The sequence below is a fragment of the Macrotis lagotis genome, chromosome 1 (assembly GCF_037893015.1).
Source record: "Macrotis lagotis isolate mMagLag1 chromosome 1, bilby.v1.9.chrom.fasta, whole genome shotgun sequence".
Taxonomy (NCBI): domain Eukaryota; kingdom Metazoa; phylum Chordata; class Mammalia; order Peramelemorphia; family Peramelidae; genus Macrotis; species Macrotis lagotis.
This window is the reverse complement of record NC_133658.1, coordinates 474,033,236-474,098,191: the sequence shown is the minus strand read 5'-3', so window position 1 is coordinate 474,098,191 and position 64,956 is coordinate 474,033,236. Positions and strand designations below refer to the sequence as shown.

The 64,956-nt window shown below is 35.1% G+C and overlaps 1 protein-coding gene across 4 annotated transcripts; it reads right to left on the bottom strand.

Annotated features, from left to right (window-relative positions):
• Positions 1–10,992: 10,992 nt before the first annotated feature.
• On the bottom strand, positions 10,993–60,527 carry LOC141506665 (arylsulfatase L-like). Of its 4 annotated transcripts, none has more exons than XM_074213621.1 (11): positions 59,503–60,527; positions 45,893–45,950; positions 43,535–43,684; positions 42,921–43,042; positions 40,132–40,254; positions 38,329–38,752; positions 37,743–37,879; positions 16,641–16,775; positions 14,932–15,094; positions 13,584–13,705; positions 10,993–12,905 (listed from the first exon to the last, which is right to left on the bottom strand). In XM_074213621.1, exons 2-11 carry the CDS (start codon positions 45,913–45,915, stop codon positions 12,547–12,549), a joined length of 1,758 nt encoding a protein of 585 aa, XP_074069722.1. In that variant the 5' UTR covers positions 45,916–45,950; positions 59,503–60,527; the 3' UTR covers positions 10,993–12,546. The 4 variants fall into 4 exon arrangements, with proteins under 4 accessions (XP_074069722.1, XP_074069724.1, XP_074069721.1 ...); XM_074213623.1 differs by lacking the exon at positions 59,503–60,527 and adding an exon at positions 57,446–57,564; XM_074213620.1 differs by lacking the exon at positions 59,503–60,527 and adding an exon at positions 49,600–49,751.
• Positions 60,528–64,956: the final 4,429 nt, after the last annotated feature.

The following is a 64,956-nucleotide window of genomic DNA, read 5'->3' as shown; positions in this document are numbered from 1 at the left end:
GAAGTCAGCAGCCTAATCAAGGAAATCCAAAAAAATGCTGAAGAAAATAGCATGCTAAAAACCAGCTTAGGTCAAATGGACAAAACAGTTCAAAAAGTTATGGAGGAGAAGAATGCTTTAAAAATCAGAATGGGCAAGATGGAAAAAGAGATAAGAAAACTCTCTGAGGAGAACAAATCCTTCAGACAAAGAATAGAATTCAGGGAGTTTGATGAATTTGCCAGAAATCAGGAATCAATACTTCAAAAGCAAAAAAATGAAAAATTAGAAGAAAATGTGAAATATCTCATTGAAAAAACAACTGATATGGAAAACAGATTTAGGAAAGATAATTTAAAAATTATTGGAATACCTGAAAGTCATGATCAGGAAAAGAACCTTGACATCATTTTCAAAGAATTACTACAGGAAAATTACCCTGATATCCTAGAAGCAGAGGGCAAAATAGAAATGGAGAGAATCCACCTATCCCCCTGAGAAAGAGATCCCAAAAAACCAACCCCTAGGAATATCATAGCCAAGTTCCAGAATGCCCAGGTCAAAGAGAAAATATTACAAGCAGCCAGAAGGACACAGTTCAAATATCGTGGAGCTGTAGTCAGGATCACACAGGACTTAGCAGCAGCTACATTGGAAGCTCGTAGGGCTTGGAATATAATATACCGGAAGGCAAAAGAGCTTAGAATGCAGCCAAGAATTGAACTACTCAGTAAGGCTGAATGTCCTCTTCCAGGGAAAAAGATGGACTTTCAATGAACCAGGGGAATTTCAAAGGTTCCTGTTGGAATGGCCAGAGCTGAACAGAAGGTTTGATCTTCAGATACAGGACTCGGGTGAAGCATGGAGATTGGAGGAGAAGGGGAAAATATGAGGGACTTAATGATGATGAACTACATGTATTCCTGTATAGAAAAATGACACTGATAATACTCATATGAACCTTCTCAGTTAATAGAGCAGGTAGAGGGAGCTTTTATAGTTGAAGCACAGGAGAAAGCTGAATTCGAAGATAAAATATGGTGTAAAAATGGAGTCAGAAAAAAAGGGAAATGTAATGGGAGAAAGAGAAAGGAGAGGGGGAATAGGCCAAGATATTTCATATAATAAGATTTTTCTTTATTATAATGAGCTATTGCAATGATATGGAAGGGGGAAAGGCAAGGGGTAACAAGGGAATCTTCACTCTCATCAGAAGTGGCTAGGAGAGGAAACAGCATATATACTCAATGGGGTATAGACATCTGGAGTAAGAAGGAGAGGGGGGGGACAGGGGGAAGGGGGGGAATGTGAGTGATGGAGGAGAGCGTGGACCATGGGGGGAGAGTGGTCAGATATAACACATTTTCTTTTTTACTTCTTGCAAGGGCCTGGGATTGGATGGCCTGTCCGGGACCACAGGGCCAGGTGGATTCTGGGCCTAAGGGCTGGTATGGGGGCTCAGGGCCTCTTGGCCCCAGGACCAGGGATCTGTCTGCTGCACCACTCAGCTACCCTACAGCAGAGTCAGAGTGAAGGGAGAGAGAAAATAGAGTACATGGTAGTGGAGAAATAAGAAAGGAGGGAGTTGCAATCAGCAATGGCAACGCTGGAAAAATATGGAAGTAACTTTTGTGATGAACTTATCATAAAGAATGTGATCCACCCACAACAGAGTTGTTGGTGTTGGAACAAAGACTCAAGCACATCTTTCATTATTATTATTTTTTTTGGGGAGGTGCAGGGCAAATGGGGCTGGGTGGCCTGCTTGGGGCCGCATAGCAGGGTGATCCTTGGGTGTCTGAGGCCATATTTGGACCCAGGTGCTCCTGGCTCAAGAGCCAATGCTCTGTCCACCACCCAGCCACCCCTACTATTATTACTATTTTATTTTATTTTGGGTCTTTTTTCTTCTTCTTTTTGGTTTTTGCAGGGCAGTGGGGTTCAGGTGGCTTGCATATCACACAGTTGGGTGATTGTTTGGTGTACAGGGCCAGATGTGGGCTCAGGTGCTCGTGGCTCCAGGGCTGGTGCTCCGTCCATTGCTCCACCTGGACATACCTACAATTATTACTATTATTTTTTTTAATTTTAATTTTTTCTCTCCCCTTTACTTTATCGCTGAAGCAAGTCTACATTTATGGGGGGAGGGGATATCTCATTTACTCTTAAACAAGAATATTTTACTATTGTATAAATAACATTAATTGTACAAAATGAGAATAAATATCAAATAAATAAATAAATTATAAAAAAATAAGTTGTGATATATGATTATGATGGAATATACACACCTATTTGTGTCTAATGATAGCCATCTCTGAAGCAGGGAGGGGAGAAGGAAGAAAATAGAAAGAGGAAAAAAAAGGAAATTTGCATTAAAACTTTGTGTATTTAAATGGCATAGCAAGTTGCAAATTTGCAGTTTCATGTCTTTTTTATTGTAACTGTATTATGGAAACTATCATTTTATCCTGCAAAAAATAAATTAAAATTTTAAAAATGTGACAGTGTATTAAATGCCATTATTTATTTTAGGATGCATCCATGAAGTTTTATTGAGTTTAGGTAAATGGAAGATAGTGTAAATGGAAGAGAGTGTTGGGGAGAAGATCATGTGACTCACAAGTCTTCAGTATTAAATGGACATGACTATTTCTTTTTCTGTTCATTTTCAGAGACTTTTTGTCATGTCTAATAATTTGTGCCTACTCTAGTGTCAAAGTCACCGAGAATTATGAGCTTGTCCTCTTTCAGAACATTGATGATGAGGGCCCTCAGGTCTTCATAAAATTTTTTTAACCTCATCAGGGTTTGTCATGGTGGGAGCATATACACTGATAATGGTGGTGAGTTGAATGGAATCAAGTTCACAAAAGTTTTTGTACATTGTTTTGTGTTTGACTATAAAGTATGGCAAGCAGACTAGGGTTGAATGTAGCAGACAATTGTTAGGGCACCTTTTTGATAGCTCTTTCTTCATTTCAGGAGGTGAATAGTACTTTTATTATTTATTTTTTAAAACATTTATTTAAGGTGATGGGGTTAAGAGTGACTTGCCCAAGGTCACACAGGCAATTATTAAGTGAGGTCACATTTGAATTTAGATCCTCCTGACTCCAGGTCGGTGCTCTGTCCACTATACTGCCTAGCTGCCCCCTAAACAGTACTTTAAAAAAAAAAAAAGCTCTTAGATACCCAAGGGGCCATTGAATCCTACTACTGCTGTAATCCAGTGAAAGAGGACCCTAGAGCCTGTGCTATGTGCAGGTTTATGACTACAGTTCCCTCTTGCCACATGACTGAGGTAGGTAAAAATGGTAAAATAGGATAGGCTACATCTTTTGATTCATAAATATATTGAAGTTAAGTGAGGCAGAGTTGATCAGAAGCATTGGCCTCTCTCTTTCTTCCACAGTCATCATAGCAAGATCATCTGTGACAAGATAAAAGTCAAAATGATTGAATAAGACTTTTGCAATGCAGCAGATGTCCTTGTCATCTTTGATGTTTAACCAGATTCTAAGCACTCCATAGAACTTGTTTCAGCCACCTTCATGGCCACAGGAAGAAACTGTTTACAACTGCACACTACACCAGGGAAGTCTTCAAATGCTTGCAGTAGACATTACCCTAACTCACCAAAAGATTTTAGACTCCTTTGTTACTGGTTTAGCCTGTCTGTTGAAATTTTTTAACAGGATGTGGCTGCTGCATATGCTACGGCCTCTTGGAAGCACAGGTGAGATTTGGGTGAATCAGGTGGACATCAAAGGTGGAGAGCAGTTCTGAAAAGGGCTCAGCAGCCCTTGTACTACTCAGAGGTATTTATCTTACATCTCTTTTTGCTTATATTTGTATGCTCAAGGTTTAGTTTTATGCCTAGAACATTGTAATTACTTAACAAATCCTTGTTGAATGACTGATTGACCTATGCTTAGATATTTGGATGGAACTGTGGTCATTTTGGTACATTGACTAATTTCACTGCTATAACTCCACCCTTTTCTGTTGTTCATCAAGGCCTGCCACTTCCCATTTCCATGTTTTATTCACAAGTTTTCTATAGATTAGTACCTGAGGCACTGAATCTCTTCTTTTCCCCTGATGTGTCTTGGGAGTACCAGTGCAATATGTACACCATTTTATCTATTTTCTTTCCTCTTTATCCCATGGCAGGTCCATCTATTCCAATCATAATTCCTTAATGTTGCTTTTCTAAAATTTATTTGCATAAGTTATCATTGCTGACAGTGCAAACTATTCACACCCACCATGTGCCATTTAATCATATATATATATATCTGATGATGTGTTTTCAGAGTTCATAATGTTTTCAGCCAATTAACATGATTGGAAAATACCAGTGTTAAGATGTTATGACATCACTTAGAACACTAATTTCCTGAATCCAATACAACCCTTCCATTATCCTGATCTTGGATTATTGTTTAACTATAATCCTTGACCATTTGGAATGTGGATTCTTTTAGGGCAGGGACTCAGGTTTTGTAATTCTTCGTATTTTCAATTTTTAGCACTGAACCTGGTTTTAAGGATTGCTTAATAAATATATGTGATTTATTGATAAGTCAAAGGCATAGATTGATATTAGTATTGATATTGATATTGACAGACTAACTCAATGGGCTGCCCATTTGTTGCATGTCATCATTTGGGTAATAAATATATTTCATTCACCTAATTTTTTTCTTTACTATAGTTCTACTCTTGAATTTTATCATAGAATGGCAGTGACCTTGGTTTTTAAAAGCAATGCCAGTCAATCATAAATTCTAGCAAGATTTACTGAATGTAAAGAGTGGACTTGTTGATGAATTATACTGTATGTCTATTGTCATTTGTCCAAATACCAAATGAACTAACTAAATTTGGAAAAGATCATCACCAGATTGCTTACAGAGTTGCAATTACGAGGGGTAGAGTGGGCAATGTAGGACACAATGGTCATCACGAAAAACCTACTATTAAATAGGGGGCTTGTGGTGTGTTGGTACTCACACCAACAAAATTGCAGATCTTTGAAGCAATTAAGAATTCTTCTTCTTCTTCTTCTCTCCATCCCTCATCCCCAGTATGTGGTGGTTGGATTAGTCTTTTTCATAGTACTATAAATTTTGGAGGATGTATGGTATATTCATGGAAGACTAGTATCTTTAGTTTGAGAGCTGTTGAACCCTTTTCAGGGTGTCCATCTGAGCTACCTAACTCTCCTGTGACTCCAAGAATCTGTAGCATGAATAGCAGCCAAACCCCAGTAAACCATTTTGGCAGGAGGGTTAAACCAGGCTGAGGGTAACTGAGGGGTCTCAAACTCATCAGTGAGTTGGGGGAGTGTCTACTCAAAAATATGAAGTCTTCCACTGGTAGAGTGGGTGGATAAGAACACTTCATACTAATGACCATGAAGACTGAAGCAGGTACTGTGAAGCCCTAAGAACCTGGTTAGACATTGAAGACATAAAGGTCATCCTCTGCATCTAGAGCCATCATCAGTTGTCTTGATTCTGTCTTGCCATTGGATTATGATGACTTTGAAAGAGAGAGTGGGGCCAACAACTCCACGCAACTTTGCTTGTCATGAATCAAAAGACATCACCATACTACTTTTTACCATTCCTATCTCACTTTTTTTTTCACTTTTATATTTTTTAACAAGGCAATGGGGTTAAGTGACTTGCCCAAGGTCACACAGGTAGGTAATTACTAAGTGTCTGAGGTCAATTTTGAACTCAGGTCCTCCTGACTCTAGGGCCAGTGCTATTATCCACTGCACCCCCTAGCCACCCCAACCATTCCTATCTTAAAGTCCAGTGCTGACTGACAAGTGATGAAGCAGCAGGGGCGGAAACACTGGAGTCACAATCCTGAGTACCGGCAGCCTAAGTCATAGGATCAGCAGCCCCCTGGGTGTATGAGCAGCCTTTTTAAGTGCAGCACTGCTCACTTCGAGGTGCAAGGAAGGATCTTGAAAAGGTGCCCTAAAAATTTTTACCCAACCCTGGCCCAATTAACTTGGCAGGCAAGGATCCCACCCCACAGTAGAAACACCAAAAAAATGTATCAAAATATCTCCAAAGAAGATTTCACTCACCATTGTGATGTGGGGAATGTTCACATACTCATAGACAACACAAGATCCAATAGACCTGAATGACCAACAGTTATTGCAAAAGAATTCAACAGGTATCATTCATATCCATATTACAACCCTGAGTGAAACAAGATTGGTGAATGAAAGTCAGTTTATTGAAGTCAGTGGATTTCTGGAGAGACTATGATGAAGGGGAACACCATGAAGCTGGTGTAGGTTTTGCAATCAAAAGTAATCTAGACAACAAACTTGAATGCCTTCCCAAAAAGGAGTGAATGACAGATTCATGAAAATGAAATTACCACTTGCAAGATAATGCCACACTCCCATCATCAGTGCTTATGTTCCCATCATGATGAACCCTGATGAAGTCACAGAAAAATTTTGTGAAGACCCAGAGATGATTATCATCATTGTATTAAAAATGACAAAAACTTATATTTCTAAGTGACTTTAATCCCAGAATAGACTAAGAAACCAAATATGGCAGGGAGTTCTTTGAAGGAATGGAGTTGTAAACAACACACCATTGGTGACCTACTACTAAAGACTTGTGCATCTCATGACCTTATCTCAAGCACTGTTTTCCATTTACTTAATTACAATAAAATTTCCTGGATGCATGCTCACAGCAAACATTGGCATCTAATAGACTTTGTGACTATAAGGAGAAGAGACATATAGGATATGAGAGTGGCAAAGACAATGTGTGGGGCAGAGTGCTTGTTCCAATCATAGACTTAATCCTTTCCAAACTAAATATTCACATTTTATCAAAGTATGGACCCCAAGGGAACATGACTACTAGAAAAATTAATGTCATGAGAAGCATAAACAATTTGAGGGCTACTGAGCCCAATTCTGAGCATGAACAATTTACTGCTAATTTGGAGAGAAAGTTGAGCCAACACATAGTTGGCATCAGTGGAGCAGAAAAAGAATCAGAAACTTGAAAACTCAAGACTGATTTAATGAAAATGATAGGGCAATACAGAAGTTGCTAAATGAAAAAATGAGAACTGCACAAAGTTTAACAGCAGGACAGTTCATTCAGTTCTAAGAAGGCAGCATTTAATCCCATCAGAAATAATATACAAGTAAAGCTTATAGAGATGAAGAATTCTTGACTTGGTAAGAATGAAGATGAAAATCAGTTTTCTGCAGATAGTTATAATCCAAAGTGGTTTTATGATGCCCTAAAGTCACCAAACCCAGATTGCCACACATCCAGGGCCATCTCCAGTCATCCTGATTCATATCTGACTACTGGACCCAGATGGCTCTGCTGGAGAAAGTGAGACCAATAACTTAGCACAGCACTCCCTCACTCAAATCCAGTTCATGTGTTTATAATGGCATCATCTTCCTGATGTCATGGTTTTCTTTCAAAATGCAGGGCAAAACATCAACAGGCCCAATTGAGCTCCCATCCCTGCCTTGACTGTGTCCTTTCAAGGGGGGAACACATTGTTAATTAGGTTGACACTTGCATTGCCAGAGCTAACTCAGTGTCTATGAGGTTCTGAAAGAAAGTGTGGGAGAGAAGAGGTATTAAATTGACCCCCAGACTACCAGAAGGTCTATAGAGTTGTTGTACTGACCTCATTGTTGTATGCCAGGCAAACTTGGACAGTCTAGCAGTGCCAAGTCAGGAAATTGAATCACTTCCATGTAAATTGTCTTAGGAAGATTCTGAAGATCACCTGGCAGGAGAAGATACCAGACTCTGAGGTCCTTTCTCGAGCTAAACTGTCAAACATTCAAACATTACTACAGAGAGCACAACTAAAATAATTTTAACATACCAAATGTACTCTTGTCAAAAAGACTATTTTATGGAGAACTCACACAGGGTATACACTCACAAGGGAGTCAAAAGAAATGATACTGGGACACCCTCAAGGTTTCTCTTGTGAATTTTAGAATAGGGATGACTAGATGACACAATGGAGAGAATACTAGTCCTGGATATGAAATCTGGCTTAAGACACTTAATAGTTACCTAGTTGTGTGGCCATGGGAAAGTCACTTAAACCCCATTGCCTTGCAAAATATAAACAACAAATAAAAGAACTTTAGAAATGATTGTGCAGCGTGAGAGTCACTAGCACAGGACTGTCCAACATAGCATTCCCTCATCAAAGAGGATGCTGGGTCCATATTTAAGTTTGACTATCCCTGATTCTAGGCCCAAAACTTTCCATTTGCTATCTTGAGGAACCTGAGAAATGTTGAGCAGTATGGAAAGTCATGAAGTTATGGAAAGTAAAGTGAGTCATGCCAGAAAAATGATACACACAATGACTGCAACAAATAACTGTAAAGAATAACAAACACAAACTACTTAACAAGCCACAAACAAAATGTTGGGAAATTATAACAATCAAGTTTAGCCCCCCAAAAATCGATAAAAGAAGATAAAAGAAGATAAAAGAAATCCCTGCACCCATGTAGTTTACATTCGAACGAAGGAAGACAACACATAAAGGAAACTGTAAACATTGAAATAGTGGTATATGGGCAGGAGACCAAGGCACCCAGAGCATGGAAAATTTAGATGAAATGCAAATTGGAGGCAAATGGGACATGAGTGACCTGCACACCCTCCTTGACTGGAACTTCCAGAAGAATCAGCCAATTAGAGGGATAGCCTATAGTGTTAGAGGGTGCTTCTGGATTTTGGTGGAGAAATCTAGAGTATATCTTGGAGAAAAATGAGAATGACTTCTTGGCGCACTGAAAAGCTAGACCTCAAAAGAATCAGTCCCACGTCAAATGATATCCCATTGTTAGGTGGATTAACACTTGCTTTCGATCAAGATAGAGAAGAGTTTAGTCTAACTGTACCAGCTCTGTATTGCTACTGAATATATCTCTCAGTCTACTCTTCAAAGTGACTTAACAACATATTAATAATAAATAATAATTAATAATAAGCTGAACATAGTCTTAGTATAAATTCCAGTTTTAAATATGAAATGAGAACTGAGTGTTACTATGTTTTTTTATGTGTGATTTTGCTTTTGCTTTAGCATGTTATGTCTCTGCATTTGTAAAACGAATCTAATTAAATGTTTTCATAAAAAGTTCAGTGGTGATTTTGTTTGGGTCAACAATTCCAAAATTAACAACATGATCTTGTAGAGAGAGGGGAAACAAAATCTGACAACTGATGACCTTGTCAATCACCAACATTTGCCTCCTTTTCCACATTTAAACAAGACTTTAATAAGGGTGAAGAACCCAGGATATCTTTTTGAGCTCAGAAATCTTTAACTAGGAAAAAGTCTCTTAATGACTAATCATCACAGCACATTGCACTTTTATCCCATCCTATACCTGCTCATCATTTCTCATCTTTTAGGAATTGATAGAGTTTTTACTTTCCCCTGCCAAAAGGGTTTAGAACTATTTCCTGCTTTAAAAAAATCAAAATTTTCTTTTGAGAAATTATGGAGTTCTAAATTGAGGTGACTTATGATGTGAAAAGCAAGTTGGTTTTTTGGGAGAGGGACATTGAGGCAATATGGGGGTCATAGAAAGAGTATACGGTTTCTAGTTAAGAGAGCTTTATTTGCATTCTCTCAGATTTACTAGTTGGACTACTATAGGCAATTTACCTCTCCTTTTTAAGACTCAGTTTTCTCATTTGTAAAATGAAGATAATTCCTATAAGACTGACTTCATAGGGTCTTTGTAAGTATCAAATAACTTAAAATATGTAGACATTAAATAGCTTATATAAGGTCAATTATCAGGAGAATCAAGATCAAATTATTTAAAGAAAGCTATGTGGAGCACTGGATAAAGTGTTGGATTGGAAGTCAGAAAGATCTGAATGAAGTTGTCTTCAGATACTAGCTATATGTCCCAGAACAAGTCATTTACCCTCAGTTTCCTCAATTATAAAATGGATAGAGTAATATCATCTGCTTCCCACAGGATTCAAAAGGTAAAATAATAGGCAATTGGTGAAATCCATGGCTCAAAGGCTATTAGTATAAGACTTGCCTCATTGGTGGAGACTGATTTCTCCAGGTCTGTATGGGGGGCAGAATTAGCAAGAGATAGAGAGGAGAGATCTTGATCTTCTGACTTCCAACTTCAAAAGAGATATACATGATTCTAGATTTGCTGCAAAAGAGATCCCTAAAGGGAAAGAAAGACTCCAGAGGAAACTGCTTTGTAGAAAAACCAGTCTTGATCATGTTCTTATCCCTGGTTTACTATGCTAGAGATGTGAGGAAATTGTCCTTCAGCTTGAGATTTGGGATTCAATTTCTGTCTGTTTGCCTTTGCCTTGCTTTCTCTTGATCTGAGACATCTCTACCCTAATAGATGAGTTCATCCATGCTGTGTATCGTCTAGTTTATTCTTATCTGTGTTTTCCCTTTGATTTTCATTTGTTGTTGGCTTGAATAGTGTGTTTGCTCTTGGTTATATGTGAATATTTATGGAAATGGATATATAGCTTGGGCATTCCTTCCTGGTTAAAAGATAAGTATTAGGAGCTCACCTGGAGTCTGAAAATTATTTCCCCTAAACTAACAACTAACTAACTTAATAACTAAATAACTATGTCTTTAACCATTTTTGGAGGGGGGGAGGCAAATATAATTCTAGCCTAATACCTATTTCTCTAAGGACATCAGAATGTCCAGACTCTGATGCTGACCTCCTGTTCCCTTTTTGGTCAGAATCTGTTTCTTTTGGAGAAATATGTGCAGAGATTTTAGAGATATCTATTCATGCTTTCCTCCATATAAGTTACAACCAGACAGACCAACATGGACACACATAACCTAATACCACACACATACCTTCACACATGTGCAAACACATTCCCCCCCTAAAATAATGCAATCATTAAAGTGCTTTTATTAATGCTAGTGCAATTATTAGAAGAAAATGAAACTTTATTGACCCAAATATCATAGGTTTGTTTTTATACAATCAATACACCCCCCCCATTTTGCTGTTGAGTTTTTTGGTTTGTTTGGGTGAAGCATTAGGATTAAGTCTTGCCAAAGTCACTGCCAGTAGATATCAAGTATCTGAGGTTGGATTTGAACTCAGAGCTACCTGACTCAACAGTTGGTACTTTATCCACTGCACTATCTAACTGCCTCCACATCCTTTATTTTAAACATAAAGTAGTTCAGGATGATGAAAGTTAATTGACATGCTTAAGATTACATAGGAAGTGACAGAAACAGGGTTTAAATAAGAATCATCTAACCAGAATTTACTATTTCCTCCTTAAGCCTTCAGATTCATTACTCTCTTTTTCTGGTGATTTTTTTTTAACCTCTGTGCAAATTTTTTTCCCCAAATGTATTCTATATCCAAGTTTTATTCAGAGTTTAGATCTAAATTTTTCTACTGCCTTCTTAAAATCTCTATATGAATGTCCCAGGTGTACCTTGAACTCTCCTTACTCAAACCTGTACTCATTTCCTCCTCTAATCTGCCAATTTAATTCACTACTGGGATTGTTATCTAAAACCTTCTCAGCTCTGAAAGACCTAATGATATTTAAACCACTGACATAACCTTTGAAGATCTAGGATTAGATCTTACTCTAGTGGGTGGTTTACAGAGAAGTTTTAGCAGGTGATAAATGTCACATTTGAATATGTCATACTTTAAAACTTTTGAGTCCTCTTGATACTGAAGGAAGACTCTTACCTCAACACTTTTAAGATGTGTTTTTATAATGATACTGAAGACTATTTTGTCCATCCAATTGCAATGTAAAGTGAAGAGTTACAGAAATTATGGAGAACATTTTAGACTGTAACCAGTCACCTCCAATCCTAAAGTTCCTTTAGCAGGTTGGTTTTATTTTGCAATTTTCATCAGGGCTTAATTTAATATTACATTATGTTTTAGGAGTCAGTTACTCAGCAAGAATTTATTAAATGAAAGTTCTGTACCATACCCTGGGCATACCATACTGAGGAATTAAAAAAAAAAAAGGCTTAAAAGTCAGTCCTTGCTCTCATGGAGCTCACAGTCTAAATGGGGGAAATAACATTAAAATGACTATGTATAAACTAAATAAAAACAAGACAAAGAAGAGATTATCAACAGAGAATTTGGACTGTTATAAAAACTCAAAAGACTGAGAATCTCAATTATCTCTTTAAAGGTCTAGATACTAGGGTCATTCTTGAACTCTATCCTTCAGCAGATATTGGTCCTATTCTAGCCTTCAGAGGTGTAAAGAAAAATTATTTATTTTTATGTGTTTGTTTCTTTATGGGTCATTTATCTTATCAGATGTGGTATTTTGTGGTTAGCAGTTTTTTAGTACTAAGTATTTAATTAGTGGATATTTTAACCGTTCTGCATTTTATTTTGGATAACATATTCTAAATTGGTAATTTCTCCATGCTGCTTCTCATATGAAGATATGAAGGAACTTCTGTCACCTATAGAATCCAAATATTCACTTACTTGTGGTCATCTTCCCAATCACACCAACACAATGGGAATGTGCCACAACATGGCTGAAGCCAAGGTTTCCAGATGTTATTAAAAGTACTCAGCTGCTGTGGAACTGGTGTTAGTGTAGTCCAATGTTCTTCAACAGCATGTTCTACTCTTTCAATTATTGAACTAAATAGGGGTTCAGTGTCAGATGAAAGGGGGTTAGTCTCAGAAGGATCCCGTGAGAGATCAAACAGCAAGGGTGGGTCATGGTGACTTACACCCTTTCCAAAACATGAACAAATTCCTCTTCCATAGCAGGCACCAGAACCCTCTGGGTGGAATATTGGGGTCACATAATGCACTTTCCATACTGTACCACCTGAAAGAAGACAGAGTTTGAAAGTGAAATTCAGAGAGCATTTGATAATTTATTCTAGTCTGATTCCTGACATTATTTGAACCATTTAAAGATTTTCATTCAAATTTCAATACTTAAGAAGGGGAAGCATGATAGAGTTGAGTGATTCACAAATTCAGGAAGTTTGCTTTTAATTTTAATTTAATTCCAAGAGATACTAAAATGGTTTATCATTTCCTTCTTTAGCTCACTTTCCAGACAGGGAAACTGAGTAAATAATTTTCCCAAGATCACATAGCTAGTAAGTATCTGAGACCAGATTTAAACCCAGGAAGATTCAGCTTTCTTAACTCTAAGGCCAGGTTTATCTACTTTACCACCTAATCCTAAATCCAGGAAGATCTGGGTTCAAATCACATCTCTGATACCTACTCCCTACATTATGTTTGACAATAAATATACTTAGCTTCTCAGTGGTCTCAGACTATAAGTTAAAGAGAACATACTTGAATAGATAGAAGGGATTTCCTCATATCTCTATCCATGAAATTATAGGTTCAATGACCTAACCAGAATAGTTGATATATCAAGATCTCTAACTTTTCAAGTAAACAATTATTTTTGAAAAATTCTATATATCTTCTAAAGCTGATGCATCTGCTAAATTTTTAGAATTTTTAACATAGAACATCTACTTACTATCCTTTTGATGCCACCGAACTGCATGCAGATATGATTCACAATAATGAAACATGAACTCATGATCTGATTGCTGTACTTGCCCCTGAAGTAGAGGCATCAGATCATGGCCATCCACCACTCTGAGGGAGCAAAAACAGCAAGACTAGAAGTGAGCAGCACATTATGGTCAAACATGTCAATGCAGCGGCAAGGCATTACAGATAGAGTGCTAGACTTTTAGTTAGGTGGATATGGATTCAAATCATCCTACAGACACTTTCTAATTGTATGACCCTGGTCAAGTCACCTAACCTTGTTGGCTTCAGTTTGTTAATTGTTAATCTGTTAATTGAGTCAACTGCACTTATATCCTTTCCAGTTTTAAAGTTATGATTATATGACCTCACAGCCAAAATGCTTAATGTCTACTCATGAGGAAAAGAGAAAATAAAATATTAAAAATAACATATTTAAATAGCAACTGAGAGAAGGTGATGCAAGCATTTAAGGAAGTGATTCACATAATTTACCTTCAGTACCACTTTTGGTTAAAATACACTTCAGAGGTAATAGGGAAAAATGACCTAAATTATTTTATTCACATATTCTGAATATGATTCTTACTTTCCACTTAATTGAAAATTACTGGAGAGGATGTTTTTGTGTGTTTATGTATGTACATGAATACATATTCTTTGAAAGCAGGGCCTTTTGCTATTTTTTTTTATTCCCAGAAACTAGCAAGAAATCTTGAAAATGACAGGCAGTTAATATATTTGCTGAGTGGAGTTGCTTTAGTTTCTCTACACTCTACATTCTAGTTTACTCATCTGTAATGAGGAGTTTATTGACTCATAAGGTCCCCTCTGATTAGCAATAATACATAGAATTTATGTAGTTCTTTAAGATTTTCAGTGTATTTTGTAAATATTATCTAATAGAATGCTGGAATTTGTTGCTATTATCTCCATTTTACAGATGAAGAAACAGAGGTTAAGTTATTTGTCCAGTGTTACATAACTAGGTGAGGGTCTGAATTTAACTTGGGTCTTCTTGATTTTAAGGCAAGGGTCCTATTCACTATTTCACCTCACTGACTAAACAATGATTCTATTGAAGAATAAATCATTAGACTTGAATTTGATGTATGCTGGTGACTTAATCAGACTCATCAACCTCTAAAAATGTTTCATAAATTCCAGCAAATCTACAAAGTAGGTAAACATAGCTTTTCACCTCTCTCTTAAACATTAATTTAAATGTTGATATTCAATCACGTGAAGACAGTTTTTCATAAGTCAAAGTTAAGGCATGATGTTACTTTTGCAAATGATATGAAATGAATTGTACATAAAGATTTCTTTACCTATCTTGGGGCACTTCACCCCCTCCCAAATGAGCCACCGTTGGGTAGATATCCATCAGACTTGTGGGGTCATCTATCACACGACCTGCTGGTAAGACTTCAGGCCACCGAAATATGCCTGGGACCCGAATGCCACCATCCCAGCCTCCCATGCCTTTGCCTCCTTAGTTTAATTTAATAAAACAAAATTCATGATTAAAAAATTGGAAAAATGACAATGTTTATGAGCAAAATATCTTTCTTCTTTATTTTAAGAGCAATTTTATCACAATATTTGGTTTCTTTTGGGGAAGCAGCATTAAAAATATATATTATGAGGAGGAGATACTTGTTCAAACCAACCCTTTTTTTGACAAATGGTAATTTCAGTTTCCATTTGTTGATTCTCATACTTAAGACGCAAAAATGTTTTTCTAAGTAACAAGGTGATTCATTATTACTCTTACATTATTATTATTAGCTTGATTCCTTTTTCAGGATTATATTTTACATACTATGCTTGCATCTGCAACAAATATGAACTCAATTAAATTACAGAATAATAATTTATTAAGTTTTGTCTCTAGTCACTCTCTGACATATTATTTTCAGGATCAAATAGAAGATCTTTTATTAGATTTTTGAAGCCCTTCATATCCTGAATCCTTCTTACATTTCCAGTCTTCTGATATCTTATTCTCCTTCAAGTAGCCTCTGATCTAGTGTCTCTGATCTCCTTGCTATTTCTAGAACAAGATACTCCATCTTTCTACTCTGTGAACTTAAACAGACTGTTGCCTATGCCTGAAATCTCTACCCCCTCTTCTCTGTCTCTGTCTCTTGCTTCCCTGGTTTCCTGCAAGTCTCAATTAATATTCCAAATTCTTCGATTCTTTTCCTGATCCCTCTTAATGTTACTGCCTTCCCTCTGTGATGATCTCTAAATATTCTATATATAGTTGTTTACCTATTGTCTCCCCCATAATTTATGAACTCCCAAAGAGTATGACTTTTTTTTGCTTCTCTTTGTATTTTTAGTACTTAGCATAATGTCTTGACATATACTAGGCACTTAATAAATTATTATCTTAATTGCAGTACTTCCTTCTTTGTAGTTCTAGAAAAATTTTCATACAATCCACACATTTCTGTTTTATATTTACCTTCTTTCCCTTCATTTTTCTTTCACTTTTATTGTAATTGGTTCTTTTCTGTCTTCTAAGTATATTTGTGCATGCATTCCTCCCTGAATTTTTTCCATACATAATGAGAATTCTGTTGTTTCAGAATGTATTATTAGTGCTGGTAAGGAGCAGAAACTCATCATTCTCTCCTTTTCACATCATTTCTCCATCTGTTAAAGCTTTCTGTCTCTGTGTCTCACCTCTTTTAAAATAATATTTCAAAGTCTAGAATTTTTCAGTTTTTGTTCTGATGCAGTGACTTTTGTATTGAGTGTTATATCCTTCCTCTGTTTATTGTACATAAAACACCCTTATATAATTGACAAGGAGTATCTTTTTGCTACCTCTGTCTAAATATAGAATAATAAATCAGAGAGCACTGCATTGATTCCTTGAACAATTAAACAGATTAGGTTTATTAGAATTAGTTTATGCATTCTCTACAGACAAATTTCCCCATTCAAATGAGGGAACTGTGGAAAGCTGAGCAGATTGTTCTCCAACAGAAATGTATGTCTGATAATGAATTAATTTGAGAAGACTCACCTTTATAAATTCCATTCCAGCCACCATGCTGCTCACTTCCTATTTGAGACTCTAAGGACCCACCATTGTCAGAAGTAAAATAAACCAGAGTACTTTTGGTCAAACCTTCATTATTCAAAGTCTCAAGAATTTCACCTAAGAAAAAGGGTTATATTTGAGCTGGTTCGACAAAAAGAATATTATGTGGTTAAAAAAAATTCAGTAGAAATATAATGTTTCAGTGGAAACTTATTAGAAATAATTTATAGTTTTAAAGTTGTTAAACGATTATTATAAATAAGTGTCCCTGATTCAAGTCTATAATTATTAGTTTCTACTGACTCCTTTTGGAAAACTATCTCTATGAGGACTAATTTGCTTCTTGAAATTCAGAAATTAGTAAATAAAACTTTTTCCTGAAATTAAATCAGGTTAGTATAGAGAGGAAAAGAAGCAAACAAGAAAATAGCATCATATTTCTGGTCCAGTTCCATTCCAGAAATCAACTTTATGAACCTTATCTATTGAAAAAAAAAAACCTTTTAATTTTTCTTCAATTTCTCATTTTGTTTTTAAATTAAGCTATAGAAAAAAATTTTTTAATATTAACTAAATTTCGAGTTTGGGATAGCTAGTTAGGTGGCACAGTGCCAGACCTGATGTCAGAAAGGTTACATGAATTCAAATGTGGCCTCAGACACTGACTAGTTGTGTGACCCTGGTCAAGTTGCTTAACCCTATTTGTTTCAGTTTCCTCATCTATAAAATGACCTGGAGAAGGAACTGGAAAATCATTATCTTTGGCAAGTAAACTCCAAATTGGGTAAAGAAGAGTTAGACATGACTGAACAACCACAAGATTTTGATTTAACCAAAGTGATGGTATATTGCCCTGTGTTTCTATCATATATTAAAGATATAAGTATAATAAATCTAAGAAATGAATTTTATAGGTTAATATAGTCGATTGTGATTCATACTCAGGAAGAGTCATCCCAGGGAGTCAGGAAATTCTTTGTGGCTAGAAAGTGAAGGGGAGCCAGGGAGATATAGACCTAGAACTAATTGGAAACTAAATAACCTCATTTTAAAGAATGAGTGGATCAAGCAACAAATTATAGAAAGAATTAATTATTTCATCCTAGTTAATGACAATAATGAAACAATATACCAAAACCTATGGGATATACTCAAGGCAGCTGTTAGGGGATATATTATATCTTTAAATTCTTACAAGAATAAATTAGAGAAAGAACAAATTAAAAACACCAAATTAAATATCAAATTAGAAATTCTAAAAATTAAAGAAGAAATTAATAAAATCGAAAGCAAAAAAACTATTGAACTAATAAATAAAACCAAGAGCTGGTTTTATGAACAAAACAATAAAATTGATAAACCTCGTGTCAATTTGATTAAAAAAAGAAAGAAAACCAAATTACTAGTATCCCAAATGAAAAAGGTGAACTCACCACCAATGAAGAGGAAATTAAAGCAATAATTCAGAATTATTTTTCCCAACTCTACAAATAAATTTAACAATCTAAGTGAAATTGATGAATATTTACAAAAATATAAGTTTCCCAGATTAAATGAAGAAGAAATTAAAAATTAAATAACCCCTATCTCAGAAAAAGGAATTCAGCAAGTCATTATTGAACTCCCTACAAAAATTTCCAGGGCCAGATGATTCACAAGGGAATTCTATCAAACATTTAAGGAACAATTGGTTCCAATTCTATATAAACTCTTTGAAAAAACAGGTGAAGACAGAACTCTGCCTAAATCTTTCTATGACACCAATCTGGTACTGATATCTAAACCAGGAAGTGGTAAAACAGAGAAAGAAAATTATAGACCTATATCCCTGATGAATATAGATGCAAAAATCTTAAATAAATTCTTAGCAAAATAATTACAAGTTATCACTAGGACAATACATTATGATCAAATAGGATTTATCCTAGGAATGCAGGATGGGTTCAATATTAGCAAAACTGTTAGTATAATTAATTATATCAATAACATACCTATCAGAAATCATATGATCATATCAATAGATGCAGAAAAAACTTTTGACAAAATAGAACACCTGTTCCTTAGAATAATAAACAGTATCTATCTGAAACCATCAACAAGCGTTATATGCAACAAGGATAGGCTTGAGGCATTCCCAATAAGATCAGGGGTGAAATAAGGATGCCCTTTATCACGACTACTATTCAATATCATATTAGAAATGTTAGCCTCAGCAATAAGAGAAGAAAAAGAAATTGAAGGAATTAGAATAGGGAAGGAGGAGATAAAAACCCTCACTCTTTGCAGATGACATGATGGTATACCTAGAGAATCCCAAAAAGTCATTTAAAAACTACTAAAAATAATTAGTAACTTTAGCAAAGTCGCAGGATATAAAATAAACCCTCATGAATGCTCAGCATTTCTATATATGACTTGCAAGATACAGCAGAAAGAGCAATCCCATTAAAAGTAACCTCAGACAAAATAAAATACCTGGGAATCTACCTGCCAAGGCAGACTCAGAAACTTTTTGAAAACAATTACAAAACACTTCTCACACAAATAAAATCAGATTTAAATACCTGGGCAAACATTAACTGCTCATGGATAGGCCGATCTGATATAATAAAAATGACAATTCTACCAAAAATAAACTTTTTTAGTGCCCTACCAATCAAAATTCCAAAGAAATTACTTTAATGAGTTAGAAAAAATTATAAGTAAATTCATATGAGAAATAAAAAGTTAAGAATTTCCAGGGATTCAATGAAAAAAAAGTGCAAAAGAAGGTGGTTTAGCCTTACCAAATGTAAAATTATATTAGAAAGCATCAGTCATCAAAACTGTCTGATATTGCCTAAGAAATAGAGTTGTGGATCAGTGGAATACACTAGGTGCAATAGCAGGAAATGATTATAGTAATCTACTGTTTGATAAACCCAAAGAGTCCAACAATAAAAACTGTTGGGAAAATTGGAAGTTAGTATGGGAGAAACTTAGATTAGACCAACACCTCACACCCTACACCAAGATAAGATCCAAATGGATACAGGATTTGGACATAAAAAACAATATTTTAAGCAAACTAGAAGATCAAGGACTAGTTTACCTGTCAGATCTATGTAAAGGGAAGCAGTTTATGACTAAGGAAGAGATGGAGAACATCATTAAAAACAAACTAGATAATTTTGATTACATTAAATTAAAAAGCTTTTGCATAGACAAAACCACTGTAACCAAGATCAAAAGAAATGTAGTAAATGGGGAAACAATTGTTGCAACTAGTATTTCTGACAAAGGACTCAGTTCCAAAATATATAGAGAACTGAGTCAAATTATCAAAAAAAAAAACACAAGCCATTCCCCAATTGACAAATGGTCAAAGGATATGCAAAGGAATTTACAGCTGAGGAAATAAAAACAATCCATAGTTATATGAAAAATTGCTCCAAATCATTACTTATTAGAGAAATGCAAAGTAAAGCATCTCTGAGATACCACCTCACACCTCTCAGTCTGGCCAATATGACCGAAAGGATAATGATCATTGTTGGAAGGGTTGCAGGAAATCTGGGACACTAATACATTGTTGGTGGAGCTGTAAACTCATCCAACCTTTCTGGAGAGTAATTTGGAATTATGCCCAAAGGGCAATAAAAATGTGCATACCCTTTGACCCAGCAATCCCACTACTAGGTCTAATCCCTGAAGAGATGATGAAAAAGGGGTTTCTAGGTGGCGCAGTGGATAGAGCACCGGCCCTAGAGTCAGGAGTACCTGATTTCATATCCGGCCTCAGACACTTAATAATTACCTAGCTGTGTGGTCTTGGGCAAGTCACTTAACCCCATTTGCCTTTCAAAAACCTTAAGAAAAAGAGATGATGAAAAAGGGTAAAAACATCACTTGTACAAAAATATTTATAGCAGCTTTGTTTACGGTGGCAAAGAATTGGAAATTAAATGAATTTCCTTCAACTGGGGAATGGCTTAACAAGCTGTGGTATATGTATGGAACACTATTGTTCTATTAGAAACCAGGAAGGATGGGAATTCAGAGAAGCCTGGAAGGATTTGCATGAACCGATGCTGAGTGAGATGAGCAGAATCAGAAAAACATTGTACCCCCTAACTGCAACATGGGGGTGATGATCAACCTTGATGGACTTGCTCATTCTATCAGTGCAACAACCAGGGACAATTTTGGGCTATCTGCAATGGAGAATACAATCTGTATCCAGAGAAAGAAATATGGACTCTGAACAAGACCAAAGACTATTACCTTCAAATTAGGAAAAAAAGAACTGTTATCTTATTATATAATTTTACTATCTCATACTTTATTTTTCTTCCTTAAGGATATGATTTCTCTGTCATCACATTCAACTGAGATCAATGTATATACTATGGAAACAATGTAAAGACTAACAGAATGCCTTCTGTGAGGGGTGGGGGGTGGGAAGCAAGAATGGGAGAAAATTGTAAAACTCAAAATAAATAAAATTTTTCTTAAAAAAAAAAGAACATGAATGGGAGGCCGAGATGGTGAGAATACATGGAAGGGTAGTTCCAGTAGATGCCAATCATGCTCAAAAGACAAAAAAAACACCAGTCATGTGTACTGCTCTTTTGGTTATTGTTTTCTTTTTGGGGCAATGGGGCTAAGTAACTTGCCCAAGATCATATAGCTAGTGAGTATTAAGTGTCTGAGTCAAAACTCAGGTGTTCTTGACTCTAGGGCCGGTGCTGTATTGACTGTATCACTTAGCTGATCCCATTTATGTCATACCAGGTGTTAAATAAGCACTACCCTTGGAGTATGTACAGTGGACTCTACAACTACTATACCAGGAGTTAGCTACTCTTTAAACATCACTTCTGTTCTGCCCACCCTAGAAATATATTTGAGCAAGGTTCTGCCCAGACTTGTGCTGTTTTTCTTACTCCACTCCCAGCCAGCTGCTTCCCTTCCCTTTCCTTCCCTTTCCTTCCCTTTCCTTCCCTTTCCTTCCCTTTCCTTTCCTTTCCTAAATTGGATCCACATTCTCTCGCTCCATACAGTTGGATCAATGTGGTCCCAGTTCCATGGGACTGGATCTATGTTGATCTAAGTTTCCTTTCCTTTCTCTTTTTCCTTTTTAAATTGACTATCGCCTTTGTTAATCTTCCCTAGCCATCTTTTCTTTGCTTAACTACATTACTTTTTTTAGAAACCCACTCTCTTTAAATTGTTAAAATTCCTAAACTTGATTCCTATGTGACCACTATCTCATTAGGAATCTCTCCCTTCAATTCACAGTGGTGCTAAAACTCATATCTACCTTCTCTAAAGGACCTAACTTGTAAACTTTTTTTACTAGTTGATGGATTTTTTTATGGTAACTTCTGTAACCTGTGAATTAAAGTCTAAACCTCTCAACTCCCTGAATCAGAGATTGGTGAACTTGATCAAACAACCCTCGCCTGTATTCTCCCCACCCCAGTTGATCCAGCAACATTTTTGACATACCTGTGTATCCCTCTCTGTAGCAACAAAAAACACTTTCCAGTTCCACTGAAATAGGGCTTCTACCTCCACAATTATTGAAACTGCACTTTTGTTTCTGGAAAAGAGATCCAAACTCAGGACAAAGTCCTTTTCCACACTTACATTATAAAAGAGGACCACCTACAGGAAACAAACCAGGGGCCATGGGCTTCACACTAAATAGCAAACATCTAGTCCAACCTTGAGAAAGAAAAGTACTTATCCATTCCCTCCTCATTTTATTCATTCAATGCAGATTTACTGATTAAGTACAAAGTCATAGAATTCTAAAAGTCCCCTGAAGAGTGGGAAAACATAGGTATTTTTAATCTGAGGCACATTTCAGGGCATCTGCAAACTTGGATGAGAAAAAAAATAAATGTTTGCATTCTCAAATCAATCAATAATCATTTATTAAATACTATTATGTGACAGTTGACTAGGTTAAAACCCTGGGGAAATTGAGTATTTCCTTTAATTATGAAGTAGACAATAAAATTATTCTGAGGAGTCCATACAGTTCAAAATTATGGGGCCTCTATTTTAGAAGTTTTTTAGGTTGATCAAAAGCAACTAAATTAGAATCTTTTTTGAGACAACTAATGCAGTGGAAAGAAATTGTATTGAGACTCAGGAGTTTTGTATTCTAGTCTAGACTCTATAGCAAATTAGCTGGATAATCTTGGGAAAACCCTGTCCTTTCTCTGGTTCAGTTTCTCCTGCTCCTAAACTATTTGAGCCTAAGGTTCATTTGAGTTTTGACATTTTACTGTTCTGAGACCAGAGTCTCAGTCTATGGGAAAATCAAAGTCCCAAAGCAGGGATCTGCATGGGTGGTTCAGGTCTAGGGCTCTCCCCTTGGGGGAGGGGGGAACACTGAACAAAACTTGAAAACTGATACAACCTTAAAGGTGAAATTTTCAACTTAGTTTGCACCCAGGGAATAGGACCTGAGGTTTCTATAACTTTATTGCCTGATGACTATAGACTGCTTTTTTCTTTTGATTATTTTCCCTCCTCTCTAAGCTCATTCCTATATTCTTTAGGGTTTTGAGAAGAAACAAACTTTCTCCTTCAGGAAAAGGAAATGTATGCTTGTTTTTCTGAAGCATAAAGGCCTGTCTTCTTTTTGAAAAAACACTCATTTGTAAAAAGTGGAGAGCGTTGTTTCCACAATTTCAGAACAGTTAGCTGTTAGAGAAGTATTGAATATTTGCTTGTTCAAATCTAATTGATCTGTTCCTACTCAGCCTTCTAGATCAAAAGCTAATCTTGCAGGCTGCTTCTTAAAAAACAACTCAAAACACCTAAAAGGAAGCATAAATTAAACAAAACAAAAACAAACAAAAATTAAACCAAAGGCATAAATAGCCACATCATCTTCAAGAAGGGCCCACCCTGGGTCCTCTTTTCTCCCAGACCTTACCAGTTCCCATGAATTTAATTATTATTTCTCTGCTGATGATTCTCAGATTTACCTTTCCTGTCCTAACCTCTTTGTTGATTTCTACTCTGTCCTTTCCAACTGCTATTCAGAAATCTCAAACTGGATATCCAGTTGTTAAAAGAAATATTTTTTTTTGGCCTGACCCTGGCCATTAACAGGCAGTCAGGAAATATAATAAAAGGGAGTCTGTTGGTATCAAGCTGTTTTGGGGTCAGTCCTTCAAATTCAGATTCCAGCCTGCTTTTAAAAATAGTAATAGAACAATTTAACTAAAAGGGTAAAGTAATACTGATTGGAATATATTTTAATTAAGAAGTGTGAGAAGCATATCAATCTAATTGAGTGAGAAACTCTGGGACCTGCACCCTATTCTGACTAGCAATTTTTTTCTTTTTCTTTCCCTCCCCTCCCCTCCCCTTCCCTTTTACCCAGGGCCTCCTGACTCCAGGGCTGCTACTCTTTCAATGTGCCACCTAATAGCCCTTCTGACTAGGAATTTCTAATCATCCCCTACCGCTACTGTAAACTCCTGGAATCTCTGCTGTGATATGCCCCAGGTTCTGAACAGAGCTAGTTTCAAGGACACTTCTACAACCCTTCTTTTTCTGTAACTTAGTTATTCAGTTAACCCTATGGGTGACCCTGGCTAGGGATACAGTCAGTACTGGAAAAATAAAGCAAAAGTTGAAGTTTAATATCAATTTTCCTGGAGGGTATAGCTTATCTTCAAGCCAATGTATCCTTTTTAATGTTTAATGTCTAGCATTTCTTTTGTGTGTAGGAAATAATACCTATCACATACTGATTCATAGTGAATACTGAATACTTTCATTTTTAAGGGAGAACTTAAACACTACATAAAAGATAAGCTCTATTAAGTCATCTCAAGAGCATTGAGTATTTACTGACTAAAGAGTAAGAGGAAAAAAGGTTCCCAACTCCTCTGCTTAGAGATTCTAGATTCCTCATAGAATTGAATACCATTAGACCAGTAAAAGGACTTCCACAATTTAAAGAATTGTCTTCCTTGCTTCCTATGAGCCCTGTGAGGCAGAATTGTTTAGAGAAAGAAGGATCAAGTGGGAATCAAGACATTTGGATTCACATTCTATACCAAAATAAGGTCAAAACGAATACAGGATTTAGACATACAGGGTGACACCATTGATAAATTTTAATTGACCAAGAAATACTATCTATCAGATCCATGGAAAGAGAATAAATTTATGACCAAATAAAAATTAGAGTACATCATAAACTGCAAAATGAATGGTTTTAACTATATTAAATTAAAAAGGTTTTGTACTAATAAAATCAATGCTGCTAAAATTAGAAGGAAAGCAGAAAGCTGGGAAACAATCTTCACAACTAAGGGTTTTTATAAAGGTCTCATTTCTTAAATATAGAGAGAATTACACCAAATTTATAAGGTTGCAAGTCATTCCCCAGTTTATAAATGGTCAGAGGGTATGAATAGTTTTCAAATGAAGAAATTAAAGCTATATATATAATCATATGAAAAAAATCCTCTAAGTCACTATTGATGAGAAAAATGCAAATTAAACCAACTATGAGGTATTACCCCATACCTCTCAGATTAGCCAAGATTTAAAAAAAGGAAAATGATAAATGTTGGAGACATTGTGGGAGGACTGGGACATTAATACATTGCTGGTTGAGTTGTGAACAAATCCAGCCATTTTGGAAAACAATATGGAACTATTCCCAAAGAGCAATAAAATGTTCATTCCCTTTGACCCAGCAATTCCAATTCTATATCTAGAAGAAATTATGAAAAAATAGGAAAGTTCCACATGTTCTAAAATATTCATAGCAGTTCTTTTTGTAGTGGCAAAGAATTGGAAATGGAGGGGATGCCCATCATTGGAGAATGGCTAAATAAGTTATAGTACATAAATACTACAGAATATTATTGTTCTATGAGAAACCATAAATGGTCAGACTCTAGAGAAGCATGGAATGAGTGACAGTATCTGATGCTGAGAGAAGAGCAGAACAAGAGAACAATGTACACATTAACATCATGAGATGATCAACCTTGAAGGAAACAGCTCCTCTCAGCAGTTCAGAGAGCTCAGAAAACCGCATTAAACCAACTATGGACAAAAATATTATCCTCATTTAGAGGAAGAAAAACAAAACAAAACAAAATTTAAAAAAAAAACCCTTCCAAATCTGATGAACACTTTATAAAAATTATTTCTTATGTATCTCTTTCCCTTAATCCTAATGACTAATCTGTAAACATGTTTATCAAAAATATTTATATAGGATTATAAGTGAGGGGAAGAGGGTGAAAAAGGATGGTGGAAGGAAATTTTGTAACTTAAAGATATACATGTCCATATGGATGAAAATAAATAAAAATAAATTTAAAAAAAAGACATTTGGATTCTAACTCTTTCTCTACAACAAACTAGCAAGTGTTTGGGGGGGCTTGAACTCTCTGGAAAACAATTTCTTTATAAAACGAGATCTCTAAAGTCTTTTCTAGCTCTAATATTTTCTATAATTTTAATTTCATAATTCAGTAAGTATACAATTGATGCAGTTAAGATATTGTGATTGGAAACAAATTTTGTGGAAGGCCATAGCAAAACATACTTTGCTTTATCTTAAATCCTGTCAAATTACTTTCCCAAATCTGTCTTCCTTTTCACCTAGAAAAACCTTCTTGAAAAATTGTTATGAATCTTCCCATTTACTCATCTCTTAGACCTAGCAACTTCCACACTAAAGGATCATAACTCTTGGAACATATTTTGCAGAAAATAAGAGTTAGGATTGTCTAACAATAACTTACCTATCAAATTAAAATATAGTCTTGAATGAAAAAAATGAACATTTGACAAAGTGACTTTCTAGTACTTGTGAAAAAAAGAACAGAGCTCAATGAAAAATTCAATATAAAAGACCCGAGAAGAAATATAAGAAAAACATTAAAGATTAATTATAAGGGACTTCTTAAGGTAAAACTTTATTTTCTTATATATGAAAATGTTATAAGTATTTTTAAGACTATCTTTATTTCTGTGGTAATTTGAAAGTAAAATTGGGACTGAGTTGTAAATGATGGGGTGATTCTAAAAAACAAAATTGGGTAGGAAAAGGTAAAAAAGGTGCAATTATTTCATAATGCTGGGCATGAAAGGAAAAACTGATTCAGAGGAAGCAGGTGGAGGGTGAAGAGTTGATAAAATTAGAACTTTACTCTCATTGGATCTTTGTTAAAGAGAGAACAGCATATACATCTAAAAAAATAAAAGTCTTCTAAACTTATAAAGAAATAAAAGGATTATGGAACTGGAGAATGGAGGGACTTTTAGAAGGATAGGTATTGAGATTTAGGAGGGTAGGTGAAGATGGTAAGAGAGAGGCTCTTATTCCCTTTTACATGAGGGTGGGAAGAATAAGGAATTGGAGAGAAGAGAGTATAAGGTAATATTGAGGAAGTAAAAAAGAGATGTTAAGACAGATATGAGGGAGCAAATATATGATGGAAATTCAAAAATAATGACTGTAACTTTGAATGTGAATGGGATGAACTCACCCTTAAGATAGAAACAATTTGTTGCTTACAAGGAATGAATGTAAGAATGAGAGATAGGGGTAGAGTAGAATTTACTTGTTAATGCAAAAAATGTAGTTAAGGCTAAATAGATTTAATTAAAAGAGATGAACAGGGTAATTACATTTTCTTGAAAGGTACTATGAATAATTAAATAATATCAATATGAAAGTTAAATGCATCAAGTATCTTAGTATCACTATGAGTGAAGATAATAGTACTATAATAATGGGGAACTTTAAGCTTCCCTTCTCAGAACTAGATAAATCTAATCTAAAAATAAGTAAGAAAGAAGTTAAGGAAACAAATAGAGTTCTAGATAAGCTATATATGATAGATGTATGGAGAGAATTGAATGAAAACACATTTCTCTCAGAAGTTTATGCCCATTTAAAAAATTGACCATATATAAAAATTTTAAAGTTAAAAACAGAAAAGCAGAAATGAAAAACATATTTTTCAGGTAATAGTGGCATAAAATTATATTTAATAAGGTACAGTGGAAGCACAGATTAAAAACTAATGGAAAATTAAACAACTTAATCTTAAAAAATGAATGAAATAAAGAACAAATCATTGAAACAAGCAATTTTAATAAAGAAGGTGACAATAATAAGACAACATATCAAAATCTATGGGATCTAGCAAGAACAGTGATCAGAGGAAACAATTACCTAGCTGTGTGGCCCTGGGCAAGCCACTTAACCCCATTTGCCTTGCAAAAACCTAAAAAAAAATAAAATAAAATAAAAATAGAAAGAATGATCAAGGAATTAGTTATGCAATTTGAAAAACTATAAAAAGAACAACTAAAAATCTTCACTTAAACAGTAAATTGCAAATTCTAAAAATTAATGGTGAGATTAATAAAGTTGGGTATAAAACAAATACCCATTGATGCTAAGCAAAGGGAGCAGAACCAATATGCACATTAACAATAACATTGTGAGATGATCAACCTTGATAGAAGCAGCTCCTTCCAGCAGTTCAGAGAGCTAGGACAACCATATTAGACTGGCTATGGACAATGCTATCCCCATCTAGAGGAAGAAAAACAAAACAAAACAAACTCCTGTTTTCCTGCAACTCCTTAAGTCTTTCCTTACCAAAGATACATGAAGTCTCTACTCTTGACACTCACACTACAGATCCCACCAAGAAAAGGTGAAGATTAATAGAAGTTTTCAACTGCAGACATCATGGAAGATCTTCATTGAAGGTCTGTCTCTTTGGGGAGAAAAGGGAAGAAAAGTCCAGGAGGCAGGAGAGTGGGGGAAAGCCAGCAGGAGGCTTTTAGCCACAGTGCAGTATAGTTCCCGACAGCTTAACAATAGCAGAGGTCCTGGCAGTTGGATATTAAGCCAGCAGGCAGGATCCCAGCTGCAAACAAAGTCTGAACTCTGAAAACACCAAGATAAAAACCAGGTATGGGTCAGGAACAATCCTCTGTTAGGTCAGAACCTGGACATAAAGGAGGGGAAAAAATAAAAAACCTCTGCATAGGCAAGGCCTGGACTGCATAGGCAACATCTTGTCCAACCACAAGTCAGGGATCAGACCCCAGACCCAGCAAAATAAAAGCTTGTAGCTAAACTCCATATACCCCAGGAGCATAACTACAACAAAGATGAGCAAAATAGCAAAAAGAGGGCTCACTATAGAAAAAATACTTCACAGATAGAGCGGAATATTCTTTCTTAAGAGTTAATATTCCTAGTGAAGTCCTCTCAGGGTTAAAAATCATTAAAAAAAAGACAATTACCCTTAGACTATTCTTAGAAGAGGGAGAAAGGCCTTGCATTCCCAGTCAGACATCTTCCTGATTCTTCTAGGGAGAGAAACAGTGGACTATTCCCAGAAAGACCTTACATTGATTCTGTTAGGGAGGGAAATAGTGGAATACTTCCAGAGAAGAGACCTTGCGGTCTTAGTTAGCCACCTGCTTGATAATGGATTGTGAGAATAGTAGCCTGCCTTCTCTTGTTTGAAAAGTACTAAACTAAAGAGATAGTAGGTTCCTTAGAAGACCTTGCATACTCAGACATTAATTCATTTAACAGAAGGTCATTAGAAATCTTCTTCTGGTACCCTCAACATCTGGATGATGAGGTAATATTTCATGAAAACCTTTTATTCTTTTCTTTGTTGCTAGGTAGATCTTTTGCATAAAGATTGTAATTCTGAAAACCTTAACTTGACTGTCATCTCGGGGGAACTCCTTGAGCTTCACTACTTTTGTGAGACTTGGGAGTATGCCCCTTTCTCGAGAAAAGCCAGAATAAACTTTCTTTTTTGCTCAGAGAAGGCTCTATTTTTTTAAGTGGATTTTTATCCTACATAAAGATGACAGCAATTTCATGTCTGAAGAAGAAAGCTCTGAAGCATCACTCACAGAAGTGTCAAAACAGTCTATAAAATGGACTCAAATACAAAAGCTCATGGAAGAACTTAAATAATTTAAAAACCAAAGAAGAGAGGAAGAAGAAAAATAGAAAAAAAGAGTTAAAATCATGCAGGAAAATTGTGAAAAGTTGACCAAAGAATTCAACACCTTTAAAATGGAAACACAAAAGATAATTGAAGAAAAAGAATCCTAAAAACTAGAATCAAACAGTTAGAAACCAATGAATCTACAAGACTACAAGATTCCATTAAACAAAATAAAAAGGCTAAAAAAACTGAAGAAAATGTAAAGTACCTACTAGGGAAAATAAATGACCTGGAAAACAGATCCAAGAAAGATAATCTATGAATCACTGGACAACTAGAAAGCCTGGACCAATAAAAGAACCTGGAAAACATCATGCAGGAAATTATAAGGGAAAACATTCCCAATCTACTAGAACAATATAACAATTGAAAGAATCCATAGATCACCTCCAGAAAGAGACCCCCCAGGATAAAACCTCCTAGGGCTGTAATAGCCAAATTCTAGAACCCTAAAATAAAAAAGAGAATATTGCAAACAGCAAAAAGAAAACAATTCAAATACAAAGGAAACACAATCAGACTAACACCAGACCTATCAGCCTCTTCACTGAAGTATCATAAGAAATGGAATAATTGAGGACCTGGGATTACAACTCAGAATGTACAAACGACCCTGCAAAATTCAGCATATATTGTTAGGGGGGAAAAGATGGATGTTCGATGAAATACAGGACTTCTAGAATTTTCTGACACAGAGACCAGAACTGAACAGAGAATTCAATTGCCAAATACATGACTGAAGAATTACATAAAAAAGGTAAATGAAAAGGGGACTGAAAAAAACAAAACTGTTTTAAAACAAATGTTGGTCCCTAAAAGGGAAGATATAAAATTTTAATTCATTATAACTTTACTACTAAGGATAATTAGAGAGTAGAATATAATTGAAGAGAATGAACCTAAGGGATATAGGTTGAAAAGGTCCAAGATCACATCACTTTGAGATAAAAATCTCTGGAAAAAAAAAGCAGGAGTGTCAACTATAACTTAAGTATCTACTTATACTCTAATTGGCTTTAATCACAAGGTGCTGAGCACCTTCATCATAACCTGAGACAGTGTCTCTATTACTTTACAATTATTTGTAAATTTGTAAAATTTGTAAAAAATTTGTAAAAAAATCTGGGGCAGCGATTATAATCTCAAAGTAAAAGGAAAAATCAATCTCAATAAAAGGGATAAGGAAGGAAACTACATCTTTTTAAAAGGCACTATTGGAAACAAAGCTATACACTACCAATTATTTGTAAAGTCCTCAGTGAGACCTCCAGAGCTTCCCAGTACTTAAGAGATCTTCAAGAAACTTTCAGTTAAATAGATTAGTATGCTTCACTTAACAAGGCATTAAGTACCTTGGGTGGATTGGGGGGTAAAGTGGGAGAGACAAAGGGCCTTGGTTCCCTTAACAAGGTGCTAAGTACCTTGAATGGGAGGTGGGGAGGTAAAGTGGGAAAGAAAATAGGTCGGGGAAGGAGCACAGAGTTCAAGAAATTATAGGAATTTGGAGGATACTTTGGCTTGTGAAGAGGATTGAAAGATACTTGAAAAAAAGGGTAAAGTAAAAAATGATTATAATTATAATTTGATGCAATTTGAGTCAATGCTGCTTATCAAACAATCAAGTAAATAATCTGTAATGATATCTTGATAACAATGGCAGTTATCAAGCAATCAAGAACTGTGATTAATGAACCTAAGAAAATTAGAGCACCAAGGGAAGAGGTACAAAGATTGATAATTTTAGAGGGAAAGAAGGGAGAATATGAATGTTGTGTAAATTCTATTCCATAGATTTAGCCCAAGGGGGCTCTAGGAAAGGGGAAAATAAAGTAAGAAGTGACTGATAAAGGGGAAAGGAAGATATAAGTGAAAATAAACTGAAATTTAAATTTTTAAAAGAAAAATCAAAGAGGAAAAGTAGTAAAATTTTCATGAGAAGGAATAAGAAAAGCACCTATAAAAGCATATATTTATATATAAATATAAATGGAGAAAAATAGCATAGAGGGAAATACAGAATTAGTAATCTTAACTGTAAATGTGAGTGGGATGAACTGTCCAATAAAACATAAACAGATAGCAGAATGGATTAAAAACCAGAATTGTACAATATGTTGTTTACAAGAAACACATTTGAAGCAGAGAGATACACACAGGGTAAAGGTAAAAGGTTGCGGCAAAATATATTGTGCCTCAGCTGAAGAAAAAAAAATCTGGGGTAGTGATTATAATCTCAAAGTAAAAGGAAAAATCAATCTCATTAAAAGGGATAAGGAAGGAAACTACATCTTTTTAAAAGGCACTATTGGAAACGAAGCTATACACTACCAAACATCTATGCACTTAGTGGGATAGCTTCCAGAGTCCTGGAAGAAAAGTTGAGTGAGTTACAAGGAGAAATAGGCAGCAAAACTTTAATAATGGGAGACCTCAATCTCCCTCTCTCAGAACTAGATAAATCTAACAACAAAATAAACAAGAAGGAAGTTAAAAAGGTGAATGAAATCTTAGACAACTTAGATATAATAGATCTCTAGAGGAAACTTGATGGAGACAGAAAAGAATACACCTTTTTCTCAGCAGTACATGGCACCTTCACCAAAATTAACCATGTACTAGGGCACAAAATCTTTAAAATCAAATGCAGAAAGGCATAAATAATAAATACACACTTCTCAGATCATGATACAATAAAAATTACATGTAATAAAGGGTCAGGGAAATAAACCAAGAACTAATTGGAAATTAAATAACTATCTTAAATAATAAGTGGCTCAAACAGCAAATAGCAGAAATAATCAATAATTATATCTAAGAAAATGATAATAATGAGACATCATACCAAAATTTATGGGATGTAGCCAAGGCAATTTTGAGGGGAAACTTTATATCTCTGTCTATTTGAATAAAATAATAGAGAAAGAGGAGATTAATGAATTGGGTATGCAACTAAAAAGGCTAGAAAAAGAACAAATTAAACATCCCCAATTAAATACCAAACTAGAAATTTTGAAAAGCAAGGCAGAAATTGATAAAATAGCAAAAAACCATTGATCTCATAAATAAATCTGAGTTGGTTTTATGAAAAAACCAATAAAATAAGGGGGTGGCTAGGTTGTGCAGTGGATAGAGCACCGGCCCTGGAGTCAGGAGTACCTGGGTTCAAATCCAGTCTCAGACACTTAGTAATTACCTAGCTGTGTGGCCTTGGGCAAGCCACTTACCTCCATTTGCCTTGCAAAAACCTAAAAAAAACCCCCCAATAATATAGACAAACCACTGGGTTAATCTGATTTTTAAAAAAAAGAGAAAAGATAACTAAAATAACCAGTATCAAAAATGAAAAGGGAGAACTAACCACCAATGAGGAAGAAATTAAAGAAATAATTCATAGCTACTTTGCCAAACTGTATTCCAATAAATTGGATAACTTGAGTGAAATGGATGAATATTTACAAAAATACAAACAGCTCAGTTTAACAGAAGAGGAAATAAATTACTTAAATAACCCCATTTCAGAAAAAAGAAATTGAAACCATTAATAAACTCATTGATCTCTGGCTTCTATTCCTAATATTTATGTGAAACAACTCTAAAAATTATGAATTAGAAAAATGATAATTGTTAAGTGGCATATATATATAATACACATATTTTATATATTATATATATATATTTTTTTTTTCAGAGAGAGAGAGAGAGAGAGAGAGAGAAAAAAGAAGAGAAGAGAGAGAGGAGAGTTTAATAGACTTGCTCTTCATGTAGAGTAGACAATGTTACAAGGGGACAACTTTTTTCCTTTTCCAGTGTTTCTCTACCCTAATGACCATTTTAAGCACAAAAAGATATACCAAAAGGTGGGTAATTTCATGTATTTCATATTCAAATAAGAACAATAAAAAGGTATCCAAAACTATATTACATTACTCACATTAAGCACACATATGCTTTTCAAGGGAAAGCAGCTATGTGATCATAGTAGCCAATGTTGGAACATACACAGAACCAAAGCTCATTTTACTTATTCTAACTCTTTTTTTTCCAAGTAGAGGTCAAAATGATTTTCCTAAAGAAAAGGTTTACTATGTCACTGCCTTGTTCAAGATGTTCTGTTTATGTTGTTACATAAGGACATAAACAAAAAGTCCTCTTCTGTTTAGAATGTAATATCCTTTGCAATGACTTCTAGCACATCACTCAAGATTAATTTCACAATGCTCTCTCCCATGTACTTTGTAAACCAACTTTAATGACTTACTATTTCCCTTTTTTTAAAGGTTTTTGCAAGGCAATGGGATTAAGTGGCTTGCCCAAGGCCACACAACAGGTAATTATTAAGTGTCTGAGGTCAGATTTGAATTCAGGTAATCCTGACTCCAGGGCATATGCTCTATCCACTGTACCACCTAGACTCCCCCAATGACCTACTTTCTATCTAGTATACAAATCAATTCATCTCTTACTCAGTTGATTTTATTTTGGCTAAACCCATATTTGGAATGTTTGATGCCCTTCACCTCTTTATGCAGTCCTTAGCTTTCTTCAAGGCATAATTAATATTTACATGGTTATTTGATGAATACACTCTGATTATATTACCTGTTCATATGATTAAAATGATACATTTACATAATATCTGATTCTATTAATATAATAGAGGCAGCTTGAAGCATTGGACCTCAAGTCAGGAAGACAAGTTCAAATTCTGCCTCAGAAACTTACTAGTGGACTCCAGCAAGTCTCTTCACCTTGCTTTATTTCCTCATCTATAAAATATTATCAGGATCATATAAAATAATATGTATAAAGTGATTGCAAAATTTAAGACTATGTCAATGTTAGTTGTTATAATTATTAAAACTACTAATTCAGGAATGTGCTGGAGCACATTTTAGTTTAGTAGAACTATTTAAGTTTTCAAATTATTTACACCTCAGAAATTGGCAAATACTACAAATCAGGTTTTGACTTTTTTTTGTTGTGTGACATATAAAATGTTCTAGATACATAGATATATAGTTAATTATTTTACTAATTATTGCTAGAGGATAATTAATTAAAGGAATCCCTGTCTCTTTAGAATGCCAAAGATCTCATTGAATCCACTCAAAGCTCAAATGCCCTGGGAAGAGTGAGCCCTCAGGGTGGAAATCATTTCTAATTGTCCAATAATTAATTAGAAGAAAGGATATTATAAAAAGAGGTGAATTTATACTTAATATGACTAATTACTCAGTCTTGAACCAAGACACTTATCTTATTCAGACTATCCCTGCCTAGGGCAATCTAGACTTCTACTCAGGACCTCAATGACTAAAACGCATTGGGTCAGATTTTACCAATTCACATTAAGTATAAATTCTTTACCTTTTAATCAAATCTAAAATTTCTCAGTTGGGGACCATCTTGGACAATATTTTATCTCAGTCCTGCATTTCAAGGAATATCTGAATATCTACAGAGGTTTCTTCCTTTTTTTTTTTTTTTTTTTTAGTTTTTTGTAAGGCAATGGGGTTGAGTAGCTTACCCAAGGCCGCACAGCTAGGTAATTATTAAGTGCCTGAGGTTGGTTTTGAACTCAGGTACTCCTGACTCCAGGACTGTTGCTCTATTCACTGCTCCACCTAGCTGCCCCCAGAGGTTTATTTCTAAATGAGAAAAAAAAGAAAGGGGAGGGGCGTCTAGGTGGTACAGTGGATCGAGCACCTGCCCTGGAATCAGGAGTACCTGAACTCAAATCCGGCCTCAGACACTTAATTTCCTAGCTGTGCCGCCTTGGGCAAGCTACTTAACCCCATTTGCCTTGGGAAAAAAAAAACTTTAAAAAAAAGGGGGGAACTTTAGTCCTAATTCAATAATTGACTTAATATAGAAAAGAAATAATAATTTCTCTCAATTGGTTGTCTAGACTTAAGGGATGAAGAAAATGTTATAATTAATTTAAAAGTGACATATGGATACATATTTAGAGAGAATTCTTTTGCATCTAGAAAATATCTTCCACATTGTAGCTACTGGAATCACAAAAAAAAGTGAATATATTTACTTCCCAGAGCACTTCCTATATTTTGTATATACTTTTAAATATACTTTGTCTTTGTGATGAATGATTAGCATTCATTTCTACATTAGTTATAGGAAAGTGAGGAAAGTAGTTTATATCTTACAGAGAAACAACTAGGGAAAATGAGAACAAAAACTAAACTGGTTTAAGCTGAGGAATGTAGACTGCAGGATCAAGTCAATTACAGCTTACTGGGAACAAAAGGAATTCCTCTCTATAGAGATCAAGTGGATAGACTTAAAACAGGAAAATAAGGGACCATAGAATTAGAAGGTTGGTTGAATTAGTGAATGAACTGGCACCAGTCGAGGGGGCGGATGCACACATCTGTGTTATACATTTCAAGGACCTGGCTACCAAATTGTGCAAAAGGAGAAGTTTGATAAGGAATTTGAATCCATGTGAGGAGAGAATTGGCTACTTTGGACAGACCTTTGACTTCTGCAATACACAGTCAGTTGGGGACATAGGAGGGATTTATGATTCTAGAGAGGAGATAAAATGCCAAAATTTCATACCACATGTGTGCCCCATTTCTATTTGGGACACCAGCTCTTAAAGCTGTTTCAATAAAGGATCCTCTTTGTTTCACTAACAGCCATTCTGAGTTTTTTGGCAAGGTAGTTACAGTCTTCAATTAAATTGCAACCTACTTAAGGACACAGGCTATTTGCTTTTTCTTTGTGTCCCAGCACAACATAGTGTCTGAAACATAGTGAACATTCTTAAATGCTTGTGATTGATTGTGCCCAAACCCTCCTTTGGTTAAGTCAAAAAAAGGTTTAGAGATCTCAAACAATCATCAAGATCAGAAAATTTTCCAGCATGACTAGATCTCAATTAAAATTAAATTAAGGAATATTTAACAAAATAAATTAAAAAATTTTGTAATGAAGATAATATCAGTTTGTGAAGATGCAGCCAGAGTAATGTTTCTATATGCATTTGATAACATTGATGTATGGGAAGTGAATCTGAGAAAGTTGAGAAATTGAATGTTTGCATATTATACAGAGAATTTTAAAATAATGCATCTAACTTGAAGACCTAGATAGTTTTTACCTCTAAGCATTATTCAGTGTTGAGAAAAATAGTAATAGCAATTATCTGGAAAATCCAGAATCCCCCTTTTTCTAAAGTCCTCATTTTCAAAACTTAAGGTTGAACATTTTCCTCAAACCTTGTCAGACTCCACCCAAACATAAAGATTCTAACTTGACTGTTATGTTCTAGTCAATCAAGTTGGAAGGAGCTACATCCTTTGTAAAGACACCAGGATCATCTTAGTATGTTTGATCTGCAGCTTGCCACTGGATCCAGATGGCTCTTTGAGAATGAGGACATTCAAAGAAACAAAGAAACAAAAAAAACAACAAGATTGCCCAAAACTGGGGGTCTCTTTGATCAAAGAGTGGCATGACATTTCTCCAAGAGGTTTGCCTCTCATTGGAGTTAGTCTACTTCTCCTTTCATTAATTGTTAACCCATAAGAGTTGAATGTGACTCTTAGGAACATCCACTTTTCCAAGAGCATTATAAGCCTGGAGCTTCCATGATTGGTCTTAGTTCAAGGATGAGATGACAAAATGATCACTCCTTTTAGTAATAAAATACTAGCATTATTAATAAAATGCACAGAAACCCTATTTTCTTGAACTTTTAAAATGTTCAGTATCACATCGGGTGACTAGGTGTCTCCTCAATATTGCATTCAAATTGTTCAAGCCAAAATGATGAAAATTCTAATGGATCTTGATGGATTTGTTAGAATAATTATAATATAAAGACAATGATGATCTGGATCTCATAATCTAAGAGAAGTTAATTATATACAAGAAATTCAGAACTTTATTTGGCATTATCATATATTTAGTAGTTATTTGGATTTTACTTGAATCAATCTGATTTTTCCATCCTTAATGCTGTTTTTGTAATTGATTCATTGATGCATTGCTTGATAATTTCTATTTGCAGATGTTTACTTACCCACCATCCAATCCATCTCTTCCACATTATCCCCATACAATCCATGTTTGCTGGTCTGAAGAAACTTCTCTGTTGTAACAAGTGGTGTGTGTACATGTAAGAAAGAAACGAGGAGGAGGAAAGGCCTGTGTTTGTTCCTAAAATTAAAAATATTATATAAATATATATATATGCATGCTATCTATATATGAATATGTTTTATCAAATCATGAATTGTAGAAAAATTACTAAGGAAGCAACTACATCAAATGATGATTTTAATATTTCTGTAGGTATGCTCAGAAGTCCATTTTTTTATATGTTGCTTAGTTGTTCAGTCATTTTTGACTCTTTGTGACCCCCATTTGGGGTTTTCTTGGCAAAGATATTGTAATAGCTTGTGATTTCCTTCTCCAGCTCATTTCACAGACAAGAAAACTGAGGCAAACAAAGTTAAATGACTTGCCCAGGGTCACATAGCTAAGATCTGAATATTGCTAAAAAGCCAAAATATTTTTATGGAGAACCATTATTTAATTTCTAAGACTCTTTTCATATACCTGGCTAATTCATATAATGTAGACACTATGTTGTGGTTATAGTTTACCTTTTAATAAATGAAACTGCTTCTTTCAGTATAAGGGTGGTAGTTCTTTTGAAGATCATTGGTTGTTCAGTAATAGTGTGGTTTCGCATCAAAAAACAGTCCCCATACTTAATCAAGATATAAAGGAAGTACCATGTCAGGAAAAGTAGGAAACCAATGATGACAATGACTATGATTATCTTCCATGGAATTGGCAATATGCCAGTGAACCTACCAATAGTAAGTGTGAATATAGCTAAGACTATGATTTGAATATAAAAGTAAAGGTTTATCTCCAGTCTTGCACGCTTCTCAGACAATACAGAATATTCACAATCACCCATTAAAGAAAATGGCATTCCATAAAAAAAGTCAAAACCATGGTTCAATGGATGATGACAGTGGTCAATTCTGGATTCACAATTGAGTCCCAGGTGCCATTTTCCTGAAAATTGAATGATAGATTGTTAAAGTGAATTCTATTATCATGATTGATATCTGTAATGGCTACTGTTTTAAACTATAATTGTGGACATCTTGCTTAAGAGAATTCAAAGTCCTTCATAAAATGAAAGTTATCCCTGAATTCTTCAACCTCTGACAAGAATAGAAAGCCCAAAAATTATGGCAATATTTTAAGTTATATATCTCCTATCTAGGATTCTTAGATTATTTCATGAATCTTAGTTAACTTTTGTCTTAAGTTTTAAATAAAAAGTCCCTGAAATGATTTCTTTAGTTGAACCCCTATGGCTGTAGGAAGTCAGGCAAACTATTAACATTGCTATGTTATCCACCTCCAGTGAGAGAACTGAAGAATCTGAATGCGAATTGAAACATAGATTTTGCACTTTCTCTATTTTCTTGGGTTTTTTTGGCAACATGACTAAAAACATAAAAATATGTTTTGCATGACTTCACATGTATAACTGACATATTGAGTTAAGAAGTATGAGAAGAAGAAAATTTTAAACTCAAAGATTTTAAAAAATAAATGCTAAAAATAAATATGCTGCCATTATTAATAAAAATAGAAAATTCTGAGAAGAATCAAAGTTTGATCAATAAGGTAGAGACATAAACTTTTTAAAAATATTTTTATTAAAATATAAATTGGTCTATTCTTTCTAAAAACAATTTGAAACTGTGCTGGAAAAGTAACTAAATTGTTGATATCTGTTTACCAAATATATCTGGTAGGCACATAACCTAAAGAGATCAGAGATAGTACAACATGTTCCATGAATACCAAAATATTCAAAACAAGAAAGGGAAATAATGCAAGTGTCTCCAAATTGGGAAATGACTAAATGGAACAAGAAAGCACATAAAAACAATAGAATGTTATTAATAATAAAAAGTAAGTATGAAGAGTTTATACAAGTTTGGGAAGACTTGCATGAACTGGTAAAGAGCACAATAAGTAACCAGAGAGCAATAAAATTGACCAAAAAAGACAAGGGGAAAAATGACACTATAACATTAGAATTCAGATAAACACAGTGACCAATCTTAACTCAAGAGGATTAATGACAAATCAAATCTTGTCAGAGAAAGTTAAGTATATTCTGGATATAGAATGAAGCATGTATTTTTGGTTTAACCATTGGGTCATTTTGTTTAAGAATGATTAGTAGGTAAAGAAGAGCCTGAGGATATATATACTTTAGAATTCACATAAGTTTAAGGTTTTAAATGATATAATTTATGGCATCTTGATATATTTTATTAAAGGATTCTCACACTTCAAATTTTATCCTTAACTTCAGTTGTTAAACTTTCTTTAAACTATAATATTATAGATGGCATCAAAAATCTACCCACCTATTAGTCCTGTAGCATAGCCTTCTTTTTGTAGTATTTTTGCAAAAGTTGTTTCATTGGAAGGGAGTCCTCCAGATACTCCAGTCCACTGAAGAACTGGAGCACCGTTATGAGAAGTCATGCCTTGGATGAATATGGTTTAAAAGAATATGATACTTTTAAAAGAGTAATTTGTTTTTAATCACCTGACAAAAGCTGCTAATAAAACTTTGAGAAATATTGAAAATCTTATTAGATTTAATGATTAATGTACTATTTTGTTTCAGACAAGAAAAAAGTTGATATATTTCAAAAGATAATTCATTGTTATGCTTTAAATAAATCATAAATAAAAATATGGTCAGTAAATCAATTGTGAATAAGAATTAGAAAATAAACATTTTTACTTTTGCTCAAATTTCATTTTACTCAATATTATATGTAGAACAAACCAAAAGATGCTGCATCACATCATAGGAAGAACCTAATTTCTATTGGAAAAAGACTTGGATTTGACTATTACTAGCTCTATGCCCTTGGATAAATTTGTTCTCTCTGTGTCTACAAAATGAGGAAGTTGGATTATCTCTACTGTCTATCCCAGCTGTAGAGCTATGATGCTAAATCAACTTGATTTCTAAGCTACTTTCTGGTTGAAATATATAACGAGATCTTTCAAGTAACTAAGTTTAAGCTGAAAGTCATGAGAACTGTGTAATAGTATTAGTTCTAATAGACTAATAATGAAATCTTGAGAAAGAACAACTATTAGAGAAAACCACAATAGAAATTACAGTTTGACTAGGAATACTTGAGAAGGGCTTCATGGATGGGGTAATGCCTCATTACCTCTGGAAAATTAGGTCCTTAGATAATCCTAAAGTTCCATTACCTATATCAGGTTTATATTATTCTATGAAATATCTGCATGACCTAAGAGTAAATGCAGAATTCAAGAATATTTATCTATAATACTTAGAAAATAAGAACATTTGACTAAATGTGAAAATAGGATTTATTATTATCTCATGTTCTTTATTTGACATAATTCAATCTCCTCAAAGATAACTATTGTTTCTTTTTTCCATTTAAATTCAACAACTATCATAGTAACTAGTACATAGGAACTTAATAAATAATTGTTGATTGATAGACCATTCATATATCACAATGGACTCAGTTTTTTTTTTTTTTGTATCTTACCTAATTTTTTGTGTTACTTTAACTATTTATTTTGGTTCACCAGTTTTTTCATGTAATGATTTTTTTAGTGGTATCATAAAACCATATTAACATAGTTGGAATCAGTATCCTAGGTCTGTCTTAGTTGTGCTGTATCTACAATATTTGACATTACTTAAAAAATCATTGCTCATATTTTTTATTGTTAACTAAAAGAAAACATGGTTAATTTTATTCAATGCGAAAGTATGTTTCCAATGGCAAGATAATCTACTGTTTGTTTCTTTGGAATAATGAATAGAAAGCATATACTAAATTTATATTACTCATCCCTACAATGTTGCAATCACAACATAGATCACTGTGTCCTTTTAACTGAACCTTTCTTAAAATCTCCTTGTTTGTGCTTTCCTCTTTCAACATTGTATAATTTACTATTGTCTTCTTTACCACCTTCAATGAAATTTTAAGACTATACATTGATAAGCCATACTAGTTTAGATGAAGAATATGGCTATGGCATTGTCTATCATGCATTATGATTCTATTCTGTTCTTGTACAATAAATAAAATTAAATTGTTAAACCAGAAAAATATTCAGAGAAATAAGTCAATCTTTCACTGCATAGAAAATATTCTAGAAGTCTTGGCAGGGCTAAGAAGACTCATAATTCCAGATCTTTGTTTGACAACACCATGTATCAGTGCAGAAATACTCTGGATCTTTAAATAGAAAAGTATGGATATGGCTCAGTAATTGAATTGGGAGAAATTTATATGATCATAGTGGAACAAGAATTTGTGGAAATCTTTTTAAATTCAATTCATTTTTTGTGAAAGCTGTTCTGGTTGTCATAGGTTGGTAGATTAGTGTGACCTGCTAGTATATATAAATGAAAATATTCAGTATTCAGTCCCATGTCATTCTCAAGCACTCAAGGAGATTACAGCTTAAAAGAGTTTTCTCACCTTCCTAGAAAAAGATAACAATGTCATCTTTACTAGGAAGCAGAGTCAATATCAGCAACAGTTCCTAAAAGAAACGCACTGAGACATTTAATTGCAATTGGACATAACAGTATTTAGAACTGGAAGGGGTCTTAGAACTTATTTAGTACAACTTGTTCATTTTACTCACGAGGAAACGGTACCTGAGAGAGCTGGAGTGATCCAAGATCATACAATTAATAAGTACAAGAGCTGTGATGCAAATCTCAATCTTCTGATGAAAAATTCACTGTTATTTTCATTATTTCACACTAATATTCTTATTTGTCAAAGAAGGTGAAAAAAAATCAAGGGCTATTGAGAATGGAAAAAAACCATGACTGATATAAAAAATTTATAATAAGTATGCCAAAAATAAAAATACTTTTATAGGTAAGATTATTTCTGAGATGATTGAATTAAAAAGACATAAAAAGGCAGATGGATTCTCAAGGGAAAAATAGGAAATAAACATTCAGTTTTATATGAGGGCATATTACTTTATTTTGATCCCAACTCTTAAATACCTTGTTATCTTTAAATATTCAAGAACTAGCTCTTTAATGAGAACCTTAAATAATATTTTAGGAAAGGATAAATAGGATTTATAGATGCTGTAATAATCTAAGTAAGTCTCTAACCTGATCGAATAGGGTATCTTCCAGTTAAGAAAGCAGCTCTGCTGGGGGTACAAACCGAAGCTGCTGCTATGTGCTGAGTAAGCTTCACCCCTTCTTTTGCAAGGCTGTCAATATTTGGGGTCCTAATAAGAAAAAATGATAGATTTAATTCAATTTAAAATGCAATATAAATTACATTCATTTGCAAAGGAAATTATTAGAATTGTTTTTTAAATCTTTGTATGTAGGAAAAACATCTTATTTATCAGAAATCTCTTAACCAACACTTTACTTATTTACATAATAATGATTTAAGTTCTTTCTAATGTCTCAATTCTGAGTCATTGTAATTTTTAATAGAATATTCCCAATCAAGGAAATATTAATTCAACTGAAGTATTTATCAAAAAATATTAAATAGATTAGCTAAACTTAGTCAAGGAGACTTCCCTTTATCAGTGTATATCTCAAATCAGTTTAAAGATTTTTTAAAAATGCTTCTGAGAGATTCATTTAAAAATATTATAGCTTATCTTTGAAATTTTTGTCTGTAAAACTTGAGTAGTCTGGTCCATTCCTTTCATCTTTTAGGTACATCATGTATACAGAGAGTAAAATAATTCTTTGTTTCTTACCTCATTGTATTGTTACCATAACAGCCTATGTCTCCAATACCTAGATCATCTGCTACCAAAAGAACAATATTTGGCTTGACTTCCGCTAAACAACTTGATTTTGATGGTTTCAAAATCAGAAATGTTAGCAGTGTGATAGACAGAGAAGTCCTGAAATACAAGATAAATAAAATATAACCAAGGGATATTCTGGAAGCAGCTCATTCCAGCTCTAAAAGTCAACTATTAATAGTCAGTATGAATACTTACACCTTGGAAATTAGCAAATGTAAAAAAATTATGGTTTATTTTATAACTATTGATTTATAGCCTTAAGAAAATAATAGAGAAAACATTAATGCAAATTATACTTAAAAGTGTCTTTTTTTTTGAAGAGCTCAATATTTACAAGTATACCAATGAATAATATCATTTTTCTATAAGGATTATTCCATTTTTCCTAAAAAAAGTCTGTGTGTGTGTGTGTGTGTGTGTTCGTATGTGTCTGTGTGAGTTATCTTCAAGATAAAGAAAAATGACTTCTCTGAATGTGTATATGGTTTGAAGCACCACATTTTAGGAAGGACGTTGACAAATCAGAGTTCCTTCAAATGAGAATGACTAAGATGGAGACTAGAGAATAGATTGTATATGACATTTTTTCAGGAGTTGATATAATTTAGATTAGAGAATATTAAAGTATGAGGGAACATTATAGCTGAACTCAAATGTTTTATAAGTGGGGAAAATGGATAAAATTAGTTTTGCTTGGCTTCTGAGAGTCAAGCTATGAGTAACAGACTTTGCATAGAGTTATGTTTAAAATGAAGCAAAAAACTCCAAATTTTTAATACTTTTAGGCATCAAAAATGTTGACCCAGCTATTTCAAGAAGTAGTTGATTCCCTCTTCTCCTCAGAGATCTAATGAAGGCTGGGGTATTTGCTTTTCAGAAATGTTTAAAAAGCCCTATTCAGATTCTAGTCAAGCTTTCTGTACTCTGATTTTGTTTACAATTTCAAGATTTCATGAATTTTTTTTCTATTTATGTGTTAAACAAAGTGTAAAATTTATATGAACTGAAACAAATGAAGTAAGCATATTTACAATCATACCATAGCTTAGTAAATGTTAGACACAACTACTACACTAAAGATAGACACAACTACTACAACTATGTATTTAGAAAGATCCAAAACAAAAAAGACTACATAAAAATGAATGCCTTGAAATTATAATAACTAAATTTGGCCTCAAAGGGGATATTTTAAAATGAAATCTCCCTCTTCTTTCTTTGTAAATATGGAGAACTGTGGATGTAAAAACTACCAGATTCAGATGGCAAGTACTAATTGTGTTGAATCTCTTTTCCATTCCTTATTTTTTATTCTTGTAAATGATACTTCTGTGGATAGGGGGAAAGGGAGAGATATATTTGGAGATGGAAGTAAATTAAAAACAGTATATCTATAAAAACATCAAAAATTTATGGTTTTTAACTAATTTTGCAGAATGACTATAGTAATAATATGAGAGTCTATTTTCAGATGATCATATTGGCTACTGATTGGAAACTTTATTCAGGGATTTGTAAGGAAACATACTTCTGGGATTTTTTTCCAATTAAATAACACATAATTCTTCTTGGATATTTGTAAAACTTAATCAGAATTGAAGATGGCAAATGAGAAAGAAAAAGTCACTTTTTAAGAAAATTATTTATGGCAATGGGGTTAAGTGACTTGCCCAAGGTCACACAGCTAGGCAATTATTAAGTGTCTGAGGTCATATTTGAACCCAGTTCCTCCTGACTCCAGGGCTGATGCTCTATCCACTATGGCACCTAGTGCCCATGAAGAGTCATTTATTACCGTTGAATAATAAAAACCTCTGATACCTCTTCTAAAATTATTAACTAATTTTAATTTAGCCTTTGAGAGAAGAAAGAATGACTTTTTTATTTATTTTTGATGGGAGTGTAAAATCTCTCAAAAACGATAGTAATTAGTGTTTTGTCATTATTTATATTATAGTAAAAGACAGTATTATCTATGGAAACTTTGAAGTGAATGGAATTACGCCTTCTTGCATCTGTCAACAGTTACCAGTTGTTTAATAGTTCTCCAGCTCCTAAACATTTGTAAGTCATTGGAGTTTTATAACCCTGTATTTTAAGATGGTCTGAGGTATGACTCACTTAGAGTTTATATTTTATTTTTATTTTAAGGTCTAGGAAGTAATAATTTGAAATATACACACCCTTTTCTAGATACTTAAGACATTCTCCTGATGATGGAATATACCCACTTCATCAAAACATCAATACAATAGAAAGGTAAAGAAGAAAATAATCCATAAGTAAGAATATCAAACATCTTACCAAAAATTTTTCAGATGTAGCATGTTTTCTGCTTTATTTGGAAGAAGAAATCAGGGTTCTGTTTTTTATATCAGAAGCAAAAGAAACAAAATACATAAAAATCACCAAGGAATAAAGACACATAAGTAGAAATTTTAGTTAAGCATGATTCCATTCCTTCACCCACAATGCTTTCCCTCTCCCATTCTCAGTATCAGGGATTTTCTGGTAGTTTTTAGTTAGGCAGTTTAAAGAGTCATAGAAAACTCTTGCAGAAAAAAAAAACAAAAAAAAAATTCCCTTTCTTAATGAAAACCTAAATGAAAAAGGTCAGTAGATTGGAAGAATCAAGAATGAGCAATAAAGAAAAGTTTTAGATGACAAAGAATTAGCTTTAAACACTACATAGAAGACTTAAATTATTTAATATTTATGTTGTTTCATGGTGGCTATATTAGTGGGTAGGAAGTAAAGTAAAATTCCCAAGACTTTTATTCAATTAGAAAAACTTCTAGATATAATGATTTTAATAGACTTTGAGAAAAGCAAGTGATGGGAGGTTTCCATTAAGAGAAAGGTGTTTCTTGCTTTCGTTTATTGAGCATCTATGAGCAAGTGATTGTTCAAGGGATAAAAACATCATGAAGTATGAAGTGTGTGAGTGAGAGGGATAACGGAACTCAACTCTTTCCAGAGCTAAAGTACTTTCTGAGTACTTGTAACACTGGTCACCAACATTTTTCAATGGAAAAGCAACTCTAACATTTATACAATTCAGATTGAATCATGGTAAAATTCACAGTTTATCTTTTATGCTAGTTAATGACCAAATACCGTATATAAAGAAGGTGATCTTCCAAAGTTCTGTTTTGATGTGAACAATGTCATTTGAGAGGTATTTAAAATATGATTGGTGTGAATGTAGTACAAAACAAAATGAAATAAAACAAATGAACAAAGAATAAAGGATTTTCCTCCCTTCATTTCAGAACTGGGGGAACAATAGGTATAAAATGTCACTCATTCTGTCATTGTTCTCAGTCTGTTTATTCAATTTGCTAAATAGCTCCCTCTCCACCCATCTCTTCTTCCTGCCCTCTTTGTTACAAAATATGAACACCTGAGGTGGGGGAAGGAACACTAAGAAATTAAAGATGAGTAAAAGGCCAAGAAGGAGCCTGCAGAAAGGCCTAATGGGCTGTCACTGATTCTAGTAGCAATCTAGTGAATTTCCTATGTAGAGAAAAGCCAATAGGCCCAAACCTTAGTTAGGAATTTATAAAACTCAGACCATGAGTAAAGAAAAGACTTAACCCTGATTAATTCATTTTGAGACCACTGAACAATTTCAGGGCACCAGTGTGAGCGGTGAAAATAGAAGTATATATAAAAAGATAGAAGTTCGGTTTCCCATTCCCATCAGAAGTGTGCAGATCTCAGAAATATGAAAAAGTCTCATAGATTTATCAGGGCTGTTCAGAATGCAGCCTGCAGCCCACATGGTGGCCATAGTACAACTTTATGTTGGCCCTCTATGAGTTTACTAAATGATTTAATAAACTAAGCCAAACTACTTCAGAGCTCTCACTAAAATGACAAATCAAAATATATTGTCCATCATTCATTAAAAATTTTTAAAAGCAAGGTTGGATCACCCTGGATTAGATACCATTTGACAGTTAACATAGCACAAAGAATAAAGGGCTAGACCTGGAATCTGAGAGAGGAGTTCAAATCTGACCTCAGACAGTAGACATATAACCTTGGGCAAGTCATTTAGTTTCAGGTTGCCTCAGATTTTTTCATCTGTAAATTTAGGAACAATAATAGTAGTTACCTCCAAGCATTGTTTTGAAAATAGAGTAATTTTTTCTGAAAGTTTATTATTATTTCTATATTCTTATTATTTTTATTCTTGTTATTAGGTAAGAAGCCCAAGTAGTCTTAAGTTTGATTTGTCTTTTGGTAGTGATTAGATTCTCCAAGTGGTAATTTTCTCATTTTTTATTGGGCAAGGTAGACACAACTTGTTTGTTGGGAAAAAAAAGAAATCCTTTGCTTCACGTTTTTCTCGTTTAACTCTAAACTAGAACCTTTTAAGAAAAGGAACTTAAATTTTAGGTTTTTGGTTAGAAAATCTTTGAGAATACAGCACAGAAGTGAAAATCTTTTCAGACTAACCACTTCCTCTCTTTTTCATCCTTGCAATACCTCTCATTCCCAGATATCATAGAGTTAACATGCAGTCATTTGTATGATAGAGTATATACTATTGTTAAATAAATTACATGCCTTTCTTAGTACCATAAACATCATTAGGGAAATTCCAAAGTAAAATGGGACCAGAAAGAGGAGACAGCAGAGGAAGATAATCTGAAAAAACTGAAAATAATGGAAAATAAATTCAGATGAAATAGATCTATGACATAATTCTACACCACATTTTAGTTATATCCATCTCTTGTTTTCACTTCACATCGTTACATCCATCCCTTACCAGATTTCGCAGTCTTCATTCCTCAATCCAGTCATTTTTCATCCTTCTCTAAACTTGTTACTGCTTTCCCTTATTTCTTTTTGTAGCTCTTCCCTTTGCTTACACTCCCAGGTTTCTTAATACCAAAGCCAGACTAAAGGATTCCAGGGGTGAAGCATGGATTTCCCCTTTCATGGTCCTTTAAAGTTTGACACATCTTTCATTGAATATGTTTGCTAATGTTGATCTCCCTAAACACTATTCCTCCTTCCCACAAGTCTGTTCTGAGCTCTGTAGGAGGTTTCTTCTTGGAAGTCACAGGACAAGATCTCAAAGGCAGAAACTGTATTGTTAATCAAGTTTATGAGAAGTAGAAAACATAAGAGAGAGGAAACCTTGAGCTAGCATGCCTCATGATTGTTTAATGAAGAGGATAAGACATTGAATTTTGATTTAAGAAATTAGAACTTAAATCCTGTCTCAGATACTCACTATCTGTATCACCCTGGGCAAATCATTTAATCTTTCTCATTCTCATTAACCTCAACTGTAAATTGAGGGAATGGGACTCAGTGATCTCTAATGTAACTTCTAGTTCTAAATTAATAATTATATTATTTGCCTTGGGACATTCATATTTCATAAGAGGGGAATTTGGGGCAAGACCAGCATAAGCAAATATATTAACTGACCATCTAAGTACTTCTTCCCCAAAACCTTCTTTGTAAAATCTTCTGTATGCCTGAGGCAAAAAAATCTGAATTTCTTGCTCCAGGATAGAGAGAAACTGACACCTCAAATTTCCTTCCATTCTTCCTTGTCCTTCTCCCTGCCCCCCAACACACACACACACACACACACACACACACACACACACACACACACACACACACACACACACACTCCCTCTCAATCTCTGACTGTCTCTTGTGCTCTCTTTCTCTCTCTCTCTCTCTCTCTCTCTCTCAAATAAGTCTAAAACAACAAACAACTTTGGTTACAAATCTTTTGTCAACATAAAATTCTCCCAAAGGTCTCTTAGAGTAATGTTTCAGCTAAAGCCTGCATTTGATTTAATGACTTGGATTTATAAAGAGAGATTTTATAATTTTCTCTAGTTTTGTAACATTTCCAAGGAGCGCTTCCAAGAAACTGTAAAACTCTAGTGAATTGATTGGTCCTTCCATATGGCCTTAATTCCTGTACACATATGCACAACAGATTGAAAAAGTTACTTAAAGATGCCAGATACCTGCATTGGCGGCTATCACAATGCTACGTAGATCTGTGTTGGGCTTCATTCACTCCAAATGTCTCAGAGAAATGAATGCAGCCACATCCCTTGCCACAATCTCAGAATTCTCTGGTGGTTTCAGTCATTGACCAAAAAAGCACAGTGCAGTCAGGATGGAGCACGCATGTGCATTGCAAGGTGGCCTGAGGGGAAATCATTTTTCAAAAGAACCAAGTTTGGTTGCACTAGGCAGACCTGAGGAAAGTAAATCTCCAGTGTATGCTTTAATCCTGCTGCAATTTTTCTATTTCACTTCACCACAGACGACCACTTCTTATCGTTTATAAATAGTAACAAAAATTTTTGAGGGCTGTTAGTAAAACAGTAAGTCTTTCATAATTAAATATTAGTTTTAAATGTATCCTGGCATTTGCCCAGATTCTGAATCCAGCATGTCTGGCATTTCCCCAAAACTGGAAAGTAGTTGTACATAAACTGTTTCCTTGCAATGAACTGGCAAATAACTATTCTTTAATTTCACATTCTCTCTCTCTTTTTCCCTGGCAACTGATCTTAGAAAGTAAGGGAAGAAAAGTACTCAAAAAGTGAAAGTTCATGCCAGATTTTATAAACACACACACACACACACACACACACACACACACACACACACACACACACACACACACCCCAAACACCATTTTCTTTATTCACTAGTCAAGTGAATGATTTGATATTCATGAATAGGCCCTAAATTTCAGGCATTTTGAAATGAAATTTTAATTTTATAATAAACATTATGTAAGCCACTACATAATTAATCATGAGATAGTAACCAGGTAAGTTTTTTATAAAATTCTAAAACAACATACTTTACTACATAAAGTTCTTTTCCTGTTACTTTTTGGCAACATGCCATCCCTTATTCTGTGGTGACTGAGAAAATCTGGCACCATTGGGATGGACAGTAGTCAATTATCACTTTAGGATGTTGGTTTCTTTTACAGCTCCAAATACCGCACTCCCAGAAAGCTCCAGATTATTCATTCTGACAATAGAGCCTTCCCTGCTACTATAGGTATCATATATCTGGATAAGTTCCTAGAAGAATGTATTAAGATCTCAGCTGCTCTCTGACTCGGGCTGAGAATAACAGCTCTCTTGAATGATTAGGTCAATGAGATATTCATTAATCACCCATATCTCTAAAATCATACCTTTGAGTTACTCCATAAATGTTTGCTCAGAATTTCCTTTTAAGCACCTTTAGAAACTCCATAGAAGTGGTGTGATATAGTGAAAACTGAGGGACCTGGGTTCAAATCCCATTTCCAGTGCTTGTTAGCTATGTGATTGTGATCTAAGTCTCCTTTTCCTTGGTTTTAAAATAGGAATAGAAAACTTACCCTGGAGTCCAAGAAGATGTGGGTTCACCTCTGACAAATACCAGCTGCTTGAACCTAGGACTTTTACTGCTAAGAAGTATTGATTAAAGGAGTTTACTAATCCAGAGTTCCCTATTAAAATTATGTGAGTGGGGGTGGTAGAGGGATCACCTTCACTCATTAGGATTGTTTTGAGGCTCATATGATATAAAATATATTGAATGCAAAGCAGAGTTTAAAGTGCTACATGATAATATGTATTGCTTGGATCAGAAATTCTTGCCCCTACTCCAGAATCTTTCTTTTATTTACTCATAAATATAATAGACAAATAGACACCAATATAAACTTTTCTGTATACAAAGAATTACAGAAATGGTTAACTATATATTAAACCTCAAAACTTTAGTATATTCATGCTTTTATAAAAAAGGATAACATTAATTCAATACATAAGTTCCAAAATTTTCCTCCTTGTGACACAAGCAGGAATTTCATTTTCTTTTCTGTTGTGAATTTTTATACATTTCATGCATACTCTTTTTTCCTTTTTCCTTCATTTCCCCTACACTTGGGAAAAATTCTTCTTAGCAAGAAATCAGCATAATCAAACAAAATAAATCTATACATTGTTAGACATGTACAAAATGCATCTTGCATTTGTCATTTGGCCAGTCTATTCTTTGAATGCCTCACATCCAAGGTCATCTCCAGTCATCCTGATTCATAGCTGGCCTCTGGATCCAGATGGCTCTGGAGGAGAAAGCAAGGCTGGTCATAGCACAGCCCCGCCCCATTCAAATCCAATTCATGTGCTTGTCATGATTCAAGAATGATGAACAAAAAACCCATCATTACTTCATTAAAGAAAGGTGGAACACATGCTATATAATGTGTCTTCTGGACAATTCTGTCAATCTATTGAAGAGATCACAGATAATCTATCAAGGGATAGCAAAGAAAAGAAGGCATTTATAAAATCATCGAACTCTAATTTAGGACTGTCTACCAACCTGCTTTTTACTTTTGAGTCTCTAGGTCCTTTTTCTGCCACCCCTACTGGTCCTTCAGTTCACCAGAACTTCACTCCTGAAACTTCATTAGTGCAATGGGATCACTTAGCAAATAATGTCAAACTCTGGGGACTGCTTTCCTTGCCAGGAATCCAGGTTTAATCTTCAGTCATACTCTCCTCCTTCAGTCATACTCCCTCACCTGATTCATCTATTCCTTTAGAAACTAAAAAATTTAACTCAGGGAACTATTAACTAGAGAACTATTTTCCCTTATTTAAGAAATTCTTATTTACATAAAGGTTATTAGAAAAAAGGTTTATACTTTAATCCAAAGGGTTTTGAGGAAATCTCTCTATTGCAGTGAACCTTTTCATCTATTGTTCATACTTTATTGTATTTGTATTACACTGTAGATAGGAGTCCTCTGAGCTTAACACTGCTGACTTTGTTTTTCCACAGGATTTATTAAATAAATATACACTCTAACTCCTGAAATCTGTTTATTTACCTAAACTCCTAAATTTACTTAGATTCCATTTGTTCTCTTAATCCTTTGGGATTGGATTCATTGGGGGTGTTTTATAGCTGACAGATTTTAACAGTATGCATTTTCATCCAAGGAAGTTAGTATCAAATGTCTGCCTGACAGAAAAGATGGAATCCAAGCCCCAAAAGAAGTGTGAGAAGGATCTCTCAGCATAACTAAATGTTGCCCTTGAAACTGAAAACTCAGAAGGGAATAATATATTTGAGAAAATTTTTAAGGTGGAATTGACAGAATTTAGCAACTGACTGGATGAAAACCAGAAATTAGAGGTTTATAGTCAGAAATTGATCATCTCACCTGCTCCTACCTAAATCTTGAATGGTAGAAAGGAGGAAGGAAGCAAATAGACATTTTTTAAGTGATAGTACATGCCAGTATAGTGCTAAATTCTTGACAAATATTATTAGCTCATTTGATCTTTACAAAAACCCCAATGAGGTAGGTGTGATTACCACCCCAATTTTACAACTGAGTAAACTGAAGCAGGCAGAGGTTAAAGGCCTTGTTCAGGTTATATGCATATAAACATGTTAGTCTAATTTTGGACACTTTGATTCATTAAAAATTTCTTCTTTATGTTGTGTTTAAATCTGTCTTTTAACTACTTTGACCTTTTTTGTACTAGTTGTTGTTTTCTGTAGTCAATTAATTAATTAATATTTATAGATAACAATTCTTTGAATACTTGAAAATAGCTTTTCTTTTCCTTTTCTTCATATATATCTTTAATTTTACAGGATAAATATATCCAGTTCCACAAACTGAACCTTGAATAACATTTTTTCTAAACCCATTACCATTCTATCTTTTTGTAGAAACATGTAGATTTGTTCATTTTACTTCTTAAGTGTGATGCCAACAATGAGACAAAACTGATATGATCTTACTAGGGTAGAATCTAGCAGAATGAATATCTCCTTTATGGAGATAATTACCTGAGTAATCAATGTGGAACAAAGTCTGTAAATATGTATATATATATATGTATATATGTATATATACTTTCAATTACTATGTGGTTATTGCCCATGTACCTTTCACAAAATCCATCCTATATGGTAGAGGCCTTTTACAACTCGTTTCAATATTTTATGAATTTCAGTGCAATGATTGATTGACTATCTAGTAATCCTTACTCTTGTTCTGACTTGAAGTTTTTGATTATAACTTTTAAGGTATTTTTGAGCATTATTGGAAATATGCTTCAATCTAAGTGGGCCCATCACATATATAGTATATATTTATTGTGGTTCATCTGTAACAATTTTTTAAACTAATTTTATTTAAGTCAATGGGACTAAGTAACTTGCTCAAAGTCACACAATTAGGCAATTATTAAATGTATGAGGTTGGACTTGAACTCAGGTCCTCCTGACTCCAGGGCGGGGACTCTATACACTGTTTCACCTACCTGCTCCATGCAACAATTTTTAAGAGACTGAAATGTCCCAGAGTTTGAAACCAAAAAATAATGTCATGGAATATATTTATATTCAAAGTAGAACTGAAAGAATATTGTATATAGAAATAGTGAAATTATTTTAAGAACTACTTTGACTTTTATACCCAGATTAATTACAAAGGACAAATGAAGGATGCATTCTACTTCTAGAGAAAGAATTGATAAATAGAAGTATGTACAGAATGATTTTGCATCTGTATATTTATACATCCTTACTATATATTATATATATAATATATATATATATATATATATATATATATATATGTACATTTTTGTGCCTAATGGTAGCCATCTTTAGGGTGGGGGGAGGGAAAGGGATAAAAGAATTTACATGATAACTTCATTGCACATTTTAAAGGTAAAGAAATATGATCATAATAGATTTGAAGTTTCACATACATCATCTTTCTATTATTATGCTTCATTATGGTAATGTTTTATCCCATAAATTAAAAATCAAATAAATTTAAAAATCAAAATATCTGTTTTATTTTTTAAAATTTTATTTTTATTTATTTACTCATTTTTTATGAGGGAGCAAAAGAAGTGATCATCACAAACACTAATGAGTAAGCTATGGGGCACCATGATCTGCCTGGAGCCAAGAAGACATGAATTCAAATCTAGTTTCTGATCCTTACAAGCTGTGTAATCCTGAGTATGTCACTTCATCTCTGCTTCAGTTTCCTCATCTATAAAATGGTAAAATGGTGCTAATAGTAGCACTTCTCCTCCAAGGTTATTATGATGATCAAATGAAGTAATATTTGTAAAGTTCTTTGAACAGTATCTACTACATACAATAAAGAGTTATATAAATCTAAGTGCTATTATCCTTATTCATCAGCTTATCAATGAAATCCAAGCCATTCTCTTCAATTCTATGCCCAATTCATTGTCCATCTATGCTTTCTGCCTCAGGTACATGACTTGGTGTACTAACTCAATGGGCCACCCATCAAACTAAACTTTCTGTCAGTTCGGACAACAGATGTACTCTTCCTTCTATCAGAATATCAGTAAGATTTTCTTTTTCTTTTTTTGAATGACCATGGCTAGCATTGAAGATACCCGATATTTTCCTGGAATTTGGTGCAAACAATACACTATCAATCACAAGAAGTAACACCTGAATCTGATTCTATCTTATAAGTGATTCCTTCTATATTTTGATTGTGTATGGGGTATCTCAAATGGGAGTGGCAAATATCTTGGAGGGATGGATATCTCCTTGTTTTATGCCTCATTTGAAATTAATAATCATAAGGCCAAATGAAAGTTCTATATGATTTCCTTGCTATGATCCAATATATTTTCTCCCTTCTATTCAATTCTCGGGCAACTTTGTGGATCAGTGGATTGAGTACCAGACCTGGACTCAGGAAGACCTGAGCTCAAATTTGACTTGAGCTACTTATTAGCTATGTGATCTTGGGAAAGTCACTTAACTATATCAGAGTTTCCTCCTCTGTAAAATGAAATGGATAAAGAAATGACAAACCATTCCAGTATCTTTGCCAAAAAAATTCCAAATGGCATCACAAATCATTATACACAACTAAAATAAATGAGAAATCACAGTATTCAATTCTGGGTTCAATGTCCCAGGTCATTCTTCATCTTTTCCACAGAAAATTTCTGCTGAGTAACCTAATATAAGAGTAACTTAAAGCAAAGATGTAAAACTCAAACGAGAGTCATTTCGACTTAGATAAAACTTTATCTATTTTTTATTATAAATTTAAACATTGGAAAATATTTAACACTTTTTTCTTTTTTTTGCAAGGCAATGGGGTTAAGTGATTTTCCCAAGGTCACACAGCTGGGTAATTATTAGATGTCTGAGGTCAGATTTGAACTCAGGTAAACCTAACTCCAGAACATGTGCTCTATCTACTACACCACCTAGGTGCCCCTATGTAACACTTGTTAAACATTTCCCAATTACTTTTGATTTCTTTCAGCTACACTTACAAATTTGAACAAGGGTAAAACTTTCAACTACATGTCATAATGTGAATAATATGCATCATGTAAAGAGTGAAATATATTCTAGTTACCTAGGGGTACATTGGATAAGGTGCTGGGCCTAGAGACAAAAAGATCTGAGTTCAAATCCAACATTAATCTCTTGCTGGTTATATGACCTTAGGAAAACCACTTAACCTTTCCCTTCCTTCCTTAATGGGGGTTTAAGATACCTCCTAATAAGGTCTGTTCTGTCCATATCAGATTAATGAATATTTTCTCTAATGGAATGAGCCCTTTTTTTTTTTCCATTTTCTGTTTTCATTTTTTTCATGCACATTAAGCAGGAGTGATAGCATTTCTTTGTTCTTCTTCTTGCTCTGAACATAGTGAATAAAATACTTATTAAAGTTCTAACATCTATTCCAATTCATAGCTCATCCTGGGTTTTGACTTTCTGATACTATATTGTTGTTGTAATTGTTCTAAAGTTAGTAATAAGTAAAACAACAACAATAAAAATAAGTGAGTAGTTCTGGCAAAATGCTGAAATGCATGACTATGATAAACTCAGTTTCTTCAACACCTCAAATTAGCAATAAATATGTTAAATCAACCAAGAGAATAACAGAAACAAAGACAAAGGAAAGTCAAGAATTTTCACAGTACAAAACTTGCATAAAAACTGACTGATAAAGAAAGGAATCAGCAAACAGAAGTTTCCAACAAAATGAATGAATAAAAGGAAGTAAAAGAAAGCAAAGAAGAAATCTCCAGAAGGGAAATATTGCAAAAAAAAGCAAAATCCTAGAAGAGAGAAAGAAAATAATGTAGGAATCTTAAATGTGATTGCGAATGGTGGTAAATGGCTCAATAAGCAATATAAAGGAAGCGATATAATAAGTGATATAAAGGAAGAACAAGTAATTAAAAAATACAAGAGGAGGAGCCTATAAATCAGGATCATTAATCTTCTTTTAGATGTCATGGAACCATTTCTTAGCTTGTGAAAACCTATTTATCCTTCTCAGAATAATATTTTAAATTCACAAAATAAAATTCATTGTATTACTAAGGACAAATTATGTTGAAATATAGATTTGGCTAAGTTTTTTTTACAAGAATACGAAAATCAGCAGAAGTGGTAAGATAAGGTAGACAAAACTGAAAATGAGCAAGTAATAAATTAATCTTTTAAATGAAAAAACAGCTATTGTTTCTTTCAATACCCATTGTAAAAGGCTCAAGAATTTAGTGAAAATTGTATAGAAGAGAAACAAACTAAGGAACAAAGTGCAGAGGAGAAAAGATTCTAAGAGGAAGAGGTATACAATAAAGAAGAGTTAATAATTTATGGAATGGGGTCTCAGAGGAGATGGTGGAGGGAAGAGAGCAGGACTAGAATGAGACAAGGGAGTAATATGGTGGAGGTGAATGTGGATAACAGAAAGGAGAGTAGGGATTGGTGAGAGGCATAGCTTACTCTTAGGTAGCAGGCAATTTCTCTTCATTCACAAGAACAGGAGAAAAGCTGGTGGGAATCAACAGGCATAGATTTTTAGACTGGTAGCTCAGATCTCAGCAAGTGATAGGACATTCTTTGCCTCAACTCTTCCTTGTAATGAGTGTCTCTTTTCAGTTTCACACTGCTTATGCTCACACTGCTTATCATCAGGCAGCCTTGTGGACAGAGGAGGCTCTACCCTCTGTGGGAATGAGATTTCCTCCACATGTTCTTGGGGAATGGGGAGGAACTGGGCCTCTTCCCCTGTGCTTCATGAGTTGTGAAGGATTACAGAAGCACACATTTGTTCTTCCATTTTTTACAAATAATAAACTATACAAATTCAATATACTTAGTCTGGATCACTTTTCTATTCTTTTGGCTTCACTGTAGGAAATATACTTTGTGGAAGTTTTTCCATGAGATTAATTTTTCTCTGTACCAAAAGAAAATTTATCAATTAAAAATTAAAAAATACCCAGTACTATGTGGGATAAATAAAGGCTGTTTTAATCAGCTTCAAAAGACATTCAAATAATTAAAAAATATGATTATACATAAAACATAATATTGCCTATAATTTGTATAATAAGGTAAAATTAAATTTATGCAATAAATGCCATATTTGATTTGGGGTCTTTTTATTGTTTGGGGGGTAATTTAAAAAATTGTAATTATCTTTACTTTTATAAAACTGTGAAATTTCACATTTTCTATCTCTTCATGTTTCTGTACATTTGTCATTTTAAAGGTATAATTAAATAGTACTAAAGGCAACTAGATGGCATAGGGTATGCAATTGGGAAGATTTCTTTTCCTGAATTCAAACTTGATGACAGACACTAACTACCATACTAGTTGATCCTAGGAAAGTCATTTCACCCTGTTTAACTCAGTTTCCTTATCTGTAAAATAAACTGGAGTAGGAAATGGCAAACAAGTCCAGTATCTCTGTCAAGAAAACTCTTAAAAAAAACTCTAAATGAGGTCATGAAGAGTTGCATACAACTGAACACAACAACTATATATCCATATATTATGATTCAATCATTTTCCAATAATCAAATAAAAATATGTTAATTCTTTTGCTATCAAGATAAAGCTATTATGAATGTTTATGTATATAAATATTTTTTCTTTTTAGTAGTTGTCTCTAGATATACTTCTTTCAGGGAGAGTATGAACAATTTTGTAGCTATTATGCATAGTAATATACTGTTTTCTAAAAATATTGCAGCAATTCAGAATTCTACCAATGGCATAAAAATGTCTTTGTTTTTCTAGAGGAAGAGTAACATTAAATTTTGTCACCGATTCTATTTTTACTTCTGTTTTGCATTCTCCTTTATTTATCTCCCCATGTTGCCATGCTTTATACATGGTTTCTTTGAATTTCAGTAGTTCAATGACATTGCTCTTCAATAATACTGATTTTTTACTATCTACCCCTTTTTCTACTCAGAGAAAAAAAGAAGATAGGATGGTATATTGTAGAGAGATGGAAGAAAATAGTGGAGAGGAAGCTTCAGAAGAATCAAAAGAGAAAGTGGATAGTTGAATGATGGGCAAAGAGGATTAAAATAAATGGAAAAGACAGATATTAGATTGAGATAAGAAGCAAAATTAAGAAAAATAGAGTTGCTTAAATCTGGTAGCCTTTATTTCAGAATAGTAGAATGTGAAATCATAAGTGTGAGTGTGAAAATTTGGTGACTCAAAGAGAGAGAAAAAGATCCAAAGTAATCACTATAAATTATCTAAAGAGAGGTCTGGGAAAGAATTTAACTGGGGACTTTGAGACTTCCTTGACAAAAGCTTTAAGAAAGTAAATGTCCTTTACACTTCTTTTTAAACCTGCTACTCAGTTTAGTCAACTTAATCAAGCAGGAAGATCTGCAAATTCACACTATTCTTGATTAAGGGAGTAGCATGGTCTGATTTATCCAGGCTTTAGGAACATCTATTTGGCAACTCAGATACTCCGCATTGTTGCGGGAGGGGTCTGTCTGACCCTCCAGCCACCGCCCTCTACTTACCTTAAACCAAGGTCTTCAGACCTTGGGGGAGGGGAGAAAAAACCAGGCAGAGCACCCGAGGAGAGGTTCACTTCTTTATTGATGTTACTAAGAATCCCCCAGAGCCTTTCTGAACTATCCCTTTTATCCCCAGACCTAACTCCTCCTAGTAGGTGGTCTTGCTCCTCCTGAGTTCCCCCTGAGGGTGGAGCCAACCCATACCGAGGCCATCCCAGTACCGGAAGGCAGGTTCTGACCTCTGGGCATCTCAACGTTCCTCTCGGGGGACCCAGTCCAGAGCCGCCCCTAATAACTCCCCCTTTTTGTTTAAACAGGGGTCTTTGCCATCCAATGGCGAGGAGCCAAAAGGTCTGCCTTAATCGCCTCAAGGGATCGTAGGATAATGTCTCGTAATAGTTTCAAAAGGCACGGAAGGAAAAAGCACACTACAATAAGAACTCCTACTGCAGGTATTAGGGAATACAACCATCTAAATTTAAGGGTACCTGCAAACCAATTTAAGAATGACTCTTCTCGGCCAAATTCACCAGGCCCAAAACATCCCCGATCCCATCCCTCCTGGGGCGTAACAACTTTTCCCCAGACAATACATGATACATTTTGTTCATCAGAGAATCAGCGGGGAACAATGCAAAGTCCTCTGCTTTGACAGGTAGGCATTCCCTGTTCATCAGCAGTTCTTCAAGTGGGTGAAGTCAGATTGTACCATCTCCCGCCTTTGCCCCAGGGATGCGTAGCCCGTGTTAGTCCCGGAAGAAGCTGCAACAGGAGGATGGTCGCCAGGATGTCATGTCTCCTTATGTTCCTCTGTGCCCCAGGGCGCTTCCAGCCTCGATGTCCCCGCCGTCTCGATGACACTGGTCTCGGTAGAGACTTCTCGCACCCTCCGGATTGGCACCCAGATCTCCTTGTCTTCTCCATCTGGCAGTATGGAAAGAAATCCCTGACCTCTGCACTGTACTATTCCAGGCCCCTGCCACTCGCCTATTGGATCTCTCCAAAAGACTGTGGTTCCTGTTAGGCAGGTACGGGGAGCCTGGGGCAAGTTTGTCTTGCCTGAGCTCTGGGTGTTGACACAACAATCCAAACCTCCTAAATATCTCATAGCAGAATTTGTGCCATCATCACGGAAATGCAAAAAATTTATGGTATATAGAGCTAATGCTAATTCACCTCTAGTTATCTTACGCCTATCTCCCCCTTTTTGTTTAAGCAGAGTAGTCTTTAGTGTGCGATTTGCTCGTTCCACTATAGCTTGGCCTGTAGGATTGTAAGAAAGGCCAGTGATATGATGTATGTTGAACTCTGCACAAAAGGTCTTAAACGAGGAGGAAGTATAGGCAGGACCATTGTCTGTCTTTAAGGCTCCAGGGACTCCAAAAACCGAAAATTGTGTATATAGATGGTCAATAGTGGCACGTGTGGTCTCCTTGGGTTGTATAGAGGCCATGATAAAATTAGAAAAAGTGTCAACAGAAACATGAATTAGTATTGAGCCCATGTATGTAATGTCCATCTGCCATAATGCATTAGGGCAATCCCCACGGGGATTCACTGCTAATTCTTTGGGAGGTGGGCGAAAAGGGGCACAAGCGGAACACCGCTTGACTATTTGTCGGGGCTGTTCTTTAGTGAGCCCCTAAAGATTCCTTAACGATCGGGCAGAAAGATGGTATTTTTGGTGGGCTAGCTGAGCTGGTATAAAAAGTGAACCAATCAATGCTTTATCAACAATTGAATTCCCATAATAGATTGGACCTGAGACTGATTGATGAGATCGTATATGCATAACATAAATGGGGTATGTGTGTTCCAATAATGACTGTTGGACCACAGAAAGCAATGTAGCTATTGTAGATTTCCCTTGAATCATAGCGTCAGGCAATTTCATGAGAGCCTGTGCACAATATAAACTATCAGTTATTAAATTTATAAGCTCAGCAGGACATAATAAAAGAGCTTGATGAATAGCATAAAGTTCATTTTTCTGGGCTGAGGTATATGGAGTATTGAACACTTTTAATATTTTGTATCTAGGAATGTAAACCGAGGCCTTAGAATGCTTAGTGGCATCGGTAAAGACATTAGGTCCATTCACGGGTTGATGTGCAATGATAGGATCTGGCCTTTTTAAGGACAGAGGGAGGAAAACTCGAATCTCTGGGGGAAAAGTGACCCTTTTAAATTGGCAAGTGGTTATTATGACAGCCCAAGTGGGTGATGTTGAGGCTAATTGTTGGAAGGTCAACTCTGAATAAGGGTTAGTAATGATGGGATGTTTGCCAAACAGTTGCAAACAACGCCTCATAGCTGTAAGGTAGAACTGTCCATATTCTTCCCATTTATCAGGGAGTACCGCTTTAGTCTTTTTTGAATACAGCCATTCTAAAATTCCATGTACTTGGAAGAGGCATCCAAAAGGGGTAAAATCATTTAGGATGAGGAAATAAATAGGCTGTGATGTTTCCACCTGTATTATTTTGGCTTTATATTTTTCCATAATTTGCTTTAAAGCACCTTTGGCTTCGGCTGTCCACCTTCTGGGGGACATCAGATTAGAGCTGCCAGGTAGAATGTTATACAATGGAGTGAGAAGGGAATCTGGTATAGGTACAACTGCATGAAGCCACTGAATTGATCCTATCAATTTCTGGAAATCATTTAAAGTTTTTACTTTGGACATGTCAATTTGGGGAGGGAAACGAGATATCCTTCCTCCCTGCAGAGTGTGACCCAAATATGAAAAGGGTGGATTTTCTTGTACCTTTTCTGGAGCTACCAAAAGGCCATGGGAAGCTAGTACTTCAATTACTGCAGATTGCAACCTTTTTAACTGTCCAGCATCCACATCGGCCAGGAGAATATCATCCATATAATGAATTATCATGCTACCTGAATACTGTTTCCTGATAGGGTGCAAAATACTTTGAATATACATTTGGCACAAAGTAGGACTATTGGCCATGCCTTGAGGGAGCACCCGAAACTGATATCTTTGGTATGGTTCCTGGAAATTTATAGATGGTACAGAGAAGGCAAACCTCTCTTTATCCTGTGGGTGGAGAGGAATGCTATAAAAGCAATCTTTAATATCTATTATGCTTATTTGCCAACCTTGAGGTATTGCTGCTGGAGAGGGTAAGCCAGGTTGTAGAGTACCCATAGTAACCATACAAGCATTGACAGCCCGTAGATCAATTAACATTCTCCATTTGCCTGATTTCTTCTTTATCACAAATACAGGAGAATTATAAGGGCTTGTAGTGGGCTCAATTTTATTAGTACTCTTTAATTCTTCCACTATTTGGTGTAAAGCGGTGAGCTTTTCAGAGGTAAGGGGCCACTGCTCTACCCAGACTGGTTTCTGTGTAGTCCAGGTAATAGGTGGACTGCTCACCGATGTTATAGTGGCCCCCACTAATTTCCCTGAATATGTTCCGGGGTGACAAGAGACAAAGAAAGCTGTGAGAGAAGATCTCGGCCCCAGAGGGCATAAGGGAGACCTTGGATTTTTAAGGGTCGGAAAAACCCTGTATCTTCTTCATACTCCCACTTAAGATGCCTAGCAGATTGAAGAGCTGATTGGTTTCCCCCTACCCCCATCACTAATTGGGTAGCTGCAACAGTGGGCCAGGAGCTATCCCACTGTCTGTCATTTATGACGGAGCAATCTGCTCCTGTATCCATCATTCCCTCAATTAAAATGCCCTCTACCCTGAGGGTTATCATAGGGTGAGCCTGCTGTATAGGCTGGACCCAGTTCACTTGCATCCTAGGCTGATCTATTGGCTGAGCTGCCTGTAGCCATGGCAGGGGTATGGCTTTCCCTACACTGTCACCTGGATTTAAATATATCTCATAAGCATGAGGGTTGGTGACAGAAATGATGGATTCTCCTGGATCTAACAATTGAGAATGCGTGATATGATCTGATTAACCCGATAATCCCACTACTAACCTGGGATGTGGCTTTGGCTCAACAGTAACTGCTAATGTTTCCCAGGGGGCCATTTTAATCGGGTCATTATTTTCTGCGGCCCATACAGTTACTGCTTGGTATATGGATTTTTCTGATTCTGTGCTGCTACATATGTTCCTGGGGGGCCCCCTGCAGCTGGGAGCCCCCACTGTCCGTTTCCCTGTTTTTTCATCTGGGCACGACAATACTTGACAATATGACCTGTTTTCCCACACCCATAGCACTTTGGCTGCTGTACCTGATCTCCCTGACTTCGGCACTGAGTCTTAAAATGTCCTGGTTTGCCACATTTAAAGCATTTCCCTGCTTTTCCAAACTGTTGCAGTGCCGTTATCAGTGCCTTATTGGCATCTATGATAGAGGCAGCCATCATCTGAGTGGGTTCTTGCACGGGAGTGTCTAAAAGTTTGTCAATCAGATCATACAGGCCAGCTGAGGGGGGAAGGGCTGCAATTATAGATCTATACTCAGGTCGAAGCCCTTCTTTCACAAGTTGATATGTAAGGACATCAGTGCCTGGCCCAGTGCCCATAACTCTCCTTACATTAATGAACTGTATAGGAGTTTGAGAGGCCCTTTGCTTCAGTCCCACTAATTTTGCAGTGCCTTGTCCACTCATAGCACCTAACTTATCTAAAGCTTCCTCATGGCAAGTAGCCACTGCCTGCAAGACCCCTCGATCATAGGTTATCTGGGCGTCCAAAGCTGCATAGGGCCCAGTTCCAGTGATCATATGCATAGCATCTTCTTCATTTGCAATGTCATGCTGTTTTATATATTGCAAAGCACCCCTCCTTACTGCAGCCTGAAATGCGAGGTGCATAGATGGATCTAAAACCGCTCCCATCACCTCATTGTAATCAAATGGGGTCCACGGGAAGCCTGCTGAGGCATTTGTAATCAACTTTTTTATATAAGGGGCTGAAGGGCCATATTTAGATACTGCCTCCTTTAGTTCTTTTATTAATTTGAAAGGCACCGGGCGATGATTCCTCCTTTCATCATAACTTCCCGCATTTTCTATTAAAATCGGGTACAACCCCCAGTCCTCCCAATCTATGTCTTCCCCTTCAGCAGCTGCTTGTGCTATACTGGCAGCCAAAACTCCCTGTTTTCTCTGTTGCCCCTTTTTTCCGTATTGAAATGAGGATGAACCTCCTAGGGACAAAGAAGGTATTGTCATGGGGGGGGCAGTGTTCTCCGGACCTTGAGATAAGGGAGAAAATTGCCCCACCCTCAGTTCCTCTCCTTGAGATGAGGGAGAAAAATACCCCACCCTCAGTTCTTCTTTAGAATTTTTACCATGCCACGTAGGCACGTCCTCTTTTAATTTTTTACTGTGCCACGTAGGCACCTCCTCTTTTGATTTTTTACTGTGCCACGTAGGCACCTCCTCTACTTCCGTTGTACGCCATTTCTGCACTTTCTTTATCCTTTCTGCTGTGTGTATCCCAGGTCCCTTAGTCCCTTAGCAC

Coding starts and splice junctions, on each gene's coding strand:
- LOC141506665 (XM_074213621.1), bottom strand. CDS start 45,915: ATGCTACATCTGAAAAATTTTTG. Junction 16,776..37,742: donor AGAGATGGATTGGATGGTGG/GTAAGTAAACAT, acceptor CCTTTTTCTTAG/GTGAAATTCTTGAGACTTTG. Junction 13,706..14,931: donor GGTGAAGTGCCCCAAGATAG/GTAAAGAAATCT, acceptor TTGCTCCCTCAG/AGTGGTGGATGGCCATGATC.